The following is a 72,089-nucleotide window of genomic DNA, read 5'->3' as shown; positions in this document are numbered from 1 at the left end:
CTCCCGGATAAATGACATATACCAAAGTTCTATTCTCTGAGTATAACTCACTTGTACTCGTAAGAAAATGCTACCCAATATTCCTCATACTTAATTTAGGTCTACTCTTTATCCTAAATCATCATATATAATCAGGTATGTTCTTTAACACGTATTTCAGGCAACATCAATTAACTCGCACATAAACATATAATGAATACTTCAATCAATACTTGTATTAAAATCATGTTCATGAAAGGGACTATGCACTCACCTGATACGGTGGTGACTCGGTACTTGGACAGCACTTCGTTACTCTTAAAACAATTTCCCTCGACAAAATCTAGTATCATTACCACTAGGGTTTAGTTCAGTATTTACCGAGACTAATTTAATAGTCTAGCTGTTATTATTATTATATAAGCATTAAAAAACACTATATAACTCATAATAATAGCCCAAATAATTATTTTAAGGTCCTAATAATGTTACTATAATTAATTAGAAGCTATATTAAAAATAGCGTAGACGTAGCTCACTTACAGCGGGTTTTTCGCAAAACCGGGCTTCGCTGGAGCAGCGTTTCCGAGCCGAAAGACCCTTTTTCTCGGGACTCCGGGAGCCTCGGGGCTTCCTTCGGGTGCTAGGGGGTTTACCTAGGCTTTTAGGGGGGGGGGGGGGGTTAGGGAGCTTAGAGAGAGAGTATAGAGAGAGAAAGAAGAGGGTTGAGGGGTGAGGAAATGAGGGAACCCGACACCTCTATTTATAGGGTGAAATCCTGACGGACTCGCCGAGTCGGTGCCACGTGTCATCACCTGATGGCTTTTCTTGGGGAGAAAGCCTTGGCCCATATTCAGCCACGTCACCCCTTTTACAGCAGCACCCTGCCGACTTCTAAACTCCGTAACTTTCGCATACGAGCTCCGTTTTCGACGTTCTTTTTTTCCACGCGTAGGTAAAAACAAGATCTACATCTTTCATTTAGACTCCATCGGCTAATCCTCGACCGATCTTAAATTTAACAGTACGAGGAGATTAGACTGCTAAATGACCGCGAAGAATTCGTAACTCCTTCATACGGACTCCGTTTTCGTATGTATTTTTACCGTTGAGTTCCTATTAATGAGATCTTCAACTCTCATTTAGGACGCGTAAGCCAAAAACCGCTCGAACTAAAATTCGAGTTTCGGGCTATACATTGCTAAGCCGAATCTTAGAAAAATCATAACTTCCTCATACGAAGTCAGATTTGGGCGTTCTTTTTTTGTATGTTCTCGATTTAACATATACTACAACTTTTTTTTAGATCACTAAGGCTAAAAGTCGCTCCATCGTAAATTCACTATTTACGCTTCCCGGTGCCGTGCCGGTTCCGTCGCGAAACTTCGACGGGTCATAACTTCTTCGTTATAACTCGGATTTCGGCGTTCTTTATATCCCTGGAATCCTTGTTTCGACCACTACAACTTTATGTAAAGATATCGGGCTTATCTCACACTTTAATTTTGACGCTTATTTTTATCCTTTATTAATTATATCTTTATAATTAAGTAATAAGCACACAAATACACATAATTCACATAGAATTCAAATATTTCATCTTTATTACTTCAAAAAGAGTTACAATAGTTGACCTAGACTATTACATTGTCTAAAAATGCTTAGCCCCGAAACCCGGGCGTTACAATCTACTTACCAGGTCTAGTAAATGATAACCAATTGCAACAAGTAGATATGAAGCAACCCTTTTCCAAAGGAACTAAAAGTTGTTTGGTTCAAATACTTGCAGATGTTGCTACTTTTGATGGTCAGTTTTCTATCCAATTCTTTGGCATCCTTGTGAGTCTTCTTTCGTGTGTTCAAAACCGAGTCTTGAAACTGAATATCTTTTGGCGTTATAATTACTTATATAAAGTTGTAACAACTCGTACTTTTCATAAACATTTCATATTTAAAATACTAGGAATAATATCAGAGTTTACATCAATAATTCCAAAAACTAGAGTTTCAAAAGCTTTAAAAGTCTTCCCAGTAAAACATTTACCGGTGTTACCAATTTCATTTCATAACCATAAGTAGGCAAACAAGGATAAATGCAGAAACAAAAGTCTAATCCATTGTCCTTGATGCTTCTAAGTCCTCACTCTCTAATGATTGCAACCAGAACCTGTTAAACACATGGAAACAATATATGCCAGACTATAAGTCTAGTGAGTTATACATAAACATAAACAACATAATCATACATAACATAATTTGGATCGTCACATAAGTGACCAAGCATCTACACATATACCGAGTGATGAAGTATCGATCATCATCATCATCATCATCATCATCATCAGCATCATCATCATCATTTATTTCCATGCATTATCTAACATACTCTTCCTAGGGATCCCTTACTATACTCTTTGTATGCATAACATACACCTCATACAACATAAAACAAGTTATGTGACATACCACAATCTAACAATGATGTAATCGCTAATTACATCCATACAATCATATGCTTACACATATGTTATAACACATAAACATACTCTAGAGAGAAGTATAAACTCACCTCATGTTGAAGAATAGAAACCTACTTCCAACTCTTCCAAATCTTCCCGTGAGAGGCTTTAAATCCTACCTTTCTACCACCTACACCATAAACATACAAAAAGCCTTTCATAAATGTCTTAATCCATTCATACATTACTTGTGGTTTTTAGCCAAAAAATCATAATTTAGACAAAACCCTAACTTGACCATTCTTTGCTCTAATGTTTGTCAAACCATTCCAAGAGCATTTTGGTCCTTTTATGATATTTAAAACTTATGGAATGTTTTAGATATGTTTTATGTATTTATTATGTATTATGAAGCTTTTATAATGTGTTGTGTTGATTGAGAATGGAATGGAATTGATGGAAGTAAGTTTGGAATGGAATTCTCGATTCTTACAAAAGCTCTGCAGTTTTACCCAACACTTAAAGGTGTGAATTCTCGAGTTCTTCCAATTTTGTAGAATGATAAAGATCAACATCGGCCAATTTTTCCAAATGATATGCTGAAGGAACCTTTAAGTCCTTGTTTCTATGATTCATTTTTAGTAATTATGTCATCTATTGGTTCTGGAATATGCAAGCATCTGTTATTTCTAGTATTTCATGTGTTTTATTTGTGTTATTGTTTTTCTAGCTTTAAGGTGTCGATATCAAGCATGTTGGAAGTACAGTGTGGATAACCCTCTTTCATCAATTCTTGATAGCGATGTCACGTGAGATATAAAAAAAATGGTGTTGTCTTTTGATAGTATAATATGTCAACACTATTTTTCTTTGTTTTTATCGTGTGGATTTATGTACATGTCGTTTCTAAATTCTACCTTCGAGTTATTATTTCAAAATTAGGCAACTTCACGAGATCTTAAGGTTTGTGATTATGAATAACTATCTGTTTTAGTCCTATACTTATGCAATTTAGACATATTATCTCTACTATCTAACCTTTGATTCATTGAGTAAATCAGTGTTTTGTAGTAAACATCTTCCAACTCCTCATCTATCCAGTCAAAGAACATGCATTTCATCAGCCGTGTCTATTAATCAAGTAAACAAATAAAGAACATAATCATTTCCAAAAATCCTGATGATCGATCAATAATATATATATATATATATATATATATATATATATATATATATATATATAGTAAATTAGGATTTTTGAACAAAAACAATGAAGGTTGATTGTGTTTGTGTCCTAATGAGGGCTAACAATGCCATGATTCTCAAGAATATCTACATTTCCTATAGGACATATTAGGGATTTCAAAACCCTAATTTATTGAATAAAACTTACTGCTTATAAACATAAAAGTAAATGTAGCTAGATTGAAAGCTCACCATGCTATAGATAGTTAAAGAACCTTCTCCCAAAGTTTCCAATGCGCTACGAAGTGCAATGCACTGAGGGTTTCTCATAGCGAAAAGGGGTAGGTTGTCTTCATCACCGTTTGGTAGAACTCATATTGTCACCTGTTGTGACATCCCTAATTTTCACGGGCAGAAAAGACCTTTTTAGTTATGCTTATTTTAAATCAGAGTATTCTTTATATTGCGAAATTTGTCCCATAAAAGTATTTCCGATGAAATGTTTTTCATTGATTTATTAAAAACTTGGGATGTCATAACTGATACAAGAAACATAAGCATAAACATAGTCATTACATGCCTTACATTAACTTATTGTATTAATGGCCTACACTCCTCGAATCTCTTAGTGGATTGTACCTGCGTACCGCTACCTATGTTACAAAGAAACTGAGTAGGTCAGGTTGGGAAACCTGGTGAGTACATAGAGTTTTCAACCCACAATAATACAGTTAATTTGTTTAATTATTCATTTCAAATTAAACAGTTAACCCGATTACCCATTCTCATTATTTTCTTTATTTATCTATAGAGACCTATCTTAAGCACCATCGTTGTAATTATCGTGGTTGCCATCTATATTCTATTAGATGACTCCATCGTTAGTATAATAGTACCAATTCTTACATCGTTAGTACAATAGTACTATTTCTTACATCATTGATATAACAGTACCAGTTCCTACATCGTTATTACAATAGTACTAGTTCCTACATCGTTAGTACAATAGTACTAGTTCCTAGATCGTTGATACAATAGTACCAGTTCCTACATCATTAGTGCAATACTACTAGTTCCTACATCGTTGATACAATAGTACTAGTTCCTACATTGTGTTGGATAAGGTGTCTAAGTCCATAACTATATTTGGTATGTACTTGACCCGATTTAGCATGGTCCATTTGGGTTGCATGGCATCGGAACAATTTGGATAGACTTTTGTGAGAATAGGATATTTATGATTTATTAATATATTATAAGTTGTAATATATTGATATGAAATCATATTATTTAATTAGTATTGATCAATAATTAGTTTGGAATTAATTTTGTGATCAAAAGAGACTAATTAAATAAATGGGGATTGATTTGGTAAATCATTCATTCTTATGTAGTGGGCTTATGATCCATAGTTCTTCATGGTGGGCTAAACCCATATGGTGACCCATGGGTGCTCCATGGAGGTTAAAACCCATGGATCATGAGGAATATGGAAAGGCATGAGTTACATGGTGTAACCCTAATATGCACACTATATAAAGAAGCCTCATACTAGTAAAATCGGCACTGAAGATACACAAGTGAGGGCTAGCCGATTTTGGTGCAATATAATCTTCTCTCAAGTTATTCCAATTGTTGGTGGTGTTGTGTGAAGCATTTGAGGCATCATATTTGGGGTGCTAGGCTCACAAAGTCTTAAGGAATCAAAGCTACAACAAAGGTATGTCATTCTACTAGTTTTTATATTACATATACCCCATGATATGCTAGTTAGGATGAAACCTTGGAAAAATCAAAGTTTGCATGTATAATAGAGAAAACATAGATCCAAGGTTTCTAGGGTTGCATGCACACCATAGGAGTGTTAGAATGCTCAAAACCCAACACATTGTTGATACAACAGCACCAGTTCCTACATCGTTAGTATAACAATACTAGTTCCTACAGCGTTGATACAATAATATCAATTCCTACATCGTTAGTGCAATACTAGTTCCTACATCGTTAGTGTAATAGTACTAGTTCCTAAATCGTTAGTACAATAGTACTAGTTCCTACATCGTTAGTGTAATAGTACTAGTTCCTAAATCGTTAGTACAATAGTACTAGTTCCTACATCATTGATACAATAGTACCACTTCCTACATCGTTAGTACAATAGTACTAGTTCCTACATCGTTAGTACAATAGTACTAGTTTCTACAACATTAGTACAATAGTACTAGTTCCTACATCGTCGATACAATAGTACCAGTTCCTACATCGTTAGTATAATAGTACTAGTTCCTACATCATTGATACAGTAGTACTAGTTCCTACATCGTTAATATATTAGTACTAGTTCCTACATCGTTAGTACAATAGTACTAGTTCCTACATCGTTGATGCTATAGTACCAATTCCTACATCTTTAATAAAATAGTACTAGTTCCTACATCCTTAGTAAAATAGTACTAGTACCTACATCGTTAGTATAATACTACTAGTTCCTACATAGTTAGTACAATAGTACTAGTTCCTTCATCATTAGTAGAATAGTACTAGTTCCTACATCGTTGATATAATAGTATCAGTTCCTACATCGTTAGTACAATAGTACTAGTTCTTACATCGTTGATACAATAGTATCAATTCCTACATCGTTCATACAATAACACTGGTTCCTACATTGTTAGTACAATAGTATTAGTTCCTACATCGTTAGTTTAATATTACTAGTTTCTATATCGTTGATACAGTTGCACCAGTTCCTACATCGTTAGTACAATAATACTTGTTTTTACATCGTTAGTATAATGGTAATAGTTCCTACATCGTTGATACAATAGTATTAGTTCTTACATCATTAGTACAATAGTACTACTTCCTACATCGTTTGTATAATAGTACCAATTCCTACATCGTTAGTACAATGGTACTAGTTCCTACATCGTTGGTACAATAGTACCAGTTCCTACATCATTGATACAATAGTACCAGTTCCTACATCGTTAGTATATTAGTACCAATTCATACATTGTTAGTACAATACTACTAGTTCCTTCCTTGTTAGTAGAATAGTACTAGTTCCTACATCGTTGATACAATAGTATTAGTTCATACATTGTTAGTACAATAGTACTAGTTCTTACATTGTTAGTACAATAGTACTATTAAAGTCGTGACATCCTATCATCATTTTCATACTTCATCATACTATGGCATATTATCATTTTTACCATTCATTACCCTTTATTACCCAATGTATTATATTCATAAAAATACATATACAATATAAATCATATAAATTTATCTTTGTAACATTTCATCTAACTCAAAAGATCTTTACACATAAGCACATATAGCATTCAATTATCTAAATACTTCATATCTATCTGTAAGATGAAAGTAACTATGCACTCGCTTGTTAAAAGTGGATGACTTGGAATTTGGATAGTGCTTCGCCGTAGCAATTATCTTTTCCCTTGATGTGACCTAGGTTTAATTGTTACTAAGTCTTAGGTTGATATTCCTCATGACTAATGATAGTCTAGATTTCTCGACAATCCTACTGTCTACATCAAGATCTATCAAGTAAGGAAAAACCAGGTAGGATCATATCGGAGGCAATGTCCGTATGGTATTTAGAGTATACTATTTGGAAATCCCACCTTAAACACCTCACTAAATCCAACCTAGACATCATTCCCGTAAGTAGATCAATCAATATAATGACTTGGAATCACTGATAAATCTTATTTATAGGTTCATAACAACGATTATGATTATAAATATAAGTCACACTGAAAACAGTATAAGTGTAACTTAACTTACATAAAATTTCCTGATAAAATTCTAGAAATTGCACTGGCAGAACTCCGACTCGAGAGCTTCCACTTGTCGGGCTCTCAGAGACTCAAGTGCCTTGCTAAAATACCTAAAACTCTAAAGAATTATCGATATTTTGGCTCTAGAGAGTTCAGAGAGAAAGAGTGGGAGGTGTGAGGAATTGGTGAGGGGTTGCCGCCCTTTTATAGGCGGAATTTTGATATGCGCGTCGCGCCTTTAGAGGTGCATGCTGCTTACTTAGACTGACATTTCTCCTGCCATTTTATGCCACGTGTCAACTTCCCTGTGGTCTGCATTGCCACCTTCTAGAAGTGCGCGTTGTGCTCTCAGTGCGCTCCGCCTGCCGCACATAAACACAGATTTTGTAAATTTCGTAACTTCTTCATACGAGCTTCATTTTCGACGTTCTTTATATCCATGTGCAGCTATCAACGACATCTACAACTTTCATTTAGACTCTGTCAGCTAATTTTCACTCTATTTTTAAAGTTATATTTTTATAGGCTTACATTGTTAAAGTCCGTATAAAAATCAGAACTATTCCATACGACATCCATTCTCGACTGTCTTTATATCGACGAAATTGTGTCTACGAGATCTTCAACTCTTGTTTAGATTTTTTTGGCGAACAATCAACCGATTTCTATTTCGGTTTCTAAGTTGTGCATTGTTGCGCTGAAACTTCAAAAAATCATAACTTCTTCGTATGAAGTCAGATTTGGATGCACCCTGTTTGCACGCTCTCGGTTTAATGACTACTATGACATTAATTTAGATTATTTTCCCTAAATAATCTTCTACCAACACCATTTTTTTTATTGTCATGACGAATAATTATCCTAATATTCTTAAATCATCTAGCCCTATCTTGCGGGCGTTACATCTGTCGACTACAGGAGTTGGAGGATGCCATCATTCAAGGAGATCTATTAACTAAAGAAGATTAGTTCGAAAGGTCGGATGTAGGTAACAATGTAATCCGAGTGTTCCATATAAGGGTATCATTTATTAGGTAGGTGGACATTGGGTTGTGATGTAACGCCCGTGTTTCTAGGCTAGGAATTAATAATGATGTAATAGTCTAGGGCAACCTTTGTAATTTGTTTTGAAATAATAAGATGTATTATTTGAGTATTATGTGTTTTATACTTAATTATTATGATTTAATAAGTTAAGGATAAAAATAAGCGTCGAAAATAAATATTAGATGAACCCGATATCTATGAATAAAGTTTTAGTGGTTGAAACAAGGATTCCGGAGATATAAAGAATACCGAAATCCGAGTTATAACGAAGAAGTTATGACCTGTCGAAGTTTTGCGACAGAACCGGTACGACGTTGTGTGACGTAAAAAGTGAATTTATGATAAAGTGCTTTTTAGCCTTAGCGATCTAAACGAAAGTCATAGTGTTCGTTAAACCGAGAGCGTGCATAAAAAGAACGCCCAAATCTGACTTCGTATGAGGAAGTTATGATTTTTCTAAGTTTCGGCTTAGCAGTATGCAGCCCGAAACTCGAATTTTAGATCGAGTGATTTTTAGCCGAAACAACCTAAACAAAAATCTAAGATCTTGTTGATAGTAGTTCAACGGTAAAAAGACAGACGAAAACGGACGTCGGATGAAGAAGTTATGAATTTTTAACAGACTTTTCGTGTCCCAGCCTGTTAAAAATATAACTTTAAAAATAAAGTCGAAATTAGCCGATGGAGTCTAAACGAAAGTTGTAGAGCATAATTTCAACTATGTGTGGATATAAAGAACGTAAAAAACGGAGTTCGTATGTGAAAGATACGGATTTTTGAAGTTTTGGGCACAAACTTCGAGGCTGGTCTGAATGAGTACGCTCAGCGTACCGAAGTACGCCCAATGTACTCGTGTAAGTGTTCTGGAGTCCGTCACCCCCTACTCCTTCGCTTGATGGACACGTGTCGTAGCCTTGACGCATCCGAGCTGATCCACTCCTACGCCCAACATACGAAGGCGTACGCCCAGCGAAGAGCTTTACGAGGCAGTACGCCCCGCATACCAGGAAATTACGCCCAACGTAACGAGGAGCTTCGGTCCCCTATAAATAGCGATCGAAGCCAGCCGATTTTTGTTTACAATTTTTACTTCTCTCACCCTCTACTTTCCTTTATGTTACACTAAATACCCCTAAACCTAGAATACCTTCCTAGCATCGTAAGCAAGCCCCGGAGAGCCCGAAGATCCCGAGAAAAGAGTTTTGCGAGACGAAACTCTACCCGCGTGAAGCCTGGTTTTTTGAGAAAACAACCCGGTTTCATCGAAAAAAGATTGTTTTAAGGGACGAAGTGCTATCCAATCACCGTCTTATCAGGTGAGTGTGTAGTCACTTTCATCTTACACATAGATATGAAGTATTTTCTATAAAATACGTGCTATGTGTAATTATATTGTTTCTTTATTTGAGATGGGTGTTGAATAAATGTTTTATACAAGTTTTAAACTGTATATGTATTTTTATCTACAAATATGCTGGGTAAAACATGGGTAGATGAAATAGTTGATGTGTGTTAAAAAGATGAGAGGCCTCGATATTGATATTGTTTCAGTCATCTAGAGGAGTATAGATGACGACCACAGACCTTTCTAGACAGTCTAGTGGAACGCTAGCAGACTCGCAACCTGTAGGTGTTTGTGAACTTAGTGTTCAACGGTATACTCCATCCCCCACATGGTTGCCTTATTTTCCATAAATTGCTGAGGAATCCCTAAAGCAGTGTTGTCACCCCGATGAAAATCCTTAGGCTAGGTCCCTTATGATAGGTGTTTAGGGACGTAAAGTGAGGATAACGGGAACGGGTAATCAGGGTTATTGTTGGTTGATGAAATTAATAAATATATTATTGGTTGATGAAATTAATAAATTTATTATTATTTGTGGGTTGAAAACCCTATATGCTCACCAGGCTCTCAAGCCTGACCCACTCAACTTTTTATATTACAGGTAGTGGACCCAGAGCATAGTTGGATGATGAGGAGGGATTTTTGGATTATAGGCCAGTAGATGTAAATAACTGTTGTAAGGCTTATAATGTACTGTTTATGCTTTTGGTCTATATTGGAACTTGACATCCCGATGTTTTGTTATATAATGAAAATACATTTCATTAAGCAATGCTTTGATAAATTTTTATCATATTTTGTTTTGGGAACAAATTCCGCAACACTTTTTTGAAGATTACTCTGATTTTATTTTAAAAGCATAAACTAAATCGGTCTTTTCTGGCCGAGAAATTTGGGGATGTCACAGTTGGTATCAGAGCATTAGTTTAAGCGAACTAGGAACTTGTAGGATTTCTAGACTTAAACTTAGAATGCTAAGTGATGATTGTGAGATGAGTGTCTACCATATTTTAGACACGAGCACTAGTATATTTTAGGAAAGATGCCTAAAATGCTTTTATGTGCTAAATGTTATATGTTTTCCGTGTATGATATTATTTGTTCGAATCTATGGTCTGTTGCCGATCGGATCTAGAAACCTTATGTGTTTAGAATTCTAAGCGTACGACTACAATATTAGAACTAGCATGTAAACGTTTCAGAGTGATAAGGAGAATTTTAAAATTCTATCGTGAATAAAGATCTAAATTCGCCTAATTTGGTGTATAGATCAAAATGGAAAGAACCCGAAGTGGAGTTGGAAATGTGAATAGGAATCAGCAACCTCAACCCCAAGTGATTGAGCAGGTGCCAATAGTAGAAGCTGCACCATAACCAATCACAATGGCTGGAGTACAAGCCATGACTCAGGCAATGATGGCTGAACAAAGGGAAGAAATGAGACAACTATTGCTGAACAACATGAGTGAACCTTCAATGCCTGTTGAACAACCTGAACTAAATGACGGACAGTCAGATGAAGGAAATTACAACCGTACTGTCAGTCAAGCGGAACCCCCAGTGGCAGAAAGGAATGACCCAGAGGGGAGAATCAATAGAGATGGGCGTATGTATAAGAATATCTTGGGCGCCAAACTGCTAAGTCTTGCCGGAAGCCCAAAACCTGTTGAGATTATGGACTGGATCTCCGAAATGGAGATGGTATTTGAAAGCTACAATTGTAGCGACAAACAGAAAATTGTTTTTGCGGTCAGACAACTGAAGACCAGAGTTTTAAGTTGGTGGAAGCTATTGGCAGACACGATGCCACATGGAGAAGCCCTGAAAATGTCTTGGGAAATGTTCTTGGAGCAGTTAAAGATGCAGTACTGCTCAGAGATAGATCTGATAGATATAAACAATGAATTTTAGAACTTAAAGAAAGGGAAAATGAGCATTGACGACTATGCTACTGCGTTTACCGAAAAGATGAAGTTATTTCCATACTTAGTGCCAACTGAACTCTCAAAAATTGAGAGGTTCGCAAACGGACTGCCAGCCGACTTTGGCCCAACGGTCAAGATGGCAGCTACTCTGAAGACAGCAGTCCGAGTAGCTAAAAATGTGGAAACCCAGTTAAAGGAAAGGGGTCAGGAAAGGGCAGAGGTTGGTGAGAAAAGAAAGTTCGATGGATCTTCAAGGTCCAACAAGAAAAGTAAATTCTCGAAGTCTGATTCGAGAGGAAGAAGAGGCGAAGCAAAATAGTGTGATAAGTGTAAGAAGAAACATGTCGGGAAATGTGGCGAGGAGGTCACTTGTTTTAAATGTGGAAAGCCAGGGCACTACGCCAACGAGTGCACAACCAACAAAAGGGTGTGCTATGGATGACACGAAGAAGGGCACATTTTGAAGGATTGCCCGAAGAAGAGGGATGTAGCAAAGCCTAATCTCCCACCAAAGCCAAAAGCCAGAGCTTTCCACATCATACTGGAAGCCGCAAAGGACGAAGCGGATGTCGCTTCAGGTACCTTTCTTGTAAATGGATTGCCTGTCAATTTATTGTTTGATTCCAGGGCGAATTACTCCTTTATATCACATAAATTTGGTGAAAGACTAGCATTGCCTATAGAAAAACTTGATGATGCTATAATTGTAGAAGTTGCTAGTGGCAAATTCATACCTGTTAGCGATTGTATTAGGAATATTGTCATCGACTTAAACGGAAACGAATTCCATGAGGAGCTGTTACCCATTGAGTTGAATGGTTTCGACATCGTTCTAGGAATGGATTGGCTTAGCGCCAATGATGTCGAGATACTGTGCAAGAATAAGATAGTGAGAGTAAACCCACCTGGAAAAGAGTCATTTATGGTATACGGAGACAAGCGCAGAGTGAATTTTGGAATCATTTCCCTAATGAAAGCCATAAAATGTTTGTCTAAAGGATGCACCTCATACTTGGCATTCGTAATCGATGCTAAGAAGGATAAAAAGGATATGCAAAGTATACCGGTGGTATGTGACTATCCGGAAGTTTTTCCCGAAAATCTTCCTGGATTGCCCCCTGATAGACAAGTGGAATTTAGAATAGACTTGTTACCAGGAACAACACCAATAGCAAAATCACCATATCAATTAGCACCAACGGAGATGAAGGAACTTATGACGCAACTTCAGGAGTTGTTGGACAACGGTTTCATTAGACCTAGTTCATCACCCTGGGGAGCTCCGATGTTATTCGTAATGAAGAAAGATGGGAGTATGAGAATGTGCATAGATTACAGAGAGATGAACAAGGCAACAATAAAGAACAAGTATCCATTGCCAAGGATTGATGACCTGTTCGATCAGCTGCAAGGTTCGAGCTATTTCTCGAAGATCGATTTTAGGTCAGGATATCATTAGCTAAATGTGAGAGAGCAGGATATTGAGAAGACTGCATTCAGAACAAGATATGGACACTACGAGTTTTTGGTTATGTCGTTTGGACTAACCAATGCTCCAACAACATTCATGGATTTGATGAACAGGGTTTGTAAACCATTCCTTGATAAGTCTGTGATAGTATTCATAGATGATGTTTTGATTTATTCAAAAAGCAAGCAGGAGCATGATAAGCATCTGCGAGAAGTGTTAGAAGTTCTAAAAAAAGGAGAAGTTGTATGCAAAGTTCTCCAAATGTGATTTTTGGATTCAAGAAGTCCAATTTTTTGGTCATGTGGTTGATCAAGAAGGGATCATGGTTGAACCATCTAAGATTGAAGCTATAATAAAGTGGGAACAACCGAAAAGTCCCACGGAGATCCGAAGCTTTCTGGGATTAGTCGGATATACCGAAGATTTATCCAAGGCTTTTCTTCGATAGCTGCTCCATTGACAGCTTTGACCCACAAAGGAGCTACTTATACTTGGAGTGAGAAGCATAAGGAAGCTTTTGAGAAGTTAAAGAAGAAATTATGTGAAGCACCGATTCTTTCTTTACCTGATGGAGTTGAAGACTTCGCAGTTTATAGTGATGCATCTGGAGTTGGGTTAGGTTGTGTTCTGACCCAAAGGGATAAGGTGATAACATATGCATCGAGGCAATTGAAAGACCATGAAAAGAACTACCCCACTCATGATTTGGAGTTGGCAGCAGTAGTATTCTCCCTAAATATATGAAGGCATTATCTTTATGGCACAAAGTGCAAACTTTTAACTGATCATAAGAGTCTTCAATATCTCTTTAATCAGAAGGAATTGAACATGAGACAACGACGCTGGCTAGAGTTGCTTAAGGATTACGATTGTGAAATCCTTTACCACCCAGGCAAAGCAAATGTTGTAGCTGATGCTTTAATTAGAAAGGTAAGCCTTGAAAAGAAAAGGCCAAGAGCATTAAGAATCGAAGTTGTCTCAACGATTGTAGAAAGTATCAAGAAAGCTCACGTAGAAGCTTTAGAGAAAAATGACTGAAAGGAAGAACGTGTGGGCAAAACGTTAGTGCTCGATACAAACGGTCAAGGACTGAAGGTATTCCAAGATAGGATTTGGGTACCTAAGACGGGAGGAATAAGAAATCTTCTGATGGAAGAAGCTCACAAGACCATGTACTCGATTCATCCCGGCAACACGAAAATGTATAGGAATCTGAAACCCTACTACTGGTGGCTGATGATGAAGCTCGATGTTGCAAAGTATGTGGCCGAGTATATGACATGTGCAAGAGTTAAGGCACAACATCAGAAACCGTATGGGAGTTTAGAACCTTTACCTGTACCCATGGGTAAATGGGAAGACATCACCATGGATTTTGTGACTAAACTACCCAGAACAAAGAGCGGTCACGACATGATTTGGGTGGTCGTTGATCGTTTTACTAAAAGTGCACACTTCATAGCAACCAATGAAAAATGGTCTATGGAAAAACTTGCAAATGCCTACGTGAAGGAGATAGTGAGACTTCACGGTGTTCCTTTAACGATTGTATCAGATCGTGATAATCGTTTCATGTCAAGGTTTTGGAGAAGTCTACAAGAGGAATTGGGTAAGAAATTGTGTTTAAGTACAGCTTACCATCCATAAACCGATGGTCAAAGCAAACGAACGATTCAAACATTGGAGGATATGCTACAAGCATGTACCCTGGAATTTCAAGGTAACTGGGATGAACACTCACCTTTGGTAGAATTTTCCTACAATAATAGTTTCCACTCGAGGATCAAGATGGCACCTTATCAAGCTTTGTGTGGACAAAAGTGTCGAACGCCATCATGTTGGCTTGAAGTTGGGGAAAAGCAGTTTATGGGACCCGAGATAGTTCATCAGACTGCTGAAAAGCTGAAAGTGATTAGAGAAAGTATGTTAGCAGCTCAGGATCGTCAAAAGAACTATGCTGACAAGAAAAGACAACCGATAACATTCGAAGTTGGAGATTCGGTTTTACTTAAAGTCTCGCCATGGAAGGGACTTATAAGATTTGGTAAAAGGGGAAAGTTGAGTCCAAGGTTTATTGGACCGTTTAAAGTTCTTCAGAGGATTGGGAGCCAAGCTTACAAGCTAGAACTACCAGAAGAACTAGATGGTATTCATAACACTTTCCACGTGTGTTACTTGAGGAAGTTCACGGGAGAAGTTCCCGACATAATTCCAATTTCTGAATTAAGGTTGGATGAAAGCAAGAGGTTAATTGAAGAACCAGAGGCAATCGTTGACCGTAAGACTAAGAAGTTGAGACGCAAGATGGTCGATTTAGTGCTTGTGCAATGGAAACATACGAATGGGCCAAATCTCACCTGGGAAACGGAGAGTGACATGATAAGTCGCTATCCGCATTTGTTTGCTGATGTATGATTCCGGGGACGGGATCATCCTAAGGGGGAGAGAATTGTAACGCCCGTGTTTCTAGGCTAGGCATTAATGATGATGTAATAGTCTAGGCCAACCTTTGTAATTTGTTTTGAAATAATAAGATTTATTATTTGAGTATTATGTGTTTTATACTTAATTATTATGATTTAATAAGTTAAGGATAAAAATAAGCGTCGAAAATAAATATTAGATGAACCCGATATCTATGAAGAAAGTTGTTGTGGTTGAAACAAGGATTCCGGAGATATAAAGAATACCGAAATCTGAGTTATAACGAAGAAGTTATGACCTGTCGAAGTTTCGCGACAGAACCGACACGACGCTGTGTGACGTAAAAAGTGAATTTACGATAAAGTGCTTTTTAGCCTTAGCAATCTAAACGAAAGTCTTAGTGTTCGTTAAACCGAGAGCGTGCATAAAAAGAACGCCCAAATCTGACTTCGTATGAGGAAGTTATGATTTTTCTAAGTTTCGACTTGGTAGTATGCAGCCCGAATGTAACGTCGTGAACATTCAAACCAATTTTTCATTCTTAATTCATAAAAACATATATCATATTGTTCAACCCCAATTATTCACTTAACAAAGTTTTCAAAATCTTCACATAAAATCCAGGATCCACAGTAGCTCCTCCCAAAACATAGTGTGTGTGTGTACAATCATACCGGTGCCTTCCCGCGGTATTCTGAAGTACCTGAAACACATATCACATAAACGGTAAGCACGCATGCTTAGTGAGTTCCCCAAAATACCACATTCATATCGATTAGCCACCCGAGGCTATAGATCTATGATGCCTTCCGGCCAATGTGTCTCAGTGGACCTTCTGGCTCCACAACTCGGGTAGACCTTCCGGCCCTACCCTGATGACCCTCCGGTCCTCGTCATCTTGACCTTCCGGTCCATACACTGTTGACCTTCCGGTCCATATCATAATGACCTTCCGGTCCATACCATACTATTCAAAACATACATAGCATATACATATCATATAAAAGCATACATCGCATTCTACTCATAGCACATAAGACCTTCCGGTCACACATAATTACCACTCTAGGTAAAGTATAGTGAGAAGACTCACCTCACATGATGTCTAGTAAACCTTCTGGCTTGATAACCTCGATCGAGCCTCCGCCTAACACATAAGGCAAACATTTCTAATTAATACTTCCTCTTGTCCTCATCTCTAATGAATCGGTAGAAGACCATTCTACCCTTTCCTGACCTCTCTTGATCCAGCTTGATCAAAACCCTAAGGTCAACTGAAGTCAGCTCTAGTCAACGGTCAAACTTTGACCAAACTCGTCGAGTGCACTCGTGTGACTCGGCGAGTCCATGCGTGTCCTCTTAATCCTCATAAATCCTCACTCGACTCGTCGAGTTTACCTTTCACTCGACGGGTTACCACTGGTCACGAATCGCGGGGCAACCCGACTCGACTCGTCGAATCCCCTTATGGACTCAGCGAGTTTCCTCCATGGCAACACTCAAAAGACCTTCTGAGGTCAGATCTGCTTCTCTAACCTATAGATCTGACCTTCCAATACACAATGATCACGTAAAGGTCCAACCTTTACACTCATGCAACACTCATAGGGCTTCTTTTGGTGAAATAGCTTCTAAAATGGCAACCTAGGTTCATATCTCCAAGGGAACAGCATAAAGCAGAATGGTTGGGACTCTCTGGACCTCTTAAGGTTCAGATCTAAGATTTTTTCCACATTGGGACCTCATATGCATCATATACTATCCAAGAAAGGGTAAGAAAACCCTAGATTCAAGGATTCTACACAAAACAGAAGGAAGGGGCGAAATACTACCTCAGAATGGAGATCCTTGCTTGGATGTCTCAGAATAACAACCTCCTTTGGTCCTTCTAGCTGGGCGAAATACTACCTCAGAATGGAGATCCTTGCTTGGATGTCTCAGAATAACAACCTCCTTTGGTCCTTCTAGCTGAATCCCTTCACTTCCTTTGCAAAATCACACCAAAATTACTTGATTTCATCACAAGAACTCTCCCTTGGCTCCAATAGAGATTTAGGGTTTCTCACAGGAGATATGAGGCGCATCCAAGGTCATAAGTTCCTTTAAATAGGCTCCAACCCCGGAACTTAGGGTTTTCTTTGCCCAGTACCTACTCGGCGAGTCCATACTTGGACTCGTCGAGTCCGCTCATTAAATCCACGTGATCAACTCGACATGACTCGGCGAGTCAGACCTACGACTCGTCGAGTCCCTCCTAAATCCTCAAAACTGAAACACGAACTATCATACCCGAAATTCCGGATGTTACACCGAAACTCGAAACTTGACATCCCGAGGTTTTGTTATATAATGAAAATAAATTTCATTAAGAAATGCTTTGATAAATTTTTATCATATTTTGTTTTGGGAACAAATTCCGCAACACTTTTTTGAAGATTACTCTGATTTTATTTTAAAAGCATAAACTAAATCGGTCTTTTCTGGCCGAGAAATTTGGGGATGTCACATGTGACGTGGCTGCATCACTACAGTGCCAGTTAAGCTTAGGGAAAATGTCACCGTAGCCCCACAATCTTACACATTTTGGTTTAAAATGTCACTATTGTATTTTTTTTGGCTTTCTAAGGGTATAAATTCACAATTTACTTGCTTTTAAGGCCATTTTCTAGAAAGTGAAGGGGTCACCCGGTGACCCCTCTCCTAATCAGCCGGTTTTAGTGTTCATGTCATTAAAAAATTCCAACTCATATGCCAAATGGGATGCCACCTAATCTATCGTTAATTGAGCTACATAACCCTTTCTCTAGAAGATAAAGGACATATTCTTATGTAGTCGCTTTCTTCTGCCCCTTTCTTCTAATTTCTTCTACTATTCCTCGCAAAAAACTCTCCACTGGATTCTTGCTATGGCCGCTTACATGAAGATCGATCTTCATTTTGCTGGTATGTTTACGGGGTACCCAGTGATCAGTTACTCAGATGGAGCGGAGCAGAGGTTTGAGGATGTCAATTTTTCTGGAATGGGCAAGAACAAATTTGTGTTGTTCCTTCAAAGATTCTCAAACGAGATATGTGTGAATGTGTACTTATACATGCCCGATATAGAGTTCCCTGATGGATTGAGGATAATAGCCACTGAAAAAGACTAACAGGAGTTGATCGAAGTAGGGTATGCTTGTGGTTGCGTAATATATGTGTACATGGATCATCTTGGTGTCATTGTCCATTAATGGATTCTTGATGAACAAGCTGAAGTATGCACCCCCGAGGACAAGTTTTCTGGTGTAGGTGAAGTTATAGAAGAGTTGCATGCTGAGAGAGAAGTTGAAATTGACCAAAATGAAGTTCAAGGTAATTTAGACAATAAAATTGAGGATGTTCATTGCATTCAAATGAACAAGAACTTGAATGGTACGTTTTTGAACAAGCTCTTCCCCAAGGTGCAACCAACCCCAGAAGTCCCGCTTACGAGGATCCATCTGTTCAGATGAATGACAACGAGCCAAGACTTGAGGAGGTAACAACTTTTAATGAAAATGTTCATTGGAAAAAGAAAAAGCATGTGTTAGGTATGAGATTTGAAAGTCATAAGCAGTTAAAACATATGTTGTGTAATTATGTTGTTGCTAAAGATTATAAATTGTGCTACAAAAAAATGATAGTATGAGACTTTTAGTTAAATGTTGTTCTGGTCAGTGCAAGTTTAGACTGTGGGCTTCATAGACGAGTGAAGAAAATTCTTTCCAGATTAAGTCTCTTATAAACGAGCATAATTGTGCAAGAAATTTCAAAATGGGGTCAATTGTTAACTATGCAAGGATTGGCAGCCATTTCACAACACAATTCTTACAAAAACAAAAGGTGAGTGTTATGCTACTTAAGGAAGAAGTTAAAAAAAATGTTTGGAATTGATGTGAGCATGGTACAGTGTAGTAGAGCAAAGAAATATGCAATTCAACTAATGGAGGCACACTAGTTGAGCACTATACAAATCTTTGGTCATATGGTGAGGAGATAAGCAGATCAAACACATCATCAACAGTCAAAATGGATGTCAATAGTATGCCAGATAGGAAGACATATTTTAGTAAGTTTTATATATGTTCTGAGGGGCTAAAGTAAGGTTGGAGAGGCAGTTGTAGAAGAATAATAAACCTAGATGGTTGTTTCTTAAAAGGTTTATGTAGTGGAGAGTTGATATGTGTCGTAGGAAGGGATGGTAATAATCATATTTTCCCATTTTCATGGGCAATTGTTCGTGTGGAAATCAAAGAAAATTGGAAATGGTTCTTGGAGAATCTTAAAGACGACCTAGAAATGGCAAATGGTTTTGGTTTTACCCTGATGTCAGATCAACATAAGGTATGTCACTTACTATCCAACTTCATGTAATTTCTTGATGAATTTTTATTATTTTAACAGAAGACCTTAAATTGTGTAGGGGATGTTGGAGGCTGTGAAAGAGATATTGCCTACTGCTAAACACATACAGTGTGCAAGCGATATTGTTGCCAACTTCAGGAAAAGATTCAGTGGTGTACATTATGAGACAATGTTTTGGAAGACATGCAAGTCTTCCACTGAGCCTTTATTCAATGCATCTATAAAGGAAATCCAACTGCTTAATCATGCAACACTTGAGTACCTTAAGGAAAAGAACCCAAAATTATGGTGTAGAGCTTTCTTTCAAGAGGGGCAAGATGTGTGATGTAGTTGAAAATGGATTATCTGAGAGCTTTAACAATATCATTAGAGATGAAAGAAAAAAAACCAATAATCACAATGTTAGAAGAAATTAGGTTGTATGTTATGGAGAGGCGATTCAATCTGACCATCAAAGGTAGTTCATTGCATGAATATAAACCATGTCTAACTATGACAACCCTACTGAATCAGTTGAAAAGAGCTCAAAGGTATTGCATTTTTTTATTTTTAATTGATTACTATTAGTATATACTAACTTCAATACAATTTCAATTGGTATTGGTAGGTTTTACCAATTGGTTTAAACCAGTTTGAAACAATAAATTTGGCAGAGTCCTATGTTGTGGATCTATACTAGAAGAGTTGTTCATGTAGAGTGTGGCAACTACATGGGTATGGATGTGTGCATTCAGTTGCAACTATCTGATACCTAAATAGAGATGTTGGGAGTTATGTGGATCCAATATACTATGCAACAGTTTACAGGAACACTTACAAATATCCAATGCATGGGATGAATGGTAGCAATATGTGGACAACTACTGACTTCATAGCACCTTTTCCATCATTGAAGAGAACAATGGCAGGTCGACCTAAAGTGAATAGAAGAAAGGATGCAAGTGAAAGGGGTACAAGACACACTGTGTCAAAGGTTGGGAAAAAATTATGTGTAGCATGTGAAAGCAAGTAGGACATAACAAGGTTACATGTTCTCAAGTTCAAAAGCTAATAAAACTCAAGGTAAAGAAAAGGAAGATAACAAGGGTTGAGGGTAAGAATGGGGAATGAGCCAGAGGTAAGAAGGGAATTATCAAGGAAAGAAAGAAGTCTGAAAGAAATATATAGAAAAAACTAGCTACAAGGGTTGAGGGTAAGAATGGGGAAGGCAACACTGGTGAGAAGCCAATGGAACTTGACTAGGAAATAACTTTGACTGTCTTTCACTATGTACTTGCTATGTTAGGATCAAATTGTGATGTTTCGAAATTAGTTTGGATGTTTGGTGTTATGTACTACATATGGTTGGTAGAAAAACGTTTCTAATGTTAATGGTTTGAACGTGGTTATGATTTTATGTTAGTTATGGACGTGTATGGTATTGGGCTCCATTTACACATTAGTTTAACTACATATGGTCCCATTCGTCCAAGTTCAAGCTATTTCCGATGTCACTAACAACAAATAAAGTACCAATCTAACATAATCATTGTTTTTTTTATTAAAGTAAAAGAAAGTTACATTGGCAATCGAGTACTTTTCATTACAAGCAAACTAACATCAACAAACCATTACAACTTGTAAACAATTATCTTAGAAAACAACCCAACCAACAACTAAACACATCTTCAGCTTCCAAATCGTAGATTCAAGCTTCTTTTTTTACCTAACCAAACCTGCAATCATCACTGCTTCAACACTCATATTCTTACTCTCTGCTTCTTCTACCCAACAAATAAATACATTACGAGGTCCCTAACAAAAAGAATTTGCGAGTGAGAGACTGGGAAATGAAGAAAGTAATGAATTAGGGCTACAGTGGGCAAATGAAGAAAGTAACACCCACCTTATTGGGGCAAGCATAGAATGGTCTTCCAGGGTTGGACGAAGTAGAAGACATTGTTATTATGGTGACACATCCACACGAGCATTTCACCATTTTCGCTTCGTTAATTCCAAGGGATCCTTAATTCCAATGACAAACAAGAACAAAGCAAAAGAGTGGGATGTATGTCCAATTTACTATCGAGTAAGGATGTAAAGTACTTTTAATCAGGAAATGGCGAAAATACCCCTTTATTTGGGCTCACTAACTCCAATTGGTGCACCAAACACATTTAATTACCATTAACTAAGGCAAACAAAGTACATCAAAAGATTCAAAGTTACCATACAACAGATTCATAATCTTATCTTGTGTTTATCATGTTCATGGATTCACCAAAAGTCCAAGTGGTGTTACAAAATTAGTAGATTTGTTACCCTAAAACAACAACACCAATGCACATAAGAAATTATAAGCTAAACATGCCTGATTTTATCAGGACTTAATTTCGATTAACATTTATACCAATATCTTCACAAAATGCAGGTACACATGACTTCAAAATACATCCAAACATTCCCATTACAACCACCATTGGAGTACCATTACCACTACCTAAACACACACTAGATTACCATTAACACTACCTAAACACACACTGGATTACCATTAACACTACCTAAACACACATTAGCCTAATTATATATATATATATATATATATATATATATATATAGAGCTATGTTCAAATGTTTAAACTAATTATTGTGTTATTGTATGCATAAATGTGGGCCAATCAAAATTAAATACAAAATTAAATAATTAAATAAATAAATAAGGGTAATTTAGTAATTTGTTTAATAACTTCCAAAAATAATCCCTATAATCATGGTATTGACTTCTATTAAATCTCGTTCCCCTCTTTATCTAAAACCCGATTCTGAAAACCCTAAATTGAGTAATTGATGGAAACGAGATTTAAACGCAGTACAGGTCTCTCGGTCTCGTCGAGCTCGAAATCCTCCAGCACAGCGGCACTCCGGTCGACACCAGCGACCCTTTGTGGGGTTGCCCTTCATCGTCTTCTTCATAGATCGGGAGAGGGAAGAATCGAGCGATCAAGCATCGAACAGAGGTGGTGTTGGTGGTGGTATTTGATGTTTCGCGGATTCAATTTGATTAGTCCTTCTCATGCTTTTCGATTATGTAATGTCAAAGGTGATTACAATCATTTTCTCAATCTCTTATTTATTATAGTTGTAGTAATTATAGGTGGGGGAATGTTAATTTCAGTGATTTATTTGATATTTCGCGGATTCAATTTGAGCGGAAATGTCTGAAGACTTTAATTATTTCAGAGATACCGTTAGCAATCAGTTTTCAGCAACTTGTGTTGTGTGTTTTAATTCATTTGCACTTGACAATTTCTTGATATTGTGGTTCCCTAAAGTTGTTATCAATCTTTTCGCTATACACAAAAATTAGCCTGTTAACTTCGTAATATGTTGATCAGTCATTGATTGAGTGGTACAACAGTTAAGCCATTTTTTTTGAACCGAGGCTATGATATAATCATGAGTTCTACTTTCCATTTCCATGTCTCGCACTTGATGCTCGTCATTAGTCTTCTTATCTTAAGTGTTTTCTCCTGTTATTTGTATGTTTTTGTGTTTCGGTTTGCTGAGACTGAGATTGGATTTAGGTAGTATGATGAAGCAGTTTTATTATGGAAATCCTAGTTAATTGTGAAATCTTTTATTTGTTCTTACCAAATTCAGGGATGTCTCATCATGCTTGCCAAGAAAAACAAAGAGCATTTAAAAGGCAAAAGGTATATAGTGTATATCTCTTTTGTTTAGTTGGTATCATGTTGTTAAATCATCTGTTTTATTGTTGTTTTGAACTAAAGATGTCATTTTTTAATTATCATACTCTTTGAAGCCTACCAATGTTGAGGACCAAATTACCCCTCTTGATAGTACCCCAGTTAAACATGGTATGGGAAAAGGTTTGATCAGTCAAGAAAACAACCTGTCACGGTCTGTCTTCTTTTCTAGATATTGTTCTTGTTTCTTCTAGCATGACAACTGACAGTGTCAGTGATTCATTTGTAGAGGAGGTTCGTGAACAATTTTTTTTTTGCCATTTTTAAACAATTTTCATCATGGTTTTGTTTAAATTTTATTTCTCTTTAATGGGTTTTGCGTGACTTTATTTTGGTTTGCTTCTTTATGCTTGAATTTTATCTTATATTGTTGGTTTATAATGATCAAGTGTTGAATACCATTATTTTTGTAGGTACGAAACGAGAGATATCAAAGCAAAACATTGTACATATGAAACTTACAACATTCTATTGGAATCTTGAATTCTAATTCTGTCATAATAGAATCTTGAAGATCAACATTGTTTGGAATGAAGATGACCAATGACCACCGATCTTCCAAAAAGAATGGATTATTCTACCAGAATAATATACAATATAATGAAAAAAAATGTAATAATATATTCTGGTAGAATGATTTATATATTGTGTTTTTTTGTTATTAATAAGTGTAACATTTTCATAAAATAGTATATATATATATATATATATATATATATATATATATATATATATATATATATATATATATATATATAGGAATAGTGAATATACCCTTGAGGGTATGTAAGGTTAGGTGCCCGCTATATAAAACTACGTCGTTTTGCTTATTTCGCTTAGTGGATTAATTTTCTGGAAAAAAAAATTACTTTTCCTTATTCTCTGATAAAATCGAAACTCAATTCCTTCTTAGATTTGTTGTTTCCATGATCGTCTGCATCTTGCTTCACATAATGATTTCAAAGGGAAAAACGATTTCTTTCTCCGAAAAAAAAACGATATAACAAATCGGAATTCACAGAAATCAGTTCATCCTCTACATATCTGCTTCCATGATCGCCTGTTTCCTGCTTCACATAACGATTTAAAAAAAAAGACAATTTCAAAGAAAAAAAACGACTTCTTTCATAGAAAAAACGACATAACAAATGGGAATTCACAGGACGAAGTTTCAATTCACAGAAATCAGCTACTGCATGCCCTGCTTTTTTAGGCAATTGATGTCTTAATTTTTACTTAAAATTTCGAACCAGCAAAGATTCTTTGCATGCAGTTGATGACATGTGTCAAGAAACATATTTTGTTAGAACATATATAGTTGATTTCTTATTCCTTTTTATGAAATTAAAGGTGCACGCCAAGTGTTCGATGAAATGGTTGAGCGAAATTGTTGTTCTATGTAATTAAATTGATAAGAAACTACAAATCAAGGATTTATATAATTGTGTTTGATTTTATTTTAAACGATTTCAATTTTGAATTCTGATTTTAGATAATGATATTGTTTTTGAATTGATTTGAAATGGTTAGGAACTACAAATCAGGGAATGTTGTGACAGACATCTATACCAATGTTATGTGTGAAAATATTGACAAGAAGTTGACTTTTTAGGGTAGTCAGGTATCTCTTTTTCAATTGCAATCTTTATGATATCATTATTTCACTTTATTCATTTCTTATATCAAGTGTTGACACATTTTTGTCTCCAAGCATGTTTCTGGTTTGAATTTCCCTATTACTATAGCTTTAAGACTAGGAGATCGTTTGCTTTCAGAAACCTCTTAAGTTTGAAATATGGAAAAATGTCGTTATGCTGATGTTCAATCTTTACTGGAGTATATTTGTATTCAATTTAAACAAATGATATAATCTTACTTTTAGATTCTTCCCAAAATAGCATCTTACTTTCAATTAACACCGTTCTTTATTAGGTTTGGGAGATTTACTTGACGTCTGATTCGTGCAGGGGAAGATTGTGGATGTTTATCAGATGATCTTGGTGTAAGTACTACATCTTTTAGGGTCTGATTGGAGACTTGGACAGTTTTCCCCAGAGATTGTTGATTTGTTTTTTTAGTAATTGTTGAATTTGCTTTACTATTTGGTTGCTGGGATTTTTTAAGGGCCTTAACTTTTTCTGCTTTCTTGGTTGGTGGACCTTGGGTTGTGGTTTTGTTAGTTGTTTCTGGTTGCTGATGAGGTTGATTGGTACAGGGGATGGGAAGGATTGCGGTATTAGGAAATGGTTGAACCATTGGATGTGGATTTGTTGAAATTTTTAGTATTTTTCTCTTTATTTGGATTGTAGTTTTTTGAACTTTGTATTCTTTTTTATTTTTTAATAAAGTTTGTGGAGGCTTGAATCTCTTTTGAAAAAAAAAAACACCGTTCTATTTTGGGTTAAAAGTGAAAGTTAGATGCTATTTCTGCTCATAAATCTAATATGTTGCAAATGACAAGTATGATCGTACATCTGTTAAAAGTATAAGTACATTGCTCATTTTGATAAAAAAGAAAAAAAAAAGGATAAGTACATTGCTATACAACCCAAACATTTCTAGAGTGTCTATAATTCTTTCAATTCGTCCATTCTTCAAGTATTCCTACTAAATCTCCAACAAAAAAACCTTGTGCATTCTTCTAGCAACTTTTCAAACTTTCCCCTGACCGTAAAAAAATTTCAAAAAATTAGTACAAAATGATAAGCATTTGATAAATTCGATGTCCTATCAAACATCTTCACAAGTTCAGAATCAATTGTATATAAAAAGATTGAATGATGAGGTATTTGATAAATTCGATGTTCTATCAAACGTCACTGTTATTAAAGAAATTGTAGAAATACTACAAATCAGTGAATGATCGATATTATAGGTATGACCTGCTCTGGAATATGATGTTGTAGTATCACAGTAAGATTCTGGTTTATTTCAAAGTTTTGAAGTAAGTATATAAACTGCAGTTACCATATTACCCTTTTGAATAGGCTTGCCTTTGGGTCAAGAAATACTCTTGGGGTTCTAACACAAAAAAAAAATAATAATAATGTAACTAGGAATCAAATGAGTGATATTAAAATCATGTCGTGATCAATTTTGGAATTTTATTACATCAATTTGCAATCTGCTCTAATACCATTTCGTTTAAGGTGAATGTCAAAACGAAATCTTGAAAAGCACCAAATGTCACTTGTATCTATCTACCTTTTGCCTCATTTTTTTGTCAAAACAAAATTTTGAAGTAAATATCTACCTACCTCCATCCCCATAAAAGTACAAAACTGTTATCCATAAGTATGAATGGTCACTGTGACAAGATTGGTAGCCAACAAGCTATGGTTATATTCAGCAAGAGCTCTTGCTGTATATGCCACAACATCATGACACTGATATGTGCCAACTGTTTTTATAGGATAGGAGCTGATTGGTGGAGCCAATGAGATTATGAGCATACATCTCAAAGGCCATCTGGTCCTTATGCTAGGTTCTAATTAGGCTGGCATTTTGTCTAGCCATGCCATATATTATTTTGACATAAATGCCCTCTTCAAGTCGTCATCGTTATCATTGACTTGACACAAGAAAAGCAAACAATCATGAAATTAGTCTAGAAATAAACCTGCATATTGACACAAAAGTTCACTAAGGCATTTAATCAAACACCTGGTGTACAATCCCAGAAACATCTCAATTTATAGAAATCACCACATAAATATCGATCAAACATCTCAATGTAATGAAATTAATAAAAAAGTTAGAATCAATCTAATTTAATTTTATCTGATATGCAACTAGAACCAATTGAATAAGATAAAATCGAATAACGCCCCATTTTATCACGTGATTAACCAGAAAAAATTAAGAAAATAGGATGATAAGAAAAACCTCGAATGGAAATACAATGAATCTTTGTGACTTGGAAAGAATCGAAGGACTCACCGCAATCGAAGAACTCACGGAAATCACCCATCTTGGTAATAATAGTGGAAGAGAGCTATATCATGATCGAATCTGTCTTTCTGAGTTCTCTAACTTGATAGATGCAAAAGGTATGGAAGAAAATAATGCCCAGTTAACTTAAAACGACGTCGGATCACTATTTGGGTACCTAAATCTGCATACGGTATATTCACTTTTCCATATATATATATATATATATATATATATATATATATATATATATATATATATATATATATATATATATATATATATATATATACCATGAGCACCGTTACAACAACCATTAGATTAGCATACCACCACAACCCATGTCGATGTGAATTCACTTGCTGATTATGAAGTGGATGATGAGAATCATGAACATGAACATTACGACGACAACACCCACGCAATAGAGAAATCGTTTTAATCTTCTTCTAAACATGGTCGAACCTTTGCTGCATGTTGAGGACATCCACACTGTAATGAAGGTAATCACGACCTATACCTCCTTCATACGCTCGACCTGACCTTGTTGCTAAACTATCTTCTCACCACAGTCACAGAAGATCGTTTGCAAATCGTTCAAGTTAAGCCCGTGTCTTGAGCTTATGGAGTTTTTGGAGTTTATAGTATCATGTGATGGTGGTGGGGTAGGATCTATGGAAGACAGTGGAGGGAAAAAAGGAGTATTGTCGAGTGGTTATCAGCTAGTGTTTGGCTGGAAATGGTAATGATATTTTTAGGTTTTGTCCGGAAGATCCTTCTATTATATACTACGGGACCACTTGAACCCCTAGGGCCCAAGCAAGCCAACTCGTGGTTGAGTCGCTGACGTGTCATCCGAGTTGGGTGAGTTGACTCTATAACCACTTTGGGTGGTGACTAAGCAAGGACACCAGTTAAAATGGGTCAAAATCCCTAATTAGTCAGTGAAATGTTAATTTATACTCTTAGAAAGCCAAAAAATACAATAGAGACGTTTTAAACCAAAATGTTTAAGATTATGACGCTACAATGACATTTACCCTTAAACTTATCTTCCACGTCACACTGCAAACTAAGCTTTGTAATCAGGTAATCGTTTCAAATTGATCAAAATGTTGTAATGTATATGTAGTTTGTAAATTTAAGGACTAATTGCGTAAATATTAACTTTATGTGTATTCTTGTTCAAGTTACATTTTCGGCCCTGATGATGTATGCTTCATTTCTTTTGTTAGGGATGGCAATGGGTCGGGGATGGGGCGGGGTTTACTATCCCAGTCCCCGTCCCCGAGTCCGTAACTTCGTCCCCATCCCCATCCCCAACGGATGCGGGGAATCTAATCCCCTCCCCATTAGATTTTGGGCTTATCCCCGGCCCATCCCCGACCCATCCCCGGTCCATCCCCATTCTAGCAACATAATAAATTAAATTACACAAAAAATAATTTCAAGTTTAATAAGCTATCAAAACTAGATGTCATAATTAAATAGTGTTTACATCAATCATAAAGTTTAACAACCATCAAAACGAGGACATGATTACACAAAAGAAATTTCAAGTCTTTGGTTCTATTTGTTTGTTTGAAAAACTACTCAACATCATCATCATATGCAACCGTCTGATCAAAAGCTTTTGGTTCTCCTTTCTTTTTACCTGAAACATATAAAACTTATTTTTAGAAAAAATAATATTTATACAAATGTATGATATAACAATTGATATATTTATTAAAAATTTACCTTGAAGCTCCTTCCGTAACCAACTTTGGCTACACATTAATGCCCCGACTGTTTCCGGTTTGAGTCGGTTACGTTGCTTTGTCACGTTATTCCCACTCATGATAAAAGCTGATTCTGAAGCAACTCTAGAAATTGGAATGGCTAAGACGTCTCTAGCAATCTTTTGTAATATCGGAAACTTAGAACCATTGCACTTCCACCACATTAATATGTCAAAACCTTCCTCATTCGGTAACAACTTCTCAGCTAAATAATCATCCAACTCAGTTTTTTCAAATCCATCATCCTCAGAAAACATATTCTCGAAATCCAACTCCCATGTTGATTTGCTTAAAGTAGAACCCCCTCCGTCAGAGATGTTTGTTGTACATTTCCGTTTCCAAAAAGTTCCTCGTTTTTCATCATGTTTCTTTTTATACTCTTCAAATAACTCAGTAATTATGTTACGTATTTTCATAATCTCACTTCTTGCTTCTTCCCCATATAACTTTGGAAAGAAATAATTGATCAACTTTAACTTATACCTGGGATCCAAGACAATTGCTACACTCATAACATTATGTATTACATTCCAATACTTCTCAAATTTGATCAACATAGTTGATGCCATAGACTTAATAACATTATTCTGAGATACTTTCCAACTCAACAACGATAGTTTCATGTCACAAATCAAAGGGAAGAAAATGTTTGATGTGGGATATTTGGAACCAGAAAATTTTTCAGTCACTTGATAGAACAATTTTAATTTTTCACAAACAATTGATGCCCTATTCCATTCATCTTCACTAGGCAAGCAAACATAATGTTTATCCTTTTTGCTCAAACGAATAAAAACTTCTCTATATTCCAAAGCAACACTCAACATCATATAAATGGAATTCCACCTTGTTTTGCAATCAAGAAGTAAGTCCTTTTTGGCAATTAACACCTACTTGACGAGCAAAAAGTCTAAAATCTTGTATTCTTTTAGGAGAATTTGTCCAAAAGGAGACACTATTCCTAACATTCTCAATTGCACTAGCAATCACAGAAAATCCATCTTGCACAATAAGATTAATTATGTGTGCACAACATCGCATATGAAATATTCTCCCCTTTAAAACTAGCGATGAAGTAGTAAGTGTACCTAAAAGCTTGTCAATGATGGCATCATTTGTTGAACAATTGTCAAGTGTTAATGTTGACAACTTATTGTCAATGTTCCACTCCAAGAAGCATTCCATCATAGCTTGTGACAATGCATCAGCAGTGTGTGGAGATGACACATGTATAAAGCTGCATTAAACAAAATATAACATTTCAAAACTTCATTCAATATAAATTACAAATAATAACACAAAATATAACATTTCAAAACTTCATCCATTATAAATTACAAATAATAACACTAATTAGAGTAAATACCTCATAATTTGATTTTGTAACTTCCAGTTGCAATCTATATAATGTGCTGTGATTGCCATGTAACCTTTCTTTTGGTTACTTGCTGTCCACATATCAGACGTGAGAGCAATCCTACTATCGTTCTCTTCAAAACATTTCAAGATATGAAATTTTTTATCCTCGTATACCTTCATTATATCCCCCTTGACTGTATTACGACAAGGCACCTTAAACAAAGGTTGAAGACTTTCTGTATACTTTCGAAAACCATAATGTTCAACAATGGAGAGCGGATAATCATGAATTATAATCATCTTTGCTAATTCATCTCTAGATACTTCAGCGTCAAAGGAATATTTACTCATATAAGCTTTACCATCGGTGGTTTTTTGCCCTTGAACTAATATATGTTGCCGAATGTCCCTTGTATTTTTCCTAGGGCATATCCTGTAATGATCTTTCAAATGTGTTGTTCCATCATTAGATCTACCGGTCTGTTGTTTATTGCAATGTATGCACTTCGCCCATCTACGAACACCGTCAACAAAAACCGGATCAAAATGGTTCCAAGCAGCGGATTTCAACCTCTTTTTGGGATGCTCAGTCGTCGTATTATTTTCTACAGGTTCTTGTTCATTATCTTCTTCATGTTCTTCACTCATGGTTGGTGGTTTATCAATATCTGAAGTAGCCATCTGAACCTACAAAAAGCACATACAATTTGTATCACTTTGCCAAATAAAAAAATAGATGGTTATCACTTAGATAAAAAAAAGAACAATATGTATGAATATTAGATTTTGATTACTGACATGCATTAACAATCTTTATAACATTATTTTAAGTTATCTAACAGAATTAACTTAGCAAGAGTTTAAACAACTTATGCTTTTGATACTACTGTAACGTAATCAAATTAGTGATTATAGTTCACATTTGAATTAGGGAAACAAAGCACATAATTATTAGTAAACAAAACGATAGAGAACCCATTAAGTCATTACTTAAACAAGAAGACCACAACTAAACACACACAAAAAAATACATACCGACGAAAAAACATATAGTTAACGTTTGAATTAGGGAATCAAAGAACATAATTATTAGTAAACAAAACGATAGAGAACCCATTAAGTTATTAGTTAAACAAGAAAACCATAACTAAAACACAAAAAAAAAATACATATCGACAAGAAAAATATAGATTGGCGTACGTATTCTTGGAAGTTGGAACAAGGAATGAAGCTTCGAAGACCTATTCACAGCGGAAGGAAGACTCTTGGAATAATATTGGAATTAGAAATTTGGTAAATGATAATTGTCATATATTGGACAGTATATTGACTTTTTGAATGTGTAATGGGCTTATATTAAGTTTATTTGATCGATTATCAAATATATATATATATATATATATATATATATATATAATGTTATCAAAGCGGGGGCGGGGCGGGATGGGGATTGGTATATCCGGCCCCGACTCCTTCCCCGGTTTTAGCCTAACGGAGATCCCCAGCCCCATACTAGATACCCGTTTTTACGGGGAATACCCGTCCCCAATCGGGACGGGTGAACCGGGTTACCCACCGGGTCGGGTCAAATTGTCATCCCTATCTTTTGTAATCAGCCCCATAAATTTTAACTAAATTAGTATAAGAAGTTTTATATTTAGCCCCTCAAAATTTTATAAATATGCATTTATTGTTTTTCTATTAATTTAATTCACTTTCAAGTTTTTCCATGTATGTATTTAGCCCCTAAACTTTTATAAATTTGCATTTATTCATTTATTAATTTAATTTACTTTTTAATTTTCCTCACGACAATTCACTCTTTATATATATATATATATATATATATATATATATATATATATATATATATATATATATATATATATATATATATATATATAGACCCATTTTAATTTTCAAGCCTTCAAAATCAAAGAATCATCTATGTTGATTATTATATTTAATAACAAGTCAATTTACACCCTGGTTATACTTAGATATTAAAATTTTATTATTTTGTGATCAATTAATATATTTAACATATACAAAATAAAACTAAATTTATTTTATAGAAATTTTTGTAATTAAGAATTATTTTTAAGGGATAATGCCATAAAAAGCCATAAGTTTGGCAGAAAATGTCGGTTTTACCATTTGACAGATTTTTGGTTTGTTTATGCCGCAAATTTGACATTTTTTTGTTGGTTTTGTCATTTTTACCTGTAATAGCAGGTCCTAGGTTACCATGAATTATTTTTTTGCGAAAAAACCCTTAAGTTCCCAAATATTTTGCAAAACAACCCTTAAGATTATAAACATATAAAATATAAATATATATTCAAAGTTTGATAAAACTAAATAGTTTTTAAAAATTTAAATGTCAAAATTTTATATCAAACTAATATAAGTTTTATTGTACTTATATTAGGAAACCAAAACTAAAATATATTTTTAGTTTTAGGTACCGTAAATTTTATATTGGTTCAATATAAACTTTTTATATTTAAATTTTAAAAAAAGTTACCTAGTTTTATCAAAATTTGAATATATTCATTAATTAATACTTAATCTTTTCAAAGCAAAATAAAAAAAACGTCTGTTAGCTAATAACTAACTATGTTAAAATAGTTAAACATATGAATAACATGACATTATTTAAATTCAATTAATTTTTTTAAAAGTAAAATAAAATTATTTATATGTTTAAAAGGTTTGTATTTTAGAAATAATAATGTATTATGTTTTTCATAAAAATAAATATATTTATAAAATAAATTAGACAAATATATTTATATTTTATATGTTTAAAATGTTTATGTTTGTGTTTTAGAAATAATAACTTATACAACTATATTTATTTTTATAAAAAAATATGATAATATTATTATTTCTGAAATACAAACCTTTTAAACATAAAAAATATTTTCATTTTTCTTTAAAAAAAATAATTTCATGGAAATAATGTCACCATATATTGACTATAATCACCTCCAAAATTGTTTTACGAGCTATGAATATATACAACAAATCCAAAAAAATATGATACATTATTATTTCTATAAAACAAACCTTTTAAACATATAAATATTTTTATTTTCTGTTACAAAAAATTTATTAAATTTAATTAATGTCATATTATTCATATGTTTAATTATTTTAGCGTAGTTAATTATTAGCTCACAGACGTTTTTTAATTTTACTTTGAAAAGTTTAAGTATTAATTAAGGAATATATTTGAATTTTGATAAAACTAGGTAACTTTTTTAAAATTTAAATCTTAAAAGTTTATATCGAACCAATATAAAATTTACCGTACGTAAAGCTAAAAATATGTTTCAGTTTTGGTTTCATAATATAAATACAGTAAAAGTTATATTAGTTTGATATAAAACTTTTGTCATTTAATTTTTAAAAACTATTTAGTTTTATCAAATTTTGAATATATATTTATATTTTATATGTTTATAATCTTAAGGGTTTTTTTTGCAAAATATTTGGAAACTTAAGAGTTTTCTCGCAAAAAATAATTCATGGTAACCTGCTATTACAAGTAAAAAGAGCAAAACCGACAAAAAAAATGACAAGTTTGCGGCATAAACGAACCAAAAATCTGTCGAATGGTAAAACCGATATTTTCTGCCAAACTTAAGGATTTTTATGGCATTATCCCTATTTTTAATACCTTCAAAATGACACAAATATCAAAGATTAAAAAAACTAATATTGTTTTAGAATATTTTATGTTTTTATTTATTTCTTTAAATATTATTGTCATTATATTTTAAAAAAAATGACACATTATATGAGAGGACCTCTTACAATATTTGAGATAGATAAAGATAAATTAGTTATTTAAAAATAACTTTTGAAATGATAAACTAATGAATACTATTTTTTACAATAGTTTTTCTGTTAAATAAAAGTTAGTGAAAAACGAATAAATATTTGTTAATTTGTTGATGTGGATGTAGAATCAACATATGTTTGAATGGTTACATGAAAAGTGTCGACCCTTATTTCTAATTTAATTTTAAAAATAGAACAAATTACACGAATGGTCCTTAAGGTTTTGTTATTTTCCCTAAAGTAGTCCCTACGAAACTTTTTTCCCTCAGATGGTACCTACGGAGCAAACTTTGCATATAAAAGGCCCTTGTGGCTAACTTTGTTAACAGATTCTGTTAAGTTTTGTTAAATGACAAAAACACCCTTTGTTTTATGCACATAGATGGTCTCTCTCTCTCTCTCTCTCTCTCTCTCTCTCTCTCTCTCTCTCTCTCTCTCTCTCTCTCTCTCTCTCTTCCACACAAAGCCCTAGTCTTGACTTGAAATAACCACCAGAGAACAAAAAACAAACCTCGTTCAAGCTCATGGGGTTCCGCCACCGGAGAAGACGAACCGCCGTCATGAAACCCTAACGCAACTATGAAAACTCTTAAAGGAAAATCCATCTCTCTCTCTCTCTCTCTCTCTCCTCCGCCATCTTCTCCAAATCGTTGGTCTTGTTCGGGTTCGACAACGCTAGAGTTCAGGTTCGAGTTTGTAGCGCATGTGGCTAGAGTAAAACTCCGATCTCCGTCTATGGCTCGAGTTTGCAGCGCCTCCGCCTCTGTAAAACCCGTGTAATGGTGATACATAACTCTCAAATAGGATGGCTTCAGAGAGCAAGGTATGAAGCAATGAGTTGCAGGTTTCATGGGGTTTCTGCAAGGTGGTCCGACGAGCATTGACACACACTAAAACCACACACATCATCTACATGATTACTAAAAGCGCTCAGCCCCAAAAATCATAGTTAGGGTTCCAAAAACAGCAACAACAAGAGGTTGTACGATGGTGGTTTAGTAAATTGCAAAGAAGGGAGCCGGCAGAAGGTTATCGTCGGCATCTTCTTTCTTTTTTTGGTCCGATCGACAACAAACACGAAAGGGGAAGGAAGAGCCTATTAATCGTCGAGGAAAGCAGTGAGGGTCACCGATGGTACCGCTGATCGGAGTGGGAAGTGGAACAGGTGGCAGGAGGGAGGTTAGATCGGAGGCAACAACCTTCTTCCATCTAATTCGTTTTTCCAGCGAGCAAAGGAAGAAGAAAGAGAGAGAGAGAGAGAGAGAGAGAGAGGGTGGACCCCACCTTTTTTTAATTTCAAATTAACAAAATATTAAAAATGAATAAATAAATAAAAACAAAGGGCATTTTCGTCTTTTCACACACACTTAACAAAATCTGTTAAGAAAGTTAGTCATAAGGATCATTTGTGTGCAATGTTTGCTCCATAGGTACCATCTGAGGGAAAAAAGTTTCGTAAAGACTACTTTAGGGAAAAAAGCAAAACCTTAAGGACCATTCGTGTAATTTGTTCTTAAAAATAATATGTTGATTTGATAATCCATTAATCTTTGAAGATTTGAATGGATTGTGAGAATTAGGTTCCTAAAAGATCGTCAATGCTAAAATGATAATGCATAAAATTTTATAAAGTTTAATGATTACTAGAAAGTTTCCCCCCGTGTTGCGGGGGGCAGAAGGTGTTGCTTTTGCGTCAAAGTAAAGTACATTGCCTAAGTTGTTAGCCACAATAAAATACGTTGCCATTGTAGGAGATTTCTCCATTTACAAACGTGTAAATGTTATAATAAGAAAATTTTGAAAATACAATCCAATAATTGGATAGAATTTTCACAGGACAATGTGTCAATAAGAAAAGATATCAAAGTGTTGTAGTATGCTATAAAATAATAATAATAATAATAATAAAGAATGTACATTGCTAAACCGAAAGAGATTATACAGTAGGTCTTAACAGCCCCATCCATCTTCCCATCCTTTTCAACTTTCCACAATGAAATTAAATCACATCATTATCTAAGACTAAGACCGACATCCCATGCAGCTATCAATTTCTCCGACGCTAAAAATTCATACGATACTGAATTCTCCACTTGTAAGATTCATTCCACACAAAAATGTGTAGATCTCGTCTGTTGAATGAAGAGCAGATGAGCAACCGTAAACATATCAGAAAACCACCAAGGCAGCTATCATCACAAGGACAAAGAAGTTAACACACCTTCACTGGCCTTTTGTTTAGGGGTAATTAAGTCAATTGTAGTAGAACCACCTTCTTTCGGGAGTGATGTTGAAGCATCACTTGGACCTGTGGTTGGGGGTGAATGATAGTAAAACCCATGCTCACAACCTTAATACATTTAAGAACCCTTTCATGCAAAAATCCATGATCATAAATCATGAGATTTTATTATATTTTTTTTCAAAGTCTATAATCTCAAACTGAATGGAACAGCTAAATACAAACAATGTGCTTACTATACATTCTTTGCATTCATGGAAAAGACTTCACACCTGCAATATTATTTTATTAATTAATTAATGTCTTTCTAATTTAATAATCAATTTTTAATAAATAAATTTCAAGTTTTAAAAGATTTGTATATTATATAACAGTTGTGATATATGCCAATAAGGCCACACTCGTAAATAAACTCCAAGAGTATTTGCCTCAGCAGAAGTAGGAACAACATTCATAAGCCACAACTTGGAGGAATGAATTCCAACTACAAATCCTTCCAAAGCGGTATTCATATACATTACATTCTGATACCTTCTAGAATCAATCATTCCATTCATCCGTTTATAACCATTCCCATGTATATTCTATTTTTTTTTACCATCCTCCATGTATTTCTCAACCGACAGACTCGGAATCAAACCGCTAACTATCCTCGGTGGGACCGCATCATAAAGTCGTTCACGAAACACCACCTAATCACCTCCACTTCCAGGACTCACACGATTCGATTTTCTTGTACCTATAATATATATATATATATATATATATATATATATATATATATATATATATATATATATATAAATTTTTTTGTTGAATTCAAGAATTAATAAATAAAATAAAATGTTTTTTTTACCAAATGTCATCGGGACCCGGTACCCACCCGGTTCTCTTCCATAGGTAAGGACCAAAACTTGCTACCTAAAAACAATGCCAAAAAAGAAAAAAATCACAATTTTCAAATATCCTAAATCAATCAAAAAACATTCAGAAAGAATTGAAAATAAAAACATACGTACCCCACAACCGGTGTCGGGTGTAGTCCTCACAACAATTCATTAAAACAATTCATTAACGAATCAAAATTTTCAACCCAAAATTTAAACTCAAATGTATCTTATGAATTTTTTTTTCTGATTTATAAAATTTATTTATTTGATGAAACATAGATAATCCAACTCCAACAAACACCAGAAATAGATCATACATTCATTGCTGTTAAATTAGATTAGAAAACTAAATTTTAGGTTTTACTAAAAAAACTATTAAGCGTACCAACGACGAAAAATAAGGTTTAGGAGTAACGAATGAAGCAAGAGATACAACAGGTGCAACTGTAATCGTCAACACCATTATCACTTGTATAATGCAGATCTCCACCTAAATTTCCTGGAATGAAAAAAGATGAGACAACTATCATTAAAGAAACTACCAAAATAAAAATGTTTCAGAACATAGTATGTAATTTGATTCATGGTTTCTCATCAAGATAGGTGTAGGTGTAAAGATTCATGGTTGCTCGTCCACTTCTTCAAGCTCCACTCCCATCATTACTTGATCCATGGAATTGGTGATTCCATTCCTAGGTTCCTTGGCTGAAAAAGAGTAAGACACTTAACCCAAGGGTTCAGAATGGAACCTGAGAAAAACAAATAGAAGAAACATTGTAATAATAATTTAAATTAATAGCAAATGAATGAAGTCAGAAAACTTATAAACTTTACCCTACTATTTAAACCGAAATTCATGATTACATGATATGAGCATATCAACCGGAAGGGAACATATAGTGTAATCAATCAGCATAAAAACTTATGTTATATAAGATCTATTTATTAAATTTGTGTTTATTGAAATCTTTTTGCCAAAACTATAGTAGTAACAAACAAAAAAGGTTATAAAAAATCGAAGAGCAGTACTGGTCGAAGGCTTCACATGGGAGTCGACGGCATACGGCGGAGAGCGGGGGACGATTCTCTTACCCGGGTTCCTTTTGAAAAGCCCTAAAACAGAACACGTATCAACCAGGCACGTTTAACGGGTCACCTGGCTTATGGTGGTGGTACGGTGACTTACAAACAATAAGAAATTAGAGTTACAGAGAGTAACCAAGTAAAAAGAGTCATACCTGTGTCGATACGTAGCCTTCCTTTTGCTAATGAGCACTCCAAACTGTAAATTGATTCACACCGAAAACTAAATTGTAAATTAATTGAAAAGGACGAAATGGTAGGGTTCAATCGTCTACATAAGTACCGAAATGCACTGCATACACAAAATTGAAATGAAATTAACATGTAATAGGAACTGAAATCCACAGGGAAATCAAATTAACATGCAACCTTACAGCCTTCACTTGTATTGGATACAACCAGTCGGTATCCACAGTTCGTGTTACATCTTCCAGCCCAGGCAAACACCATCTGAAAGTCTACGGTTTTTAGAAATAAAAGCATCTGCAGTCGATTGCGGAAAGAAACCAAACAAAAATTCACATCTACGATTTTAGGATGGCAGTTCAAGGCGGTGAGGATCAGAAACAGTTTTGATGGGGTGATACAGGGTGGAGAAGGCGTTCTGCCATTGCATGCCACAGACATCTAAAGAGCAAAGCGAAGGTAAAATGAAAACCCCAAATTGAAAAATCTATTCGACTTTATATGGGTATCCGGTTTACAACACATTAACAAACAGATTCAAGAAATCTGTCGCATATAAGAGGAACGACGGGAGAAGAAGTGATATAGGAGCAGACGTTGAAGAAAGTATGTACCTGAAATAGCCGATACCAAAAGCCTTTATGTCGGAAGCGACAGGAATCAGTCTTCGACACAACCAGACGCCGACTACCTTGGCGATTCCTTCGTTTTCCTCTCCGACCTGTTGGAGCACCCATTTAGAGACGGTAACGGGTAGACGGATATTAGAAGGGAGAAGATGGATCGTACATAGGAAGTAAGCGGTGGAGGCGGTGACCATGGTAGACAGTAACCCGATGAACACCCAGTTGGGTAACAAAAGCGGTGGAGCACCTGATCGGGATAAAGGGGCGGTGGGCATAGAAATGATGGCGGTGCTCAATCGCTTCTAAAGAGAAACCGTATCGAAGGATCGAGATGAAGAAGCGGTGAGAGATAAAAGGAAGACGGTGGAAGGATCGGGAAGTAAAATGCTTGACCCTGTGGTAACCGAGAAACAGTATCTGGTCAAGTACTGTTTAAGGGACTAAATTGGCAATATGATAAAGTCTAGTGTCAAAAATCTGAACTATTGAAAATATAGAAAGTTGTGGACTGATTTTATCAACCCCTCATGCAGTTTACTGTTCCTATTCTTCACATCTTTAATAATGACATGAATAAATTAAAGAAGTGACACACAACCAATTATAGAGGGACCGGATATGTAAATCAAGGGACGAAATCTGGACAAACTATGTCAATTTAACTGTTCATTTTCTATAATGACATGAATAAATTAAAGAAGTGACACACAACCAATTATAGAGGGACCGGATATGTAAATCAAGGTACGAAATCTGGACAAACTATGTAAATTTAACTGTTCCTTTTCTCCACAATTTTAATATATATATATAATAATTAGTTCTAAAACTAAGCTTATTAAAGTTGAACATTTTTTACACGGATGTAATGTATTCACTATCCATTCAACCGTACAATGTTAATGGCACTGTCACATTATAGTTTCATTTCCTACATAACTTTATATTTTAACCTCTACAATAAATTAACCCTCCAAAAAGTTTAATGAAATGATATATCATTCGATCTCAATTTACTAACTTTCATTGTGGTTCATTGAAAGATTTAGTACAAGTTTTGGAGCCATAATTTGTTGTGACAAACTTGTTAGAACCTTGATTAATATACAACTAGATACGTATCCCCCGCTACGCGGGGGTCAGAAGCTTTCGATGTCGTTTACGATATATTGGGTAACCTTATATTTTTAGAGGCTTATTTATTTATTTATTTTTATTGGATTGTATCAACAGAGTGTCTTTACATGGGAGGATGAATTGCATTTGAAAGTAAACATTCATAACGTTGATACATACGCAAAAGATGTGAAATATATGGAAACATTAAAAAAAGATGCAACAGAGTTTCTATCCTTATGTGTCGTCCGGAATAACCTAGTGCATCTTCTGATTCGTTTTGATCAGTTTTTTAGTGGCCTTGTGAACCATTGCAAGCCCAGCCCAAGCTATAGTCAGCTCAACACCAAGAGACTCCCCTGGCCCTTCCTTTAATATTGAATCCATTTCATTTCTGGGCCACGAAAGCTGTTCACTTGAATTTTGTAACCTTTCAGCTTCCATGTTCTATGTACTGCAACAGCACATCGAGTTGCCAAACAATTAGACTCCAATTTTGTAGTTTGTTGTTGTTGTTGTCGTAGACCAGAAACAAAACTTCAATGTTTATTTGTAGGAAAGAAGACCATAATCAATCACCTTTTCCTTGAACACTATCCAGAGTTTTTATGATGACCAGCCATGTAATATGTATTAGCAAGATATGTCCACCTCCCCACTTTACCCCTACCTCCTCTTTAGTCTAACAGTAGCAATCCATGTCAACCTCAGAGGAAAAATATTTTTATCTTTTTTTACTAATAATAGAAATAGGTAAGAAACTTATAAATTAAGTTTCTATCTTTAATAGCAACTTATTTACATTTCTTTATACCTAATAACAACATACTTACAATTTGATACTCAACCCATACTTATCAACTGATCCCCCAAATTTCCCATAATACCCCTTTCCTTTAATGCAAACATCATCAACATTGCCTTCCAGTTTTACCGGATCTTTGTCATTTTTCATGACACCAACTTGTAGATCAGGTGAGTAGTGGTTGTTGCTTTTCTAGAGTCGGTGAACATTATGTTCACGCAAGCCTTTTCCTTGCCCATGATTCAAACGACTGGAATTGATCAAAGTAAAACCACTCACTTCTAATAACACATCTACAAAAATAAACAAACTAAAAAAACATTATAAAATAGGATAATTGTAGGTAGAATAGTTTAGTAATTTCAAAAAAACAAAACAAAAAGTTTGCAAAAAAAATCCTAAAAATTAAATTCATAAAAGTTGTAAGTTCAAAACAGTTGTAGAATTTAGTATCATGTGAACAACTTTAACTTTGGTTTTACCAGAAACATTGGTTTGAGCATAAAGATATGCAAAAAGTCAAACTAATGAACTAAAGAGAATTTTCAGTCAACCACACTGATTGAATTGAAACAAATACCATCTGATGATCTCCTTGATCCGACGTTCTTTATGATGTTTCCAAGAACATTGGCACATGTTGATCTTCTCATAAACCAAATTCGCCATTTGATGAATTTGACTTCTTAATCTCCTGGTAAATAGTTTGAATCAAGAGTCAAAATCTTTAACAAAGTAGAGAAAAATCAACATGGTTTGTAGAATGAGATGAATTCAATTATACCTCATGGAAACACTATTTCTTGTTCTCAATATTTGCAGGAGGTTTCCTTATTTCAAAAAGAAAAAAAAATCAGATCAAATTGTTAGTCCAAAATGTAAAAAGATAATAAAAACCAAACATTGTTCAAAATTAAAATCCAGTTTTGACTTGAGGAGTCTGATAGAATGATTTATCACATCAAGTTTCTTCGATAATCATTTTAATAAATACACTCTAACTTTTAATAATATTCTTATTATTGAAAAACGTTTTAGGCCAGAAATTAAAAAGATCAAAGTAAACTTGGGCGAAAGAGGCGGTGACGAACACAACATGAACACATTGCAGAGATTAAAGCCAAAACCAGTTCAACAATTTATGTGTCTATAATCTTAAACCCAATAAAATCAAAATATTATTTATTTATTTTTTAAGAAAAATAGTTGCAGGTACTTACATGTTAAGATGCAGTACAATCATTCTTTTTGGATGATTTGCCTGTTACAACAACAAAAAAGCATATAAGTCTATGATTTGGCAAATTTAACACGTCTTTTATAAAAAACCAAACAAATGTTGAAGCAAGAACTATAAAAGATGTATAGATGATTCACCTTTTGCTGAAAAGAAAGAATGTATGAAGATGATTTCATAAAATACAGACGGTGTATCCAATGGTGTGCCCAATGGTCTACCCTGCTAGTGGTTAGTTGGCCTAACCCCAAAGGATTTGGTTCAGCCAATGGATTGAATTGTGCTGGCGATACAGGAAAACTATCCATTCCAAAATCCTCCTGCTGCTAGGAAGAACCATGGAGCAAATCAATTTACAATATATTGAGAAAGTAAACAAACCATCATATAAAGAGAAGCAACTGGAAATTAGTCTACAAAGATAACAATAGAGATGTAACTGCACAAAATAAAACTCATATGATTTCATGAAGATATGGAAGTTAGCAATCCAGTTTCATGGAGACATATAAACAAACAGTTGGCATGCAAACTCCAGAAAATCAATTTCACTAATTTACATAAAATAAATTGAATTAAAGCTTCATAAATCTTAAAACCCATTATACAAACACGAATTTTAGAACAAATGGAGATAAATCAGGTGGTAAATAAAAAGAGTAAAAAAAAAATAGTTAATATTGTATTCCAGTGATGGAGCTATCTCTATAAATGGTTTGTAGAGATCATGAAACTAATTTTCAATAGAAATTATAAACTGTATGTCACTAATTAAAATAAATAAGAGAGGATTTTAGCAGATGTACCTTAGATTCATATGATAAAGCTGATGTTTGGTTAAGAAATGAATATTGCATGTATTTGCATTAGTGGTTGAAATAAGTTGTATAGTCGTTGCTAAGTAAATATCAAAAAAGGGAATCAAAAGTAAAAAATAAACACCAGTTAGGGCTTCAAATACGAAGATTGTACCTTTCGATTTAAAACCGATTAAAAAACTTCAAATTGACAACCCGATGAATCCCTTCTGAAAAAAAAGGTAAAACACAAATTGTCATGTAAAAGTTGATTATTCCAACACCATCGAAAGAAGAAGTAGAAGTAGAATATAAAGGAAAATCGTGAAGGAAGAAGCATATACCGGAAATAGCCGATTTCCAAAAGACTGGAAACATGTGAAGAGAATGTAATCGTTGTTAATATTCTTTGAGAAATCGATTCATCCACTTCGATTCACCATCGAAGGGCTACTGCAGCACCGACGATATCACGTCTCTTTAATTGGATGTAGAAGAAACGCAACTTCATAAGTTTAGAGCGGAATCAACGTCAACAAAGTCGAAGGAGATATCCGCCGCTACACCGGTAGGTGGTGACGAAGAAGAAGGGATAGGCGGTGGAGACGATCGATGGGTTGGTTGGTTTAAGGAGCGGTGTAAATGTGGAGCGATAGAGAATAAAGAAAGAGATGAAAAAAAAAGTTTTCTTCTGCATATTGAAATCGATGCAATTAGCGGTGAAGAGGTGAGCAATCACGGTGGAAGATAGATATTGGGCGACAGAGGCGGTGACGAACACAACATGAACACGTTGCAGAGATTAAAGCCAAAACCAGCGCCACGTATCAATTATGTTGGAAGAGGGAAGGAAAGAATGACACGTATCAATATACAATGCAGATGAATGTTCAGGGACTAAATTGCCAATATGACAAACTCTTGTGGCAAAATCCTTAACCATTGAAAATATAAAAAGTTGTGGACCAATTCTGTCAAATCGTTAGGAACTTTACTGTTCCTAACTTTCACATCTTTAATATATATATAATAATTATACATGTAAAATTTGTTAAATGTATTCCTTTTAGAGCTAATTTATCCTACACAAAGTTCTAATTAACCACTCTAGCTTTACCTGGTGTAAATAACTAGAATTAAATATTTATTCTTTTTTCCGATTTTAGAGATAAAAATCATGGCTTGATGACCTCCATTGTCCGAAATACTCTCCCCTTAATAAATACAATTTACTCACCATAAAAATATATTTAAATGTAACGGAGCCAATCATATATCGCCACCTAGATTTTTCTGTAAGAAAGGAAGCTGAAAGGTCATAGTCACGGGTGACTTTCAACCATTGGATCAACCTTTCAATCCTACGGCTGTCATGATCACATGTAGATACGAACCCATTGCTAAGCACATTTAGCTATATGTCCAAGGCATAAAAACACCATAAGACTACCCCCATTGATCTATTCAAGCTTTATTCAGCCATGGAAGGTGGTGGTCACGGTGGTTATGGCGGTGGCTTTGCTAATTATGCAAATTATGCAAACAATATTTCTTGGTATAAGCCTGCACCTCCGCCATTGACAGCCATAGATAGATTCCTCTGGGGTCAAACTCCAACTGAAATCGATCAAACTCAAAACCTTGAGATCAGCGAAGCATTGATCATCGCAGATGATGTTTCTGGGTTATCTTGTTTGAGTGGTGGCGTCAACGCCCAAAGTGGAATATGTTTTGCACCATGTTTACCCATGGTGACAAACGATGTGTTTACTAACGACATCGGGGAGTGTCTAACTTGGGAAGAACTGAAAAACTATCCCAATTATGATACAAAGCATGGAGTTAACCAAGTCGAAGTAGTCAAACCTGTAAAGATCTCGAGAGATTCTACAAAGCAATCAAAAGGTGGCAACGCATCTAAAGTTTTGATCAAGGGACAATGGACAGATGAAGAGGACAGGTTAAATTTCAACGCTTTTGATCTGTTGTGTTGTCCATTTCAAGTTGTTCTTCGAGTTCATGCATAGACACATTACTAACGATGAATTTTCTCCATTTTTTATGAATAAATTAAGCAAGCTAATCAGGCTGGTGAACCAATATGGAATAACGAAATGGGCTGTGATTGCGGAGAAGATGACTGGAAGAGCGGGGAAACAGTGTCGTGAGCGCTGGCGCAACCATTTGAGACCCGATATCAAGGTCTTGTTGATCTGTTGTTAATTCAGTTCTTCATTTCATCTATAATCTGCTATGATATTCGTGAAATCTAACTACAAAAATCTACATTTTTCCTAATTAAAGATATACCTATGTCCTACTTTGTGATGAACATGAGATCTAGTAAGTAGTAACTTAGATTTTAAGTCGATTTTGTCAACTATTTTTGTTTATTTTATTTAGACTAAGTCCTTTCTCATCCCCGATTTGATTTCTTGGTTAAATCTGCAGTCAATTTTTTTGCTAACTCAAACAATTTCATAGGCTTGAATCATTCATTTTATAAACTCAAGAGTTCGATCTTAATTATCTTGCAAAATTTTCATGTTTCCATATTCCTTCTGTGAATTTTAGCTCCTTTATCATCGAAAGACTCATGGAATCAAAATAAAGGATGATGATAAACAAATTTTTACATGCAAACATAGATTTTGAAGATGTTTATATTGGAATTTCTTTGAATTCTTGTACCAAGTGATATAATTGTCACCATTCAAGAACTTTTAATCATCTGTCACTTGCTTTCAGAAAGACACATGGAATGAAGAAGAAGAAAGAATGCTGATCGATGCTCATCAGAAGGTCGGTAATAGATGGGCGGAAATTGCTAAAATGATCCCCGGAAGAACAGAAAATGCTATAAAGAATCAATGGAATGCAACAAAAAGAAGGCAGAATTCTAGCAGAAAAAGCAAGAAAAATGATGCTAAAAATAGAAAGTCCCAATCTTCTCTTTTACAAGACTACATTAGAAGCAAAACTACTAATCCCAATCTTGCCTCTTCCTCCTCCTCCTCCTCCTCCTCCTCTTCTACCACTACCACCACCATAACCTCCGGTGTAACCCCAGAAAGTTCCATCATTATCCTCCCTGAGTTAACACATACAAACCCCAACGACTCTGATCCATCTCTAGAGATCACTAACTCGTACGATGATGAATTGAGTTTTATGCAAACCTTCTTCCATACCACCACCACCAACACATCTAATGAGTCTAAATCTCTGACTACAAATGATCGTTTAGGGTTTGCTGGCAATCTGAGAAGCGGGTTTTGTTCGTCTTCTTCAACTCTTCATGACGAGAACTCGATTATGTACTTGAACAACTGCCCCGAAGATGATATGCTTGAAACCCCAATTGGTGTCTGATCTATGTCAACCACTTGAAGGAAGTCATTACCATGCCTAGCTTCTAGTGATCATGGAAACCATTGCGATAGTTCTTCCTTCTTCGTTAAGTGCAAAAAAAGACATGGATTAATTAGGTAGGAATTCCAACTAGGGTATGCAATAAATATGTAGTCGTTCATTAATCGGGTTACTCCAATAATCATTCGAGTTTCCAGGTTTAGGTTGTTCGGGTTGAGTTTTCCTGTTCAGATTCTGGTCATTCGACCTTGTTATATATAGTACTGTTTGTCAAGGTTGATGTTATTTGATTAGTTTGACGTGTCAATGTTCCTCTTTGATCAGTTTGAAACTTGTTAATCTAGACTCTTGAGGGGTAAAGTGTGTTATTTGAGAATTGGGAGTCTGATAGGTTTTCTCTTAGATTGTTTTTTTTTTAACAATGGTATTTAATACTTTAAACCGACTAAGGCATACAACATTCATTCTACACCATTAAAAGTCGATATACCAAAGGGCCTTAAGCCTATAAGTTTGACTGTTTGAGGAATTAACGATTAGGTGTCCCTCAGTCAAACGATTAAAGATTTAGAGTCCCTTTTGAGTCAAAAGATCTAGGAATGCAGTAGTGTAATAGCTTTATGAGTTAGCCGGTCTAAAAGAAATTATAAATCACCTGAATAAACAACACCAAACCCTCAAGATTTTAGACGTATATGTCACATCCCCGAACCGGAACGGCGGAAACGTCCGGAGGCGAATGACTTCATCTTGTAATATCATAACAGGTGTATATAAATGAAACATAGACAATCATCATCACCATACATAAAATATAACAACATACATGGTTTGCATCATTGTATCCATTCATAAATTACATCCCAAAAATAACAAGTGCATGGTGAAAACAAAAATACAGCAAATTTCCAAAAGTCCAAAGCTGTCAACGTGTTTAATGAGTTCCTGAGAATATAAGTTATTTTGAAATGCGTTAACATATAAAATATTGGTGAGTTTATAAGTATGTTTAAATGAAAACTTTGTAGTGGTTTGTAAACTCCAGAAAATCTGATATTTTCTAAAATAAATAGTTTGTGAGTTTTGTTTCAAATCTTGTATTATAACATGTGTATCATTGTTTTGTCTTGTTTGAAAATTGTATAGAGAGTGACTCCTAGAAAATCCTGTATTTTCTGTGTCATGAGAAATTGTGGTCTTAAACCCAAAGACCGAAATGAGGTGGATAGTACAAATAACCAACACAATGTTTATACTTTGCAAAACTTAGTGGTATGTATATTCAGCGTAAAACTTATAATAGTTTTGTTATTCTCTATGTGAGTCGTTATAACCATACTAATATGACGGAGTGTTTGTCTTGACGTTCTTCAGGCATCGGGATCTGAGAAGACATTTGTCACCCTAGACTGACATGTCTAGCTGTAGCGAGCAGCTCATGTGTGGGGTGTCAACCCCGTATAGATCTATACACAAATTCTCGTTATCCCTCCAGGAGACTCTAGTTATAAGTACAGGACTTACGGTGTACTCTAAGGTAGGTACGTTGAAGGTGCGTCTCACAAGAGTCTTAACGAAAATTTTACGCGAATAGAGTGTTTCATTATTTAGCATTAAAATAATGTTACGTGTGTATATTTTTGACTATAACTCATAAATAGTAAAAATATAATCATTTTTATCGAGAGTGTCCGAATAGCTCGTTGTTTCATCTTTGCTATCAAAATAGTCAATTGTTAACGATATGTTCGCGAGAGGCCCAATGTACATAAACTTGACAATAAGGCCCAATTAACATAAAAGGTGTCATATAAGGCCCAATTAGGATAGAAGGTCATATAAGACCCATTTTGACTTAACTATTCAAGGATGGCCCATATTTGTTTATTTGTTCACTTTCGGCCCATTTTAATTTAAAATGTCGTAAATGGTCCATTTTTGTTATAAATAACCATTTTGCCCCAAAATACTGAAAATGACATAGAAGCCCATTTTTTTTTATCAAAAATGACACTTTTGCCCCAATAAAACCGTGAATGTCAAATAAAGCCCATTTTTATCAAAAATGACACTTTTGGCTCAATAAAACCGTGAATGTCAAATAAAGCCTATTTTTATCAAAAACGACACTTTTGGCCCAATAAAACCGTGAATGTCAAATAAAGCCCATTTTTATCAAAAATGACACTTTTGGCCCAATAAAACCGTGAATATCAAATAAAGCCAATTTTTATCAAAAATGACACTTTTGGCCCAATAAAACCGTGAATGTCAAATAAAGCCCATTTTTATCAAAAATGACACTTTTGGCCCAATAAAACCATGAATGTCAAATAAAGCCCATTTTTTTAATAAAAAATGACACTTTTAGCCCAATAAAACCGTGAATGTCAAATAAAGCCCATTTTTATCAAAAATGTTACTTTTGGCCCAATAAAACCGTGAATGTCAAATAAAGTCCATTTTTATCAAAAATGACACTTTAGGCCCATTAAAACCGAGAATATCAAATAAAACTCATTTTGTTTATCTTTATTGTCAAGTATGGCCCCTTTGTAAACTTTCCTTGGTTTTCTAGTAACTTTTAACATGTTTAATCTTTCCAAGCATCATAGTGAGTTACATAAAGTAACTTGTTTCCTAATATCTTCAAATCTTGGAAGATATTTCGAGTTTATGAGTGTTTAACATAGTTTCATAACATATCACACAACATATCATGAAAAATATACACATGCATGCATAAATACTAAGATTAAACACAAAACCAAGCTTGTATTCCCCCTAAAGATGGAAAATCTCGAAAACAAGGGGTATGAAGCTCACCTTGAGGTTTGATCGGTTTTGAAGAGAAAAGAGAAGGAAGTTTTCGGCCTTAGCTAGCTTCTTGGAGAGGTTTTCGGTCTAGAGTGCTCCTTTGAGAAGATTTTCAAAGACAATATGGTTTTAGGAGCATAAACACATAAATGGTGTTGGTTGAGGAATGATCTTGACATATATTGGAATTAAAACAACTTGAGTATGGTTATCAACTTACCCAGTTAGTGAAAACTTGAAAGAACCTCTTTGATGCACACACAATCCTCGAAAATTTGAAGGGAAGATGAGAGAATTTCTTTGAGTTTGAGGGGGAGATATGAGAGAATTTTGAATGAGTTTGAAGTGAGGAATGAGGGAGTGATGGTGGTCTCGGCCGAGATAAGGAGGGGGGAGAGAGAGGGGGGGTTAAGAAGGCTATTACTTTGTGGTTAACACCAAATTACCTAGATGCATGTGATGCAATTTTCATGTTTGCATGATAGACAATGTGAGGTGTCACAATTCTAATCCCTTGTCATTTTTTTATAATGGGCGATCGGCCCAATAGGAGAGTGAAGGAGAAAGGAATGTTGGGCTTGGGTTTGAAGTGTAACCGAGAACCATAAGCCCAAAGGGTGTTTTCGGTTTAAAGGCCCAAAAATAAATGGCTCTCGGCCCAATAAATGATCCATGAAAGGTTTTAGCCCAATTATTCTTAAAATAATTCCTAATGGCCCATTAAGGCCCATTAGGAGGTTTACGGCCCAATACTATGTCGATGAAGCGTTTTCAACCCAACTATGGCCCAAATAAGGTTAACTAATGTTTTTGGCCCAAGGAGGGCCCATTAAGAAAGTTTTCGGCTTACACGAGGAAGTTTCGACTTGAATTGACATTTAGGAATGAGTAAACTTGTATAACATTGAAATTTAGCGTATATCAAAAATAGGGTTACAAGATTACACCAGGGGTTATTTGCACATGGATATAATTTCCTAGTCCTAAAATGCTAGTTGTGACAGTACATAACCATCAACATAAAGGGTAGATTCCAAAATATAGCAATAAATCCAAATATCAACATCAAGCAACAATACCTTAAATCTCCATCTATTCTTAAGAAAACAAATTTCAAATTAACCAAATGACGTATAGCCTAATGATATCACGTGTTTGTTGAAATGTGCCTTCAACAATAGGTGGATGGCACAAATGACACATAGTTAACTTAGCCGAGTGAAACATGCATGTTGATTACACAATAATGAAATGTATGCATAAATCGATGCTACATTGCTACTCATACAATCCAAAAAATGAACGTGAATAGTAGCATGCCTAGTAATAAATATGTGTTCTCTCGAAAGAACAAACCCATTTATAAATCTCTATCTCTCGCATCAATACCATACACTACTAGAAAAGTGAGTATTACCGACATATTTTTGGCGACAGAAAAAATTCATCGGACACTGCAACGGAATACCGACAAATTTCCAACAAACTAAAGAGTTAGTTCTCTTGAAAGAACAAACCCATTTATAAATCTCTATCTCTCGCATCAATACCATACACTACTAGAAAAGTGAGTATTACCGACGTATTTTTAGCGATGAAAAAAATCCATCGGACACCGCAACGGAATACCGACAGATTTTCGACGGACTGAAGAGTTAGGATATTTGTGACAGTACTACGACGGCTTGGCGACGGAATAAACTTTGTCGGTAATCGACGGAAATCAACTACTTTGTAATTCTGTCAGTATTCCGTCGGTAAAATTAACATTATTTTGTTATTATTTAAAATCGCGAGGGCATTTTGGTAAATCAATAAATAGAAGGCGTGGGCTGCACATCTACTTAACCCAAGCTAAATTAAAGCAGGGCTCCCCTTCTTTCTTTGAACGACGGTCTCATAGCACCACCATTGAAGAACGACATAACCCTAGCCGTCGTCATTGCAATTTGTGTTTCACCTTCGTCGGAACAAAGAACCTCGTCGTCGTCGCTCACTGACGTCCGTCAATACTCCACTATGGGAACTGGGAATCAAAATTTTGAAAAAACACGAAAGTCGTCCGTAATTTTGTCTAGTTTTCAGAACATCTTGAATCTCTGCAATCGGAGTTAAGAGTCATGAGATATGACTAAAACACTAAAGAGTGGTCAAGCTGTCAACAACATCCTTTTTGCGTCTTTTTCAACTCATTTCTACTCCTTTTGCATCCTAGCTCGAATTTGATCTGTAATTGAACATCTCAAAGCATATTAATTACCATATATATATATTAAAATATAATATTTTTACTCAAATATATTAGGATAATGTCCTAAAATACATAGTTAAATAAGGTCATGTCACTTCAAAAAATCATATATTCCTCATACAGTGTCCGATTTTTGCGTTCTTTATACTCACGGCTTCGTAATTACGATTACTACAAGTTTCGTTTAGATTATGCTAACTAAACTTTTATTTTTAAATGTTTATTTAACATAATTTGTTAAGTTCTAAAATAACTTTTATACAAATACTACATACTCATAAATCACACACACACTTATATATATATATATATATATATATATATATATATATATAAACTTATATCATGTTTGAAGATTTTTTATTCATCTATTAATAAGAAAATTTACATTATTAACTAACGTAAATAAATATTTTTCTACAAAATATCTTGCAGAAAACGCAGGCGTTACACTACACCTAGCTCCAAAGCCAAACTCTATGAATTGTTTTTAGGAAATGCAATTACATATTTTCGGTTTTTAAAGCTATCTTTTTTGCTTTATATATTATTTGCAAATACAATAAAATATAGGTTTGGCATTCTAAGAGTATAAATTACGTTTATAATTAAATGAAATTTTAATACTTTTTTTAAAATAATAATAAGTTACAAAAAGTCAATAAAAATGTATTTTTGTCATATTATATAATTCGCTTTTTAATTTCTTTAAAAAATCTAGAAACCAAATAGAAAAGAGATTTTATTTAATGTCAATCAAACATATAACCTATTTCAAGTTCCTCCATTACAATTGATATATTTCATTCTTTCCAAAAACATTATGTAAGTCCTACTACATGGAAGATAAACAACATATCATCAATGTATTTCCTAAAGGGGATGAGCATCCCAGATAGTTTGTGGATTCACTTTATATGAGAAAATATCTTGGTAATACAAAGCATACTATTTATGAACTATGTGGTCATTTGCTTATGGTTCATATTTGTTATAGTTTGGAGAAATATGGTTATAGAAAGAAAGATATATTTGTTGCATGCGCACTATTGATATATCCCTTATCAAACCTTTTTTCAGGGAGAGACCAACATGGTTCGGCCGAACATGATTCTTCATACAACTTGGTTCGACGACACTATTTGGTTCGATCTTGTCCTGATGGTTTGGTTCGATAATACAATTCGCTCATTCCCAAGACAAAAGTACTCTTGTCACCTAAGGTACAACTCTCATTCTTTCCTCCCACGATAAGATGTATTTCTCCTATAAATACATCATGTGATAGACATAATGAAGAAAGAAAGTAAGCCAAAATCTCTCTCATGACTCTCTTACATGCATATAATCATTTTCCTTCCGCTTGAAGGATCCAATCATTATTTCGTATCGATACTAATTTGATCGTCGGTGGTCACTCCCAGGATGCAACTCCTAGGGTGACTAACGATCTTATGGGTAAGTGTAACATGTATCTAATCGAGATTTGCTTATGTCACTGAAAAACATATTTAAGATTACAACCCGATCAACCTCATGACAATTTTTCAGGTTAAATCATGCACATTTAGAATAATTGTATAATTAGGTACTTTTAAACCAATTATAACTAATTTTTAATGTTTCGTTAGCCCACATCACATTTATCATACAAAATTGATGTAGAATTACTTTTGTCTTATCACTTGATCCCTATTTCATCAATTAGATTATTAAGAAATCATATTCTATTAATTTTTCAAGACTACAACTTTAAGAAAAAAAAAAGCATATCAAAAGATATCTAATGACATTATAACCTAACTTTCTACATGTTTAAAAGTGTACTATTATTGGTTTCTTTTCCGGTTGCCAAGGCCCAATCACATAAATAAAATAAAAAATAAAAATAAAAATACAGCAGTTAAAGCGAAAAGTACAACTCATCTTATCGTATACCACAATTTCAGTAAACGTAGCACCGCTGTAGTCCGGGTCGGGGCAAAGCCTGTTAGCGAGCTTCTCTGGTCTGCATCACACCCCACTCTACCATCCTACTCCAAAAAAATCCACCACCCATATCATAATCAGGCAGTATAGACAATCACAAAACAAGGAAGCACAGCCCTCGGATTAAACACGATTAGCTCGTCTTCTTCTTCTAACCTGCTCTGCCTCGCACCAGATTCCCTTCCCAGTCCCACCAAAGAATCATAACCCGGGTCATCTTTGTCACCCGAAACTGGATCACAACCGATCCGACCCGCTATAACACGACAGACAATCATTGCCCGTTTCACGTTCATGAACCCGAACTCGTCCTCGATGTCATCAGGAACTGCCACGTGTCCTCTCCAGCTATTCGATAAAGTGGATATACCATCCAGTTTGGGTGAAAACCCGGATCCGATTATCTCACACACATTACAATACTGGTTAACACAGATGCTAGAATTACCGTTTTGCCCCAGATCACACAGGAAAGTGGTGCAGTGAAACCGTAGCAATTCGTTGCCGTCGGCGATACATCGTTCGTCCCTCCGCCGGGAATCACTGGGTCGCGCCGCCTTTGACTTCACGATCTCCCTGTATTCTTCAAACTGGGCAAGTATCTTGGGGGTGTTGTGGATCTTCATGATCCGGGAGATAATCGGTGTTTTCCCAGGCCAACCGGTTGTGAATATGATCTGGACAATGTTCTTTCCGGGATCGTCATCCAAAAGCTCGCAAACAGCGTGTTTGACGGATTGGTGTTGTTCAAGCAATCCGGGTTTTTGGAAAACCTCACCGCAGTTCAGGCAGGGGTGGATTTCATTGCGTATGGGGAGGTAATCGGATTCCGTGAGCGAACCTGGTCGGGTTGTGGATTGGGCGTCTGGTGGAATGAATGAAATTGAACGGGTTGAAGATGCTGGAGAAGGTATTTGATGAACATGAATCGAGTTCTTCTTGTCTGTAACTTGCGATGCGGATTTGGTTGAGAAGATTCGTTTGATGAATGACCAAAAGGAAGAGAGGCATCCATGGCGTTTGAGTTTGGTGGGAGTGACACGGAGCAGAGGGACTGGAGCAGATGCTTTTCTGGGTGGTTTGGGGCGGTGGCGGTGGTGGTGGTGGCGGGTGGTGGGGGAGATGGTGAAGCAACCGAGGTGGAGTACGATGAAGAGGAGGGAGATGAAGTTTGTTAAAAGCGGACGTATATTGGCCATAAATTGGGGAATCACCAATACCGGAATGACTGGTTATGGGTGGCAGAGGGGATATAGATTGAGATATGGCGATGGCGCTGCCATGAAAGAGTATTGAAGATGGGAATGGGATGGATAAAGGTGAGAAAGGTTAAGGGTGTAAGGCAAGTTCATGGCATCTTGTTCTCGTGCGTCTCATACTGTCATACAAACCCCTACTTTCTTTCCATATTCTACAAACTTTATTAGTCCCTCCTTCCCAATATTATTCCCAATATTATTGTCCACAACAAAAAAAAACACTAAAAACGTTAATTACCACTAATTTTATTTAATAAAATAATAGATTTGTCCTTACTTTGCATTTAATGTTCCATTAAATGTTTAGTTGGTTAAGTAATAATGAGAGGGTATTTTGGTAAAAATGTTATTTATTTTTAGAAGTTGACTATTATTTTGGGCCAAACCAAAAAGAAAAGATGGACTATAATTTTGTGACGATGAAGTATTTAATAATACTTTTTTGGAGAAGATACAACGGTGTTAAAATATTAATACGATTGCTATTTTGAATGAAAAAAAAATAATAAAAATGCTTAATTTATTTTTATTTTATTTTATTTATTTATTTTTGAGAAATGACTATTTTGTCTAAAATGGCTAATTTGCACTATTAAAAATATATTATTTGTATATATATTTTTATCAAAAAGGAATTTCCATTTATGTCCGAAATATTCATTATAAAATATTTAATTTCATAATTTTTTAATTAAATGTCACATTTTAAGTTAGTTTATCGTATATATTTTAATTTGTTGTGTTTATGTATTTCTTCTAAGATTTAAATAAAAACTGAATTTTTTTTTTTTGAAATTTCGTGAGAGTTTATCGGATTTCAAAATTTTCCTTTAAAATCAAAAATAGTTTTTTTTTTTTTTCAAGTCGTAGTCTGCCAAGAAATCTAGATGGTCAAAAATGTTTTTTTTTTGTCAGAAAAATACTTTAACGCGACTTAAAGTTAGTAATCCATTTAAGACAATATGGTCACACTTAAAAAACAAAAAAAACATGATTTTTTTTAAGTTCTTCGTTAATAATTGTCATTTTTGTTAATATCCCGAAAAAACATCATATAAGGGCTGTTAATCGGGTCAACCCGATAGAGTTTCGGGTTAAACGGGTCGGGTTAGTCGGGTTTTCACAAAAAATAATTTAACCCGACACCCGACCCTATTAAGGTATGGGTTGGTTGGGTTCGGGTTAATCGGATTTCGGGTTAATAGGGTCGGATTAGTTGGGTTAGTCGGGTTAATACACTAAACACTTAATTTAAACATAATATATATGGTTTTTTCAAGAGTGCAAATCTGATATCAACCCAAACCATTTTTTTACTCTTTTGTTAACGTCAAGAATGCATACAAATTGAAATAAATTAAAAATAAAAGATCATGGACCTCATGGTTATTACAACTTATGAGAAAGCATGCATACCACAATAGCCAAAAGAGTTCTTCCATTATAAATATTAAATGGCTGAACTTTCAATCTCTAGTTAACGAATCAACACCATGTAGTTTATTCATGTTTATAGTTAGTTTAAAGTAGAAATAATTATCAAAATAAAATCTTTACTTTCTCAACCGCTCCGGTACTTTTGAGATGTGGAGGTTATTTTTTTGGACTTCAACTTCACAAATGGGAGTTACTTGACCCTTGTATGCTTCTAGAGTTATAAAATTTACATTTTCAAAGGGTTTGTAGTCTTTTTGTATTGTTCAAGTAGAGAACCGTGGAATATGTAAAGGTTGTGAATTCCTAACCGGGTTATTCGGGTTGAACCGAAACCCGATTTTTTTTTGTAAAAATCAACCCTAAACCGACCCTAACAACAAATCGGGTTTGTCGGGTTAACCCGAATAACCCGATTTTGGAATTCTAACCCTATTAAACCCGACCCTAATTACCTTATTTGGGTTATGGTCGGGTCGGATAATCGGGTTCGGGTTTTTTTGACACCCCTAATCATATTTCAAATTTTTGTGTATTACAGAAACTTACGGTTTACAAAAACACTATACTTTCAATTAATTACTGGTAAATAAAGTTATTCTTTCCATCCTTCCAATCCCACGTTCCATTTTATTATGAGAAAATTACTAATATAGCCAATTTTTTTAATCTCTTTGCAGAAAAAATAGCCACTAAAATCGCAGATGGATTAGTGTCATCTGCGATTTTGCCTGTTGATCTGCGAAGGTACAAGCGTTTAAATCATGTGTGTGCATTAGCAGTTGTACGTTCACAGATGACCATGTCCATCTCCAATGACGTGCGATTTTCACTTTTTCATCATATAAATTCCTCAATTTTTTTGGAACCTTCATTTTTCTTGATTTTTTTTTGGTAAAACTCTCTCAACTCTTTCAGATAAAGCTATGGAAGAGTATTTGAAATCTCCCGAAAACATGGTAAGATCTTTACACTTTTGTGTTATAATATTCATTTATCATGTTTAGGGTATGTTTGTTTACGACTTATCCGGAAAAAATACAAAAGAAAAACGTAAATCGTGTTGCCCTTCCAATTTTTGTAGATGTATAAGTTATATTCGATATTTAGAGTTTTTGATACGTAGTCTTGTGGTTTTGATGCGTAAGTAGCCTTGGTATTGTCAGTTTATTGCAGATATGTGATTATACAAGTACATGATGCGTAAATCGTGCATTGTGAGGTTGTATATGTGTATTTCATATATTATATTTGTAGTAAACAGATTTCTGATGCATCTTCACGTTGTAACTTTGCCATTTGTAAGGTTGTACATTCGGTTTCATACTTTATACTTGTAGCCAAATGATTTTTGATGCAAGTGCAAGTATTATGTCAATATATTCGACAATTTTGATATAAATATGATTTATGTTATAAAAGTGATTTCAGATGTATGTTTTTTGTATAGTTAGAACTTGATTTATGATGCATCTTCAAGTTATTCAAGTGAATTGTAATATTTATATGTTTTTTTGATAGTTTTGAGAATTTTTAGTATAGTTAGATATATCAATAATGTGTTACCGGAAATAAAAATTATACCCTTTTAACATTTTTTTTTATATTTCTACACAAGAGTGACGATGTTAAAGTTGTGGTTAATCTGAAAGGTTCGGGGTGTAATATATGGGAAGTCTTTGAACATTTGACGTCTACCCAACGTGAATCATTTAGCAGGACTGTTTTTGGTTTTCTGTTGGACGTCCCTTCATTACAAGGGGACAACTTGCTATTCCACAAAATGTTCCTTTATCAGATACGGTTAGATGTAATATTATCTCCTGATGGCATAAACCAGTTGTATTTTAAAGTGTGAGATACAAAGATGGTTTATGGCCCTGAAGAGTTTTGTCTGTCTGATCACCGGATTTAATTTTGGCGTGTATCCAAAACAAATAGGAAAAAAGGTGTCGGAAAAAAAACTAAGTTTTAGTAAAAATATGTGTTTATTACGGAAACATCTCTTTCCGAACCATACAAATAGTATGGTGACAATATCTGATTTGAAAAGTATCGTATCATATTAAACAACACATTGTTAGTTGCTAACGACGATGATGTTGTGAAAGCATGCCTGATATATGTTTTGTGTCTAGGGTTTCTGTGGAAAGAAATTAATGATCGTGTACACCAAGACTGGTTTTTTTGGCTGAGAACTTTGATGACTGGAACAAGTATAAATTGTAGAATTAGAACTGTTATTCTTTTGTATAGTAAATTTTGTTCTAATTAAAAGTTTTATATTGTAGGTTTCCATGGTGTAGTTACTTGTGGGAGTTCACCTTCGATGATCTTCAGGAGACTTGGAAGAAAATAAATAAATATTTATCACTACCCGAGCCTCGACAACCTTTCAAATGCTTGGCGTCATGATTTACAACACCCTTCAGAGTATATATATATATATATATATATATATATATATATATATATATATATATATATATATATATATATAAGTATCTTAGTTGGTTATGAAATATTGTAGATATGGATTTACGAGATGTTTCCATCAGCGAGAGGTCTTTATGTGTCGCGTAGGAACAAAGATAAACCTCGTATTAAGCGTTGGAGTGCGATAAAAAAAATTAAAATCGGTCGATGTGAACAAGATTTTCGATGTTACGAAGGTTTGTATGTTTATTTATTTAGTAAAATATATTGTTGGAGTGTATACTAACGTTACACACACACACACACACACACACATATATATATATATATATATATATATATATATATATATATATATATATATATATATATATATATATATATATAGGTTTAGGTTCTATGGAAAACAAAAAACCCTAAAAATCATAAAAATGCATAAAAAAAAATACTTAGAGATCACAAAACTTTTTTTTGAATTTTTTTTTATAAAAAATCGCAGCTTTTTATTAAAATTCGCTGAAAAAAAAATCAATTTTTTTGTTTTTTTTTTCAAATTTTTTTTTCAGCGAATTTCTTTAAAAACCTGCGATTTTTTCATAAAAAATGTCAAAAAAACGTTTTGTGATCTCTAGGTATTTTTTTTATGATTTTTATGATTTTTGGGGTTTTTTAGGGTTTTTTTGTTTTCCAAATAACCCTTCCCTATATATATATATATATATATATATATATATATATATATATATATATATATATATATATATATATATATATATATATATATATAGAATGGTATCAGAGCCTAGGTTCTATTTTTGATAGTTATGTATGATATTTCTGTTTGTTATTTGGTTAATTTTTGTTTGAAGAATTTTAAGAAAATTATGAGTTTTGTTAAGAATGATACAGAGACCAGACCAGTGATTGGTTGGATTAGCGTAAGACGTGCAAGTATGGTAAGTCGCGGAGCCGGACCACAATCATCGTTGGGCCGATGCCCTCTCTGTTCATCCTAAATAGAACAAGTAAGTTTTCTTATAAAATCTTTAAACTAAAATTAATCAAATATGAGTAGATTTTCACGCATATTATCTAAAAAATATGATACTGGTAAAAATATCATGAATAAAGAACAAGATTATGATGATAACCATATAAACTCTATTGAAGAAACTATTGATAATATAGAACAAAATTTAAATGATTGGACTATACCTAAAACAAATATAAATACAATTTATAGAATAGGGACTTTTGATTATTTTCAAAGTTATTCAATTAAAATGACTGAACAAACCCTATCCATTGGTCAAGACCAACAAAATATAAATTTGTTATCATCAAGATCTATTTTTGAACATAGACAAAAATATAAATTTCTTCATTTAGGTCTTGTTCAAATTGCTATCAAACCTCTTTTTAGAATTGGTGTTGATGCTCCTGTTCTCTTAATATTAAGAGATAAAAGACATACAGATTTTCAAAATTCTATTTTAGCTATGGCAGAAACAAATATCGCAAATGGACCAATTTATTTTAATTGTTATCCAAATTTTTCTGTAGGATTATTTGACAAAAATATTTTAGACACTTTGGTTTTAATTGTTGAAACAAAGAATTTAGAATTTAAAAATAACTCTAAACCTTTAGCAATCATTTATCGTGTTTGTTATAAAACCATGACGACTACTTTAGAACCAAAAACCCGTTTGTCAAGTCCAAGAAATGAAACAATTATTTACGAAGCAAATACTAATCATACAAAAGTTCATATGCCTAAACGACTTAAATGGTCAGAAATTACTCAATCATGTAATTGGAATTTACAAAATGTTATTGAACCAAAATCTTTAGATTCTTCAAAACAAATTTCAAATATAATTGAGCATAATGATGGCTCAGTTGATATAAATTTTTCTTCTATAAATTTTTCATCATCTAGATTTTCTACTAATTCTATTCCTGAAATTGGTACTTCTAAATCTTCGTTTTCAAAATCAAAGTCTTTAAATTTAAAAACTGTTGACTATTCTAGTTCTATTCCTAAACCTCTTTATCAAGAAGATCAAACTAGTGATACAAGTTTACCAAGTCCTACTAAATCTGATTTTATTAATGAACTTCAAAATTATAGACAACAATTATGAGTAATAAAGTTCAAATAAATTGTAATTATTTAAACAGAAATAGAGTTACTGCTATTAAAAGATTAAGAAATTCAATAAAAATATTTAAAAAACTCTTACAAGAAAAGGTATTAGAATTAAAAAATATAAATTTAATAATTAATGATAAGGAACTATTAGAATTAGAACAAGAAATTAATAACATAAAAGCAGTATTAAAAACCTTTAATATACATATTGATAATTATTTAACAAATTTATCTAAATATACGTGTTAATGAGTTCTAAAAGACAGATTAGTTGTTGTAATAATAATACTTTTTGGAATAATTTATTAAAGACTAGATGGCAAATTATTGCAAGCGTTTCTAAAGAAATAAATAGAATTAAACAACTTAAAGAAGACGAAGAAATTAAATTATCTAATATTGAAAAGGACACATATAATTATAATATTCAAAAGGAGATAATATATTGTTTATCAAAAATGATTAAAAATAAATATATTGTTATTAGTGCTCAACTTAGTATTATTAAAAATATATCTTTCAGAATAAATCAATCAACTTGTTAAAATGAATATTAATATAGATATTTCTAAAATACCTTCATATGTTAATTTTGATTATTTAAAAGAAGAAGAATATTATAAAGATTATAATAATACAAAAAGAATTTGGCATGAAGAAAACTTTTCATATTATATAAGATTTTTACATTTTGGTCTTTGGGAAGATTATGTTTTATCAAATCAAATTCACTCTCCGTTTTTTCAATGGTTCGAATTGATTTATGTTCCTAAACATAATATAGATTATCCTTTTAAAATGCAAACTGTTTTTCCTGTTTCTTCAAAAACATACAAGGATGTTATTACTAATCAAGAAATTATTTCTGAATATCCGCCAAAAAAGGAAATCATTATTGATAATAATTTTATTGCAACTCCTTTAGTTAAAGTTCCGAGTCAGATAACAAATGAAAAATGTTTTCAAAATATTATTTATCAAAATAATTATTCGAATGAAACTCTTTTAACTATTTCAGATCAACTAAGTAGGATTGAAGAAAATACTATAAATTTACAGTTATCAAAAGAAAATAAAATTGAAACAAAAAAATTTTATAATAATATAGCAAGCTCTAGTAATGTCAGCTTTATTCCTCATCAAATAAATGGAAATTTTAATCTTGGAAATAAAGATTTAATTGATGAATTAGAAAAAAGACTTACTAATTTTCGTATTTCAAAAAACGTATCTATAAATATGTTAAAAACAAATAATGAATCTTTTGACGAATCTGACGAAAGTAATAATGAAAGTGAATTAAATTTAGACAATCTTACTCAACAATTCATAAATGATAATGATGATATAAATCAGCTTACAAATGATTTTTCAAGATTAAATAAGATTAATTCTTTTGGTAATAATCCAAAACTAACTATTAAAAATTATTGGAATAGACCTTCTCTTCCTGATGTTCAAATTGAAGAAAGAGCTTTTCAATATGATCGTTCAGCTTACGATGGTACCTCTGTTTACGAATGGAATATCGATGGTAACTCTGAACATCAAATTCTTAATATTGTTCAAGAAATGACCATGGCAGCTAATGCTTACAAGTCTCACAATAATACTCAACTTCAAATTGTTAATATTATTATTTCTGGGTTTACTGGTACTCTTAAAGGTTGGTGGGATTTCTATATTACACCAGAAGAAAAGAATTTTATAATAACTGCCAAGAAAACCGTTATAAAACAAGAAAATAATTTACCTATTCAAACTCAAGAAGATGATATGGTTAATACTTTAATTTTTGCTATAATCAAAAACTTTGTAGGAGATCCTACTACTTTTCAAGAAAGAACTTCTGAAATTCTAATGAACTTACATTGTAGAAAATTAACTGATTTCAGATGGTACAAAGATAATTATCTCGTTAAAGTTTTTTCAAGACCTGATTGTAAAGAATCTTATTGGAAAGAACGTTTTATTGCTGGACTTCCAAAACTTTTTGCCGAAAGAATTAGACAAAAATTAAGAGAAAATTTTAATAATACAATTCCTTATCAAAACCTAACTTATGGAGATTTAATTAATTATATTAATAAGGAAGGATTAGCTATTTGTGCTGACCTTAGATTTAAAGAAAAACTTAAAAAGGATAGAATTAATAGTAAAAATGAATTAGGAAATTTTTGTCAACAATATGGTTATCAACCATTAACAGGTCCGTCTACTTCAAAAACCAAAAAATATAATAAAAAGTCTTCAAAATATTTCAAGAAAAAGAAATATAATAAAACAGAAAATTATAAGAATTATAAGAAAAATAAATTTTCAACATCAAAAAACCCTTATAAACAATCTAATAAAAAATCTAAAAGAAAATCAAAAGACATTATTATTTGCCATAAATGTGGTCGTAATGGTCATAATGCTAATAATTGTTATGCAAAAACAAAAATTAATGAATTAAATATTTCGGAAGAATTAAAAGAACAAATTAGAAAAATTATGTTAAATTCTGATTCCAATTCTGATTCTAGTTTTTCCGATTTTCAAGAAAATGATTTAAACATTTTAGAGCAAAATAGTTCAAGTTCGGAAGATTCTGATACATGTGAATGTGTTGGAAAATGTAATTGTAATTATTCAATTAATGTCCTTACAAACAATGACAAAGATCTTTTAAAAAATTTAGATTCCATTAAAGATAAAAATATCCAAGAACTGTTAATAAAACAAATGCTTAACAAGAATGAAAATTCTGTTTCAGATAATACAAAAATTTTTAATTTAAAGGACATATATGAAAGATTTTCTGAAACAAAACCCATTTCCATGCAAGAACTTCAAGAAGAATTAAAATCAGTTAAACAAGACATAAAAGAAATTAAAGGCAAAATTATAACTCTTGAAAAGGGAAAAAATATTATTAATTCTCAAAATAATGATAATAAAGATGAAAAGGTTATCGAAAGAATTATAAATGATCAAATTTCTCAAAAATGGAATACTCAAATAACTTTAGTAAAGGATAATTTTAAAATGGATATTACTGCTCTAATTGATAGTGGTGCTGATATGAACTGTATACAAGAAGGTATATTTCCCACTCAATTTTATGAAAAAACTTCTTCTAGGCTTACTGGAGCTGAAGGAACCAGTTTAAAAATAAATTATAAAGTTTCCGATGTTCATATTTGTAACAATCAAGATTATTGTTATAAAACTCATTTAATTTTAGTAAAAAATCTTACTTCTCCTTTAATTTTAGGAACACCTTTTATTACTAAATTATATCCTTTTATGGTTCAAGATGATGGAATTATTACTAAAGTTTTTGGAAAAGAAATTATGTTTAAATTTTGTGAACCTCCGTCTTATTCAACTATTAATATTCTTAATTATAAAACAAAACAAGCAAATTAGCTTATCAATGAAATTAATGATTTTCGTATACATAATCAATTACAAGATAAGTATATTCAAGACAAAATTATAGCTTTAAAACAAAAGTTTGAAAATAATGTTTGCTCAAATATTCCAAACGCCTTTTGGAACAGAAAACAACATATTGTCAGATTACCTTATATTAAAACTTTTAATGAAAAAGATATTCCTTCAAAATCAAGAGCTATTCATATGAATAATGAATTAGAAGCTCATTGTAAAAAAGAAATTCAAGATTTATTGGACAAAAAATTAATTAGACCTTCTAAATCTCCTTGGTCTTGTTCAGCTTTCTATGTTATGAATGCTGCTGAATTAGAAAGAGGATCACCAAGATTAGTTATCAATTATAAACCTTTAAATAAAGTTTTAGATTGGATTAGATATCCTATTCCTAATAAAAGAGATTTATTGAAAAAACTTTATGATTCAAAAATATTTTCAAAATTCGATATGAAATCTGGTTTTTGGCAAATTCAAATTCATGAAGAAGATAAATACAAAACAGGTTTTAATGTTCCTTTTGGACATTATGAGTGGAACGTTATGCCCTTTGGTTTAAAGAATGCTCCTTCTGAATTTCAAAACGTTATGAATGATATTATCATTCCTATAAATAGTTTTTCAATTGTCTATATTGATGATGTTCTTATTTTTTCAAAATCTATTGATCAACATTTCAAACATTTAAATCAGTTTTATGATTTAATTTATAAAAATGGCTTAGCTGTTTCAGCTAAGAAAATGCATTTATTTCAAAATGAAATTAGATTTTTAGGACATAACATTGTTAATAATACTATTAAACCTATTATAAGAAGTTTAGAATTTTCTAATAAATTTCCTGATGAAATTATAGATAAAAAACAACTTCAACGGTTTCTAGGATGTTTAAATTATATTCATGATTTTTTCAAAGATTTAGGAACTCTTTGCAAACCTCTTTATAATAGATTAAAAAACAATCCAGAACCTTGGACTCAAGAACATACTAATATTGTTAAACTTATAAAACAAAAAATTCCTTCTTTACCTTGTTTAAATTTACCACATCCTCATGCTAATATCATAGTCGAAACTGATGCTAGTGATATTGGATTTGGAGGTATTTTAAAACAAAAATTATCAAATTCCTCTGAAGAACAATTGGTTCGTTTTTATTCAGGTGCTTGGAATAATACTCAAAAGAATTATTCAACTGTTAAAAAGGAGATTTTAAGTATTGTTTTATGTATTACTAAATTTGAAGATGATTTATTTATGAAAAAGTTTTTATTAAGAATTGATTGTCAATCTGCAAAATCAATTTTAGAAAAGGATGTTAAAAATATTATTTCTAAACAAATTTTTGCTAGATGGCAAGCATTGTTGGGCAATTTTGATTTCGATATTGAATTTATAAAAGGAGAAAGCAATTCATTACCAGATTTTCTTTCTCGTGAATTTTTGCAGGGAAAATGAGTTCATCGTCTTCCTCCAAGATTGAAGACAAGAAACCAGTTAATCAAAAGCTTGTTCCTTTCTCAAGTCAAAATCGTTTTTCCCCATTAACTCCAATTGCAAAAAATTCTCAACTTTATTCAAACATGCTACAATCAAAACTAGCTACTCCAAACATTTCTCCAGTTCAATCAATTAGCCCTTTTTCAAAACCTATTCCTTCTGAAACACAAATTTCAACAAATCCAATCTTTCCTTCGAAAAACCCCTTTATCAATTCCCTGCTTATCCAAGATATTCATATTATGATTACCAAGAAGCTTGGACTAAAGCATTTTTTCTTCGAAACTATTCTCATTCATGGTTCATTTTCTTTGATAAAAATTTCAACTGTGAATACCCCAGATGGTTTGTCAATTGGTATCGTTATATGGGACTTGTTCCTATTTGTTTACCCACTGAAATTCTCAAAGGATTTTCTAAATTCAAAGAACTATTTATTCAACAAATCCCAGAATTTGAATATTTGTTACAGTTCACCATGTTATTCAAAGTTCCATGGATCATGTCCTGGACATTCTCTTATCAAGAAGCAGCAGACTTAAATCCCCCTTGGCTCAATAGACAATTTCGTCTAAAATGGTGGGATAAAGTCACAATTTCTCAAGCAAACGAGCAGGCTGTTTTCAATCATTATCAATCAATGTATAATCAAAAGCCAGAAATTGAAGCGAATCTTATCAAGAGTCTATCTTCTCCAGATGCTAATCTTATTAGCAAAATTCGTGCCGCTGCAAATTCTTCCCCTGAAGATCTACAACAATTACTTCAAGAAATTCGCAATTCTCCAACTAATTCAGAAAATACTCCCTCATCTGTCAAAAATAATTTTCAAGATGCTCAAGATCCTTTTGATGATCCATTTGCAGATTAATTAAATTTTTAATTTTGGTGTTATACCTTTAATGTAAGGTATTCTTTCATTTCGTATTTCACCCTCCACCCTTGGTGTCATCCCTTTTTAGGTATTTTGCAAAAGTGTTTGTTATTCAAGGGGGGTAGTACTACGTGTTATCAAATTGTCTTAGTATTTATTCAACTGTTATCAAATTTATACACTGTGTGTGTTAGTATTTACTGTTATCAAATTTATACACTGTGTGAGTACATCAATTATCAAAAATATTATCAAATCCTCTGCAGAGATAAGATGTTAAATTATTACAAGAAAACAAACAACTTTTACAAAGATGAAAGAAGATGCTCCATTATCGCAAAAGATGATTTTCCATTATCAAAAAATGACAAAATATGATGCCAATTTGTCAAAAGCTTTACAGTTTTGTCTGCCACATCTACACTCCGACAAATGCAAGTTGATTCAATAATTCTCAAGATTGATCCGGTAATCCTTCGGTTTCCCGTTTCAAGATATTTCAAGACTCCAAGACTCCTATATATTGAGGAGATATGTTTTAATTAGAATCATCTCTAGGTTCTCTAAAAATTTCTCTCATTAAATTTCTCTCTAATGTTTAGTTCATGTCTAAGAAAAGTGTTCTCCTATCTACTTCTAGATGTTCAAAATCTTTAGATTTTCAAATCATACTTGCTCCAGACGGATGCTCTGATTGTAATTTAAAAGAAGGTAATATATAGAAAATTTTATTCAATTGTTGTATTATCTCTATGGCAATCTCATTTCGAGTTATTCTAACTATTAATTCTACAAAGTTTGAAATTTTTGTTAAAATAATACTCGCATTTAATAATAATCAAGTTAATCAAATTCATGCTTGAAATATTTAAATAACTTTTGTTCTTTTATTATTCATCATGTCTGATTCAAAGATACAAGCTAATCGTCATTATTATTGTAATCAATTAAAAGCTTTACAAGTTCTAATCAGTAATCATAAGTTTATAAGCAAAGATAGAAAACAGTTTTATAAACTAATGTATGATTTTTATCATCAAAAAATATCTGAAACTACTTGTTAATTTGTTATATATATATATATATATATATATATATATATATATATATATATATATATATATATATATATATATATATAACTTTTTTAGGAGGGACGTAGACCTAGACATAAGATGATACCGAGTGAATAGGAGACAACAAAATCATATTATTTGTCTTGTCTAGAGTATGTGTTTGGTGAACCGACTTCAGTTCCATCCCCGGTGCGAAACCATTTTAGAAGGCAAGAAGAATCATCATCTAGTCTATCTTCTAGTGGACGATCCGAAGCAAGAACAAGACAAAGTGGCAAACCAAGTATAGAAGATATGGCGAATTACACCTCCTTCTCTGATGGCGAATCGACTTCAGCTCTTGTACTTCTTTCTTTGGGGCCGTCTAAAAAGTCTTAAGTTCTTTAAATTTGGCTCCTTTTGAAGTGGAGAATGGGTGAAAGCTAATAAGAACTTTTTTTTTCATATATTACTTGGAAAATGAAACTCATGCCTTTCCTTAATCAGTTACTTGCCTCCTGTGATGTGAGCGGTTCAAATTGGTTTGATCTTTCGCGATCATCATGGCCGGAACTTGTACGCAACACTTGTACGGAGGTGCATGCATAAAGGTTTGGAACTTTTTTATTAGCTAAATCTTAAGAACTGGACCCTAACCTATTCTCGAACCCTCTTCCGAGCTCCATCCTGCCCGCATTTCTTTTTTGTTTTTTTTTTTTCATTTTTGAAGGGGCAAAAGAAATGTCTCTGTAACATCCCGATTTTCAGGTACTTCTAAATTTACCCCCTTTAAGTTATTATATGCCATTTCTGTCCCTAAGTCCAAGAGAATGTGCCTTGAAGCCCTAGTGGCATTCTCATAATTTTGGGCAGGAGGAGTACGCTAAGCGTACATGTGTGTACACTAAGCGTACTAGGGCACACCCTAGTACGCTGGGCGTACACCTATGTACGCGGGGTGTACTAAAGAAAGTTGGAAACCCTAATTTTTAGGGTTTGGGTGGTATTTAAGCATCTTTATGGCCTCATTTCTCTTCACCTAACCAACATCTACCCTCTCTTTGTCATTTGAAACCCTAGAAGCACCTTGTGAGGACATTTCAAGCATTCTAAAGTGTGTTTGTGTGATTTGAAGAGGAAAGAAGAAGATCAAGCTCAACTTGGAGAAATGAGCACCTTAGATCTGGGATTTATCTTTCATTTGCAAGCCTTTCAAGGTGTAAAGCTTGCACCTTTGTCTCTTAATCTTGTAGATCTAGTTATGGGGGTTTTATGTCATCTTTTTTGTCCCAAAAGTCTCATCTTGAGCATGGCATGTTCTGGACGTTTTTATTTGTCCTTTCAGACCCTAGGAAGGGTCATTAGCCATAAAAATGAAGTCCCTTTGGTTAGTTGTGCTCCATGCATCTTTTAGGATGTCTTAATGGATTAATACCTTGTGTTAAGATCTTATTAGGCGTGTAAAATCATAAAGTTGGAAACTTTATGGCTCTAAGGTGTGTTTTAGTCATAGATCTGAAATATGGGCTTGAGTGCTTAAGCCATTAAGCACTTAATGAAGTTTTGGGGTTGCGAGGTTACGCCCCGCGTAAGTGGAAGTACGCCCCAAGTACTCGGTCAACCACCCATATGGTGGTCAATGCGAAGCTTCACGTACGCTAAGCGTACCTCCGGGGTACACCCCGCGTACTCGCATAGGTCAGCTTGTGAGTTGACTCGGTTGAGTTGACTCGGTCAGGTTGACTCATTTGGCTTAGTGGGTTTGACCAGTGGACTTTGACTTTGACTTTGTCCAAGTTTGACCTTGAGGATATTTTGGGATTTTGATGGAAATTGGTCATTTGATGGAATTAGGTATCAGTTAGAGAACTGAGATTCGGAGTCGGACCTTATTAGTTTGTTCATCTTGCGAGGTGAGTTTTCCTCACTGTACCTACGGGTCGAAGGCACCAAGGCCTGTCCTTTGGATTGTTATCCTTGGTTATCGTATGATTGTGTACTGTAGTGATCTGTTAGATCTGTATCCTGGTAGATATGATGTTAGCTGTTGGATTAGTGTCTAAGCCCGTAACTATATTTGGTAAGTACTTGACCCGGTTGTGTATGGTCCTTTTGGGTTGCCTTCACCAAAGCAACATGATAGGATGATTTATTAAGAAAGAGGTTATTATGATTTATTAATATATATATATATATATATATATATATATATATATATATATATATGAATAATATATTAATGGAGAAATCATATAATTAAATTAATATTAGACAAGAATTAATTAAGAAATTAATTCTGTGGCTAAAAGATATTAATTTAATATCAGGGACTTAAACTGTCAAATGTGTGATAGTTGAGTATTGGGCTGAGGAGCCTCTTAGAATAGGCTTGGACGAAATTAGGATGTGTCCATCCATAATTTCGACCATAAGGCCTTATTCTAGAAACCTCCTTGGATTGCTTAAGGCTTAAGTTGTCCATTAGGGTTTAGATGGAAACCCTAGCAGCTCCAGTATAAATAGGACCCCTAGGCTACAGAAATCGGCTACCCTAACCCTAAGAGTGATAGAGTCGATTTCAAGAAGCCTCCAACCTCTCTCCAAGATCATTCTTTTGCTATTGGTGTTTGTAAGCCATTAGAGGAGTGACACTTGTGACTCTAAGCTTCAAAGACAAGAAGATTCAAGCAAATAACAAGAGGTAATGATCTAGATCTGACTTGTTTCTTATAATTTCGAATTACTCTCATTAGATCTAGGGTTTGAAAGTCTTGGATGAATGCATGTACAATTAGAGAAACCTAGATCGAAGTATTAGGGTTTGCATGAGCACATAGGATGTTCTTTTGGCTCAAACCCATCAGTGGTATCAGAGCCTTGATTGGTTTCTATTGTATTGATGCTTTGTGTCTTCATTCAATCTTTAAAATCGAATTTTTTGCCCCCTGACTGACAGACTCGGCGAGTTCCATAGTGGGCTCGACGAGTAGGATGAACTCGACGAGTCCATAAGGGGACTCGGCGAGTCGGAGCGTCTGTCAGAGGGATTTTCGGGATTTCTTGCTGTTTTGCTTAAGGATAATTACCTAAATCGTTTTTGACTAATAAAATCCGAATTTTATTACTGTTTTATGATTATCCTTACCAAATCAAAAGATAATTATCAATTGTTTAAATAATAAATTCCGTATTTGATAATATTTGATTATTTGAATTAATTGTTAGATTATCTTGCAAGTAAAATTGACTATGTCAAATTTAGATAATCATTAAATTAATTGTTTAATTTAAATTATTTGCTATTTGATCCTTTGTGTTTTGTAAAAGTTCAAAACTTGTCCTCAAGTTTTGAAATTTAAATTTTGTGATTAAAAGTTTAATTTGAACTACTTAAATTTCAACCCTTAGAATTTTACAAGTTTTAAAATTCAACCTTATACTTTATAATATTATAAGATTAATATATATATATATATATATATATATATATATATATATATATATATATATATATATATATATATGTATAACTTAAATGCTAGTCTTACCGTTAGTAGGCCTCATTCACGAAGTCGATCTATAAGGGGGGTATAAGGTTATGGCCTATAAAATGGTCGTTTAATGGGTGTCCACTCTCACCCACCGCTTCCTTGATTGGTGGAGGGTCGTTAGCCGAACGGGTAGGATAGGGCAACCACTTTCTCATTAATAAGTATAATGAATTATAAAAGTAACTAAATGTTTTTACAAAATTCTCAATCTTAGTTACTTTAGGCAAAAAGTGAATTCGATGCAATTCCATGAAATTACATTTTGTACCCTTGCTAAGACATTA

General features: G+C 33.9%; 2 protein-coding genes and 2 long non-coding RNA genes across 5 annotated transcripts; 1 reads left to right on the top strand and 3 right to left on the bottom strand.

Moving 5' to 3' along the window:
• Positions 1 to 38,287: 38,287 nt before the first annotated feature.
• On the bottom strand, positions 38,288 to 39,384 carry LOC145112697 (uncharacterized). 2 transcript variants are annotated; one of them, XR_013710631.1, is made up of 3 exons: positions 39,277 to 39,384; positions 39,063 to 39,106; positions 38,288 to 38,573 (listed from the first exon to the last, which is right to left on the bottom strand). It is a non-coding gene; the product is annotated as an uncharacterized LOC145112697 (long non-coding RNA). The 2 variants fall into 2 exon arrangements; XR_013710632.1 differs by having other exon boundaries at positions 39,282 to 39,365.
• A 3,472-nt stretch (positions 39,385 to 42,856) lies between these two features.
• LOC145111347 (uncharacterized) lies at positions 42,857 to 44,665 on the bottom strand. Its single transcript, XR_013710247.1, has 4 exons — positions 44,019 to 44,665; positions 43,850 to 43,904; positions 43,018 to 43,200; positions 42,857 to 42,901 (listed from the first exon to the last, which is right to left on the bottom strand). It is a non-coding gene; the product is annotated as an uncharacterized LOC145111347 (long non-coding RNA).
• Positions 44,666 to 45,155: 490 nt separating this feature from the next.
• On the top strand, positions 45,156 to 47,046 carry LOC145114166 (transcription factor MYB119-like). Its single transcript, XM_079050162.1, has 4 exons — positions 45,156 to 45,634; positions 45,750 to 45,876; positions 46,423 to 46,648; positions 46,922 to 47,046. The coding sequence occupies exons 1-4, from the start codon at positions 45,156 to 45,158 to the stop codon at positions 47,044 to 47,046; spliced, it is 957 nt and encodes a 318-aa protein (XP_078906288.1).
• Positions 47,047 to 53,914: 6,868 nt separating this feature from the next.
• LOC145113222 (uncharacterized) lies at positions 53,915 to 55,505 on the bottom strand. Its single transcript, XM_079049336.1, has one exon. The coding sequence runs from the start codon at positions 55,300 to 55,302 to the stop codon at positions 54,181 to 54,183; it is 1,122 nt and encodes a 373-aa protein (XP_078905462.1). The 5' UTR covers positions 55,303 to 55,505; the 3' UTR covers positions 53,915 to 54,180.
• Positions 55,506 to 72,089: the final 16,584 nt, after the last annotated feature.

This window comes from Lactuca virosa, chromosome 5, assembly GCF_052849685.1.
Source record: "Lactuca virosa cultivar CGN04683 chromosome 5, Lactuca_virosa_CGN04683_v6, whole genome shotgun sequence".
Classification (NCBI taxonomy): Eukaryota; Viridiplantae; Streptophyta; class Magnoliopsida; order Asterales; family Asteraceae; genus Lactuca; species Lactuca virosa.
Note: the sequence above shows the minus strand (reverse complement) of the source record. Positions and strands in the feature narration are given on the sequence as shown.

Excerpts from the sequence above, each read along its gene's own strand:
- LOC145114166 (XM_079050162.1), top strand. The coding sequence starts at position 45,156 with ATGGAAGGTGGTGGTCACGGTGGTTATGGCGGTGGCTTTGCTAATTAT. Across the intron at positions 45,635-45,749 it reads TGGACAGATGAAGAGGACAG|CAAGCTAATCAGGCTGGTGA; the intron begins GTTAAATTTCAA and ends GAATAAATTAAG. Across the intron at positions 46,649-46,921 it reads TTTACAAGACTACATTAGAA|GGTTTGCTGGCAATCTGAGA; the intron begins GCAAAACTACTA and ends ATGATCGTTTAG.
- LOC145113222 (XM_079049336.1), bottom strand. The coding sequence starts at position 55,302 with ATGGCCAATATACGTCCGCTTTTAACAAACTTCATCTCCCTCCTCTTC.